At 42.2% G+C, this 72089-nt stretch overlaps 1 protein-coding gene and 1 non-coding gene across 2 annotated transcripts; one reads left to right on the top strand and one right to left on the bottom strand.

The window, feature by feature from the left end:
• Positions 1–29810: 29810 nt before the first annotated feature.
• On the bottom strand, positions 29811–61391 carry LOC121441591 (barrier-to-autointegration factor-like). The gene is made up of 2 exons (XM_041642808.1): positions 61329–61391; positions 29811–30080 (listed from the first exon to the last, which is right to left on the bottom strand). Exons 1-2 carry the CDS (start codon positions 61389–61391, stop codon positions 29811–29813), a joined length of 333 nt encoding a protein of 110 aa, XP_041498742.1.
• LOC121441628 lies at positions 54096–54202 on the top strand. The gene has a single exon (XR_005973474.1). It is a non-coding gene; the product is annotated as a U6 spliceosomal RNA (small nuclear RNA).
• Positions 61392–72089: the final 10698 nt, after the last annotated feature.

Here is a 72089-nt window from a genome sequence, read left to right as displayed (position 1 = left end):
GTCCTGAAACTAGCTCTGTAGACCAGGCTGGTCTCGAACTCACAGAGATCCGCCTGCCTCTGCCTCCCAAGTGCTGGGATTAAAGGCGTGCGCCACCATCGCCCGGCTACTTTTCTTTCTTCTGTCTCATGCCCCCTTCCTCTTTCCCTCTTTCTCCCTTCCTATCTTTCTTTCCTTTATAGGGTTCTTATGTAGCCAGTGCTGACTTGGTATTCCTGATCCTCCCAGCTACTAGGATTCTGAGCATGTCCCACCATGCCTGGCTTCAGCTTTTATTGTGAGGGTGAAGTGGGGGTTGGTGTTTTGAGATAAGGTCTCCAGCCCTATCTATAAACTGGCTCGAAACTCAATATTTAGTCCAGACCTACCTTGTACTCCCACCTCTACCTCCCTAGTGCTGGGATTACTTGAGTTTACCACCATATCTAGTTTATGAGGTGCCGAGATAGAGCCCAGACCTTCCTGCAAAGCAGGCGAGTACTTGGCCAACTAAACCGCATCCCAATCTCTGTTTTTTTGTTTGTTTTTGAGATAAGGTTTTACTCCACTGCCCAGGCTGTCCTTAACCTAACAGCAGCCCGCATCTCAGCCTTCCGAACACCAAAATACTCTTACCACATGATCCAACAGTCACACTCCCTGGTATTTACCTAAGCGAATTGAAAATGCCTTAGCATTTAGAAGCTCACACATGATCTTTACTGTTGCTTCTTCATTCATCATTTTCAAAGCATAAACTCAACCAAGATGTCTTTCAGTAGGCAAATAAACTGTGATACATCCGAATAATGGATTGTTATAAAATGTTAAAAATCATTCTATTTTTGAGCTATAAAAACATGAAGGAACCATAGATGTATATTACTAAGTAAAAGAAGTCACTGTGTAAAGGCTGCATGTTGCATGCATCTATGTGATATTCTTTAAAAAAAAAAAAGGTAAAGCCGGGCGGTGGTGGCGCATGCCTTTAATCCCAGCACTCGAGAGGCAGAGGCAGGCGGATCTCTGTGAGTTTGAGGCCAGCCTGGACTACAAGAGCTAGTTCCAGGACAGGAACCAAAAAGCTACAGAGAAACCCTGTCTCGAAAATCCAAAATAAATAAATAAATAAAATAAAATAAAACAAAACAAGGTAAAAGTATAGAAAGAGTATAAAGACAGAGATTTATTTATAGGGAAATGAGGTAAGGAGAGGATGGAGTGGGCTAAACAAAACTAAGGATGTATGGAAAGCCCGATTTTGGCAACCCTCTGCCTTGTAAACTAGTTAAAATAGTTATTTTTTTTAAAGGCATTTAAATGGAGGTAGCCTGCATGTGTGGACATGGGTTATTACATGAAAACCTCAGTGGCAACAAAGGATACATCCCCACAAGTTATTGGTCAGGGAGGTTCCAGAGATTCCCCCAACAATACAGGCTCTTGGCATTGATTTTAGTTGCCCACCATAGCCACATAGTCAAACTTGGTTGCAGAAGATACAACACACTTTGGATAAACAGTTCCTCCCTGCTAGCAAGCTTCCCTAGTGTCTCAAGTTCTATTCAGGCTGCCAGAGGAGAAAAATAGTCAATAGACATAGGCAAAAAATGGTCCTGCATGCTACAGTGTGGATTTCCTAGGCAAAATATGTCTACTGGTACAATACCAGCTTGGCTGTTATGGAAGTAGCCAATGGCTTTCTGATTGGATAGAAGGCCTCCTTAACAGGAGGAATTCATGCCTGGTGCTGTAAACGTGGTCAAAGTCCCATGATGGGGGAGATACTAGGCTCTAGGGAGGAACCTGCTACTGTTATTTTTACTAAGTGAACATGTTCAACTCCATTCTAAATATTTATGGTTATACTCATAGATTAGTGTCTCTCTCAGCTTTGGTCAGAAAAACTTTTCAGAGTGGGTGACCATTAACGTAGACACTTAAAGCTAGTCAAATTTCTGAGAAGAAGTGACTGCTGAATGTAGATGTCCCTACATAGGACATCTATATCAAACCCTTCCCCCAAGGCTCAGGAAGCATCACTGAAGGAGGAATGGAAAAAATCAAAAGAGCCAGAGGATAGGAAAGACTGTTGGAAAATGCTGTTTTCTGAATATGGCATGGCCATTGTACTTAGGAACTCACAGCAGCTATGGGCCCCTACGCAAGACCTGCACAAAGTCAAACCAGTCGGTATTCTGGCATGAATGGAAAAGGGGCTCATGAAACTCCATCCATAGGAAAGACTCTACCTGCAAGTGATGGCTACCAGGGGAACAGAAGACATTTTTACCACAGGGGTGTGGGTCTTTTAGATTACCTATGGTGACCAGCCCCACGCCCATATACATGAAAGCAGCCCCAATTGGGCTCAGTGGGGTAGTTTTTTAAATGGCATGAATGTGGAAAGGGAAAGAAGGAATTGTGTCTGGAGGGAATAGGAGGAAGAATCGGGTATGAAATTGCCAAAGATTATTTTAATCATAAAGATATTTGCTATTTCCAGGTGTTCTAGGAAGGAGCTAGAATGAGTGAGATTTTTAGGGTATTGAAACCACTCTGCTTAATGGTGACTATAGTTCATTATTATATTTGCCCAACCTCGTAGGATATATAGTACCAAGAGTGATCCTAATGCTCTTGGCATAGTGGCATATACTTGTAATCCCACCCCTTGAAAGGGACAGGCAGAAAGATCAGAAGTTCAAGATCATCCTGAAATACACACACACACACACACACACACACACACACACACACACACACACACACACAGATAGACACACACACAGTTTTGCTACATGAAATCCTGCCTCAAAACAAACAAACAAATAAAAAAAAAAACAAAACAAAGAGTGACCATAATGCAACTCTGGACTTTGAATGACGGGTAACAGTTGTAATAAGTGTTCTACTCCAAAGTAGAAATCAGGTAAAAAAGGATGCATGCGTATTGCAAGGTTGGAGGAGGATGTGTACAGAATATTAGTGCTTTCTTCTCAATTTGACTGCAAACCTTAAAAGGCTCCATATAATGTCCATATACTAAAGCATTCTTTTAAAAACCACAGCATAGTATTGATTGATTTGGACATCTAATTCTTCTTTGTCTCCCTGCTCATTACAAGGTATTCATTATCTTGTTTGGGAAGTCAGCACACTTTCCCTCCTCTTTCCACTCCCATTTCCAGCTCCCGTCTCCCTCATTGTTGGCCACAGTGACTGCCAGCTTTATTCCATACATATAATACCTATGATATTATTAGATTTCTTTTTAGTTATAGTTAAATATGCTTAATTAACAACTTTTAAAAGTTGAAGCAATTTCAAATATTTTATAAGATGTTAGCATAGAATGAAATCATTCATTTATGCAGAACACATTATTCTCTTTTTAAGAGAAACTCCAGGGTTAACCCTTGGGCTGGGGATCTAGGTCAGTAGATTGGTAGAGTGATTGTTTAGTATGTCTGAGGCCCTGGGTTTGATACTTAGAACCACATAAAACAGGTATAAGCACGTGTGTAATATCAGCTCTTGGGTGGTGGATGCTGTAGGATCAAAAGTTCAAGATCATCACTCCATGAAGAGTTCAAGACTACCCTGGGCTCAATTAGACTCCATCTCTAAATAAATAGGGCTGGAGAGATGACTCAGTGACTTGCCACCAAGTCTGATGATTTGCGCTGAATCTCTGGGACCCACAAAGAAAGAAGAGACCAATTGGTGAAAGTTGCCCTCTAACATTTACAGACACACCATGGCATGGGCACCACTCCCACACGCATACATGCATACGACTACAAAAAAAAAAAACCCAAATCAATATAATAAAAGTAACTCCCCCCCCCCCCAGTCCCTGCTATTCAGGACAAATTCAAGTACATTTTTCAGTTTACATTTCTAAACGTACTTAACTTTTCCCTGCCCTTCACGGCCTTTCCTCCAATTGCTGATTAATGACACTACAACCCACAAAGGGAAATTTTTTTTTTCTTAGGCAGTTTGTATTTGACTGCTGGGAAATGAAGGTGATGTCACAATCGTTGGTTTGAAGTTAAGCAACATCCTAAGAGGAACCTGGTTAAAGGGGAAATGGCTTCTAAGTGTAAATGAGTATGTGCGCAATGTAGAAACTCTCAAGTTTGTGTCTCATCTCCTGACTCCCTTTTTTTCTAGATCGGGTAATGTGGCAACTTCCTGTTGAAGACTTGCCTTGGCAGTGTCCATGTGTAGACATGTCTGGTGTCTGTATTGTCTGCATAGTCAATAGGTTATAGAGTGCATAGTTCTGAAATCCCTGGAAATCTCTAATCTATCAATCTCACACTGATAATTGATACTCGGGCTCATATGTCTGTAAAGAAATAAGTAAAGGTCTGACTACTTTGAACTTAAGTTTTACAGATCTGTGATAATATACAAGTTCATCTCAGATCAGGGCTTGTTGCCTTGTGTTTCATGCCTTGGCGAAACATTCTGTGAAGAATAGTTTTTCCTTCTGCAGTGATGCTTATTGTTTCTAAATCTTTTCTCCTATTAAATACAAGGAAATTTGTAAGATAGGCATGGTGATTCTTACCTGCAATTTTGCCATGTAGGTTGCTGAGGCAGAAAGATTGCCATGGCTTCAAACCCAGTTGTGAATTCTTCATTGTGAATCCCAAAACAGCCAGTAGTCCGATGTACGACACAATAAGATCTTTGGGGCTGGAGAAATTGTTCAGTGGTCAAGAACACTTGTTGCTCTTTCAGAGGATGGAAGTTTGGTACCCACAATGAGTGACTCACAACTTCCTTGAACTCCAGCTCCAAGGGATCTGATGCCTTCTTCCACATGTACCCACATGCATATGTCCACACACATACACATAAAGATTTCATTATTAAAGAACTCTGTGATGTGCACTATACTCAGGGAATTATTTTCATTCTCTTCACATTTCCTGGCCATTTCTACTCTAATTGTGCTTTCCTAAAGAAAGAAAGGCAATGCCTGGTGGTGCATGCCTATAATTCCAGCGCTTGAGAATTAGGAGTTTAATGTTGGCCTTGAGTACATAGAAAGATGGAAGCCAGTCTGAGCTACATAAAACTCTCTGTCAAGAAACCTAAAGCAAAAATCTTAGAAACCAGGTCGAGAGCCTACTCGGTTAGTTGGTGGAATGATTGTCTCCACGCCCCGTGGCCTCTGTACTACATAAAACTGCAATCTTGGCACTCAGGAATTGGACGCAAGAGCCTCCTATGGAGTAAGCAAACATTTTACCTTAAACTACACCCTCATCCCAGGTAGTTTATAGCTATATATTTATCTTTGAAAGGGGGTTTCATTCTGTAGCCTAGGCTGGCCTCAGAATCACAGAAATCCCCCTACCCGGAATTCTGGGATTATAGGCAATCACCAATATATCTGATTCTGGATTAACTGCTTAGACCAGTGTTTCTATGGTTTTAGAATCACATTGGACTAGAATCACATAGTCCTTAGAATCTATGGACTCAAACATTATGTCCTCCAAAGATGTATAACGTCATAGAAAACTGAAGGTAGCTGAGTGTGAGTGACTCTTATCTGTGCTCCCAGAACCTGGGAGGCTGAGGAAGAAGGATCACCTTGAGTTCAAAGCCACCCTGGAGTAAGACCTTGTCTCAAAAAGGAAATAAAGGCTGGGTGGTGGTGGCAGCAGGGCAGGCCTTTAATCCCATCACTCAGGGGGCAGAGGCAGGCAGATCTCTGTGAGTTCGAGTCCAGCCTGGTCTACAAGAACTAGTTCCAGGAGAGGCTCCAATGCTACAGAGAAACCCCATCTTGAAAAACCAAAAAAAAATTTAAATAAATAAAGGAAATAAAAAGGCTGGGCTTGGTAGTGTGTAACTGATATCCCAACAGTTGGAAGGCAGATAGAGGAGGATCTGGACTTCTCGGTAACCCTCAACTACACATTAAATTTGAGGCTAGTCTAGGCTACAGTGAGACCCTGTCTCAAAAGAAAAGAAATTTCAGAAGGAAGGAAGAGAAGGGGAAAATGGGGAAAGAGGGAGGAAATGAGGGCCTTAGGCCTGATAGTTAGTTTGGCTGTAGAGTGATTGCTTTGCATGTGTGAGCCCCTCAATTCAATCCCCAGCATCAAAGTCAAAACAAATGACAAAAAAGGTGGTTTTTCTTTTTTAATTTATTTATTTTTATTTTATGCACATTGGTATCTTGCCATGGGGGTTAGGTCCCCTGGAACTGGAATTAAAGACAGTTGTGTGCTGCCATGTGGGTGCTGGGAATTGAACTCACGTCCTCTGGAAAAACAACCAGTGCTCTTAACCACTGAAGCATCTCTCCAGCCCCTACTGATGGTTTTCTTAAATTGACTCTGCTCCACCGGTCTTTGATCTTGGTTCAAGAGCAATTTCTTCTTTATCAGTATTTCCTTTCCTCCTGTTGATTGTAGTCTTTTATAGTCTAGAAGTGATGGCTTCTTTTGTGTTTAAACCTCTATAAACCTAAACTTTTGCCTAAGTCCCATTCACTTCATGCTTATCCTGGTGACCTAGTTTAGCAAATGAGACAACAGTAAATAGGACATGGACAGGGATTTTCAATGAGTTTCTTTCTGGGAATGTGGTACAGTTGTCTAACACTTACTTAGCATATGTGAGGCTCTCAGTTTGATTCCCAAATCTTGGGAAGGGGACAGGGAAGGGCAATGGGAGCAGAATATGATGAAAATGCTGTATGTACATGGCTAAAAATGCCATAAAGAAATCCATTATATGTAGTTAATATTTGTTTAAAATATTTGTGAAAAAGCTTCTTAAAAGAGTTTAAAAGGAGTTAAACCTTCTTTGCTGCTCATTGCGGACTCAGACCTCCATGTAAAGAAGCCTAGGCTAGCCTGTTAGAGAATCAAAGACGTCAGGGAGCAGAGACAAATTCATTGTCCCTAATGTTCTCCAAAATAACCAGCTTGTTGACAATCACAGATGTGCGCCAATCCTAGAACATCCTGCCTCAGCATAGCCAGTGAAGACCAGAGAGTTTTCATGAGCATCCCAAGCGTCCCAGATATCACAGACAATTCCCGAAATTCTCTAACTCCTCAACCTCAGGATGGTTGGTTATGTGGAAAAACAATTACACACCCCAGGTACACAATGAGTTCACTTCTTCACCACTTGTGGGAATACTGATTTACACATCTGGTTATCCATCATTTCTTTTCTTTCATTATGGAAAATACCTTAGTACTTAAACTGCAAGGAACAGACTCAACTAAAGAGTTAAACTAAAGGTCTCTGTGTCTACTTGTGTGTGGGTATACATAAAGGCATAGAATGAGTTAGAAATAAGTTAAACGTTTGTGTCATGCTGGGAATCAAGACCAGGACCTTTTTCATATTAAGCAAATAATTTGTCATTGAAATACATCCATAGCTCTTGTTTTTAGTTGTTTGTGTGTGTGTGTGCATAATGTGTGTGTGTGTCTGTGTGTGAGTGTGATATGTATGTAATAGCCCATGTGTGGAGGTCAAAGGAGAACTCTATAGATTTGCTTCTCTGCTACCTTTACATAGGTTCTGTGGATCAAACTCAGGTTGTCAGGCTTGCATAGCAAGTACTTTTACCTGCTAGGCAGTCTTGCCATCTCATATTGCTTTATTCTAATTGTTGTGCTAGGAATAAAATTTAAGGCCTAGGAGAGAAGTTTCTGTATGCACTTAAGAGTGAAATGTCTCCATGCTGTGGAGAATGTCACATCTAACATGAACTCCGATCGAATCAGGTACAGAGAATTTGGATACAAAATAATGTATAAGAAAAGATCTAAAGCTGGGTGGTGGTAGTGCATGCCTTTAATCCCAGCACTCAGGAGGCAGAGGCAGGCAGATCTCTGTGAATTCAAGGCCAGCCTGGTCTACAGAGTGAGTTTCAGGATAGGCTGCAAAGCTACAGAGAAACCCTTTCTCAAAAAACCAGAAAGAAGAAGAAGAAGAGGAAGAAGAAGAAGAAGAGGAGGAGGAGGAGGAGGAGGAGGAGGAGGAGGAGGAGGAGGAGGAGGAGGAGGAGGAGGAGGAGAAGGAAAGAAAAAAGATCTAAAGTATTGATGTTTTAAAATTTTTATTATTATTTTATGGATGAAACATGGGAATGTAAGAATGTTTTCATTTGTGCTTACATTTGCCCCATTAATGTTTCTCATAATTCTCTTGAATTAGCAATTCTCCTACGTCGGTCTCCAGGGTATCTAGATTACAGGCACACACTACCAGCTGAGGTGAGGGAAGGTTTTGATTTCAAAACATACTGTAGTGAGCCGGACAGGATCGCCATTACAAGATGGCGCCGACATCCTGTCTTGTTGGTTATAAACAACTCCATATTTGGCTATGGCTTTGAGAGCTGCGCGTCCCCGCTTCCCGCATGCGCAGAGGATGAGGATCCTTGAGCCTATCCCGATGCGGTCTGGTGTCAGCTGTTGGTGGCAGCCAATCACAGGGCTACCCGTGTGCCAATTCCCTATTTAAGCGGCTGCCTTAGTGCACCCCGGTCCCTTCGCTTCCTGCTGCCTCTCCCCTTAGCTCCCTGCCCCTTTGCTCCCTGCCCCTTCGCTTCATGCTCTCCCTGCCTTTCCCCTCTTACCCCTTGTTCTCCTGCCCCCCTCATTCCCTGCTCCCCATCAATCAAGGGCACTCCAGTAAAAGCGTGATCTGAGTGGAATCCTGGTGTGGTGGTCATTCTTCATCGCCGGTCGAGAGGTCCGCCACAGCTGGTGCCGAAAACCCGGGAACTTCGGTCACCAGGCGAAGGGCCGAAGAGGATTCTGAACTCAACATGCGGAGTGGCGACGTCGGTAAGTTTCTCCCAGTATGTTAATTTCAGTCTCCCCAAGTATGCTGTTTGTGGGAGTGGGTTCTTGGGTGTTTGGTCTCGTGTTCGTGGCGTTTGTGGTGTTGATACTGGCCTGCTGTCTCTGGTTGCACTGCCGTAAGTCCGGCCGCAACCTCAGGGCGGGGAACAACGTTGACGTTCCGAGAGAGGGGCGAAAGGCCCACATTAAACACAAGAACAGTTTTTCAGATTCAGATTCAAAGGGAGGAAACTTGGAAAGGCCTGAAAGAAAAAAAGTAAGAGAAAAGGATCCTGGTACAAACCTCTCTAAAAGAGAGGATAATGAGAAGGGGAGAAGTCCCCTCTATCCAGCGCTCGAGGAATTTGCGAGCCTGGATCGGTCTGAGGAGGAGGTAGACCCTCAGGAGGATAAAGATCTGGAGGAAACCTCCGCTGACTATGAGGAGGAAGGATATGGATGGAGGCGGCCCCCTACACATAATGAGTCAGCGGGGGTGGGTGTGGGCCCATTGGCGCCACGGGAACCATGCCCGCCCCCTGTGCTTCCATCCTATTCACAAGGGAGAGGGGGATGCCATTTTATTAAAAGAGATACATGGGCGCGTCTAGCGTCTGCATTTCCAGTTTTTGAAGACCCACAGACTAATGAGAGACATTATGAGCCTGTATCTTATAAACAGTTAATATTCTTCTGGTTCGAGTTACCGAGGCCTCCAGATTTTGTAGAATGTGAACAGCTGTGGCTCCAAGATGCAAAGCTACAAACACAGGACCTGCCTTGAGGACCGACAGGCTAGAATGCTAGGCCACTCCCAGTGTGGGCCTCAGGGCATAGCGCAGCAAGACCCTGGTGAGGCTCACCAGCTTGAACCTCTGTCCTAGCCCGGAGCAACCGGCCTGGATCAGGTCGGCACAACTGCTCCACTCAGCCACACCTCCAAGCAAGGCTGAGCACATGTTCTTGTGGTTAAACAACTATGTATTTAGGCCCAAAAGGGGTATTGCTAAGTTTTAAGGTAAATATTTGCCTAATTTTAAAAGATAGACCTAATGGGAGACTCCCAATGCTGGGGAGACTCTCACTAAGGTCTAGGGATGGCGCGGGCCCCCACATGGCTCGCCGGAGACCGTCCTTGCTGAGGTCACATGGCTTTGATTGGCGGGGGAGGAGTTTGACCCCTAGTGACCTGGAAAAAAATTTTTTAAAAAAAGAGGCCACAGCCCTGTACTCAGGGAGGGTCATAAATTCCAAAAATCCAATGGTGGTCGCAGGGGGACTCCCTGCCTCGGGACCACTCCCAAGGTCATAATCAGCTAGTTCCTAAAACAGCAAGCTAATAATCACAAGGAGAGAACTCAACTGTTTATCGGGATTGTTATCAGGATTGCAGTCTGGTTTTGTCTTCAGCTAGTTCCTGATGCAGGGTCGCTGAAGCGGCTAGTCCTGGATTTTTGGTTCTTCTCTTCCTGCTGGAGTCTAGATTTGTTCAGGTTTTTCAATACGATGTGTGATCCAAAGATGGCTGTGTCAGTTTACACTTCCAGCAATAAGGTTTTTTCTTTACCCACATTTTCTTAAGCATAAATTGTTAACAATAATTTTTAATCTTGGTCATTTTTACAAGGTTAAGATAAAATCTCAAAGTTTTGGTTTACATTTCTCTGAGGGCTAAAGGTTGTTATGTTTGAACATTTTTTAAATGTGTCAGTCATTTTTAAGTTTGTCTGTTGAAAATTTTCAGTTTAGGTCTGTAATAAGTAAAGATCTTTTCCCACTCTAGCCTTGTTATACAAAAGCTTCTCAATTCAAGAGATATAATTTATGGTTTCTCACAATGTTTGTGCCACTAAGGCTATGTTTGAGACGTGACAAAATGTGCTTCAAAAATTTTTCTCTGTGAGGTTCAACATAATTTTTATATGCTAAGGCCTTTGACTCATTTGAACTTAAGTTTTGTACATGGAGATGGATGTAGATATATTTTCATTTTTCTACGCCGTTGGGGCCTGGTCTTGGCACCTGATAAGATCCAACAGACTACTACTATAAAATTTCTGGGGGCAATTATATCCCCTTTGACGGTGACCCCTCAAAAGATTTCCATTCGCACCCATCATTTGAGGACACTTAATGATTTTCAACAATTATTGGGGGATATTAATTGGATTAGGGGGTATTTAAACATCCCCCGGGCAAAGTTGTTGCCCTTGTTTTCTATTTTGGAAGGTGATCCAAATGTTAATTCGAACAGAACTTTGACCCCCTTGGCTGAAAAGGCTTTAAAACAGGTGGAGAAAGCAATGACTAAGGCACAATTGTGCCTAGTCGATCCTGCTTTGCCCATATTCTTATGCATCTTAAAAACTGCACATTACCCTACTGGGGTGCTATGGCAAGATGGCCCTTTGTGGTGGATCCATGGTAATTCTTCAGGTACCAAAGCTATTCAATATTATCCTGAGTTGGTTGCTTCTCAAGCGGTATTGGGGATAAAACATTGTTTATCATCTTTTGCAACCATGCCAGATAAATTGATTATTCCCTATACCAAAGGACAGGTAGAGACATTGGCAGCTACAGTAAATGAATGGGCTGTTTTGGTTTGCGCTTTTCCTAACCTTATTGATAATCATTATCCAAGACATCCCATATTGAATTTTGTGGAAAGGAACTTAGTGTATTTTCCTAAGGTTACCTTTAAAAAGCCCATTAATATGGCCTTGACTGTTTTTACTGATGGCTCCAAAACTGGCAAAGGTGCCATAGTAATTCAAGGTAGGGAACCCATTTTGCTTGATTTTCGACCTGATTCCCCACAAGTCACGGAATGTATGACCGTGCTGGAAGTTTTTAAAAGATTTTCAGAACCCTTCAATTTATTTTCAGATTCTAAATATGTGGTAAATGCTGTTGCCTCGTTGGAGGTGGCCGCCTTTGTTAGAAATTCAAGTACAGTTTCCAATATTTTATGTCAAATTCAAGCGTGCATTTTACAAAGGGATAATCCCTTTTTCATTGGACATATTCGGGCACATACTTTGCTTCCAGGACCCATGTCTGAGGCCAATGATTTGGCTGACTGCCTTACCCGGTCCATGGCTTTGGTCGTCTCGGACCCTGTAGAATTAGCACGAGATTTTCATAAGCTTTGGCATGTGCCTGCCAATACCCTTAGAAAAAAATTTCATATTTCCAGACAGATAGCCAGAGATATAGTTAAAGCCTGTTCTTCATGTGTGACCTTTTTATACCCCCCTAATGTTGGGGTCAACCCTAGAGGGCTGCAACCTAACGCGTTGTGGCAAATGGATGTTACCCATCTGCCTGATTTTGGCAAATTAAAATATTTACATGTATCAGTGGATACCTTTTCTGGCATTATTCATGCCACGCCCCTAGCGGGAGAAAAGGTGACTCATGTAAAAACACATTGCCTTGAGGCCTGGGCTGCCTGGGGAAAACCCCTACGCCTGAAGACAGACAATGGCCCGGCATATACCTCCCATGGATTTCGTGCCTTTTGCGCACAGCTCCAAGTGACCCACATTACGGGTCTTCCATACAATCCACAAGGACAAGGTATTGTGGAGAGAGCCAACAGAAATATTAAAGAAATTCTACAAAAACAAAAAGGGGGAATAGCTGAATCCGCCTCCCCCAGGGAAAGAATCTCCCTTGCTCTCTTCACACTTAATTTTTTAAACCTGAATGAGTCGGGTACTGCAGCAGCTGAAAAGCATGCAGCAGGCCCTATGGAACAAAAGGAATATGTGATGTGGAAAGATATATTGGATAACAAATGGTATGGACCGGATCTTGCGGTGGCAAGATCCAGGGGAGCTGTATGTGTTTTTCCACAGGGCCAAGAGGCTCCACTTTGGGTTCCGAGCCGGCTGACACGCATGATCAAGGAAGTTCCTAAGGAAGAGGCTGAGTCGCTGGAGAAAGTTCCTGCTAACATCCCTGATGACGTGGATCCAGGGGAAGGTGGAGCACAGAAGGAGAAGCCTGTCAGCCTTCCCAAAGGCGATGCCCGTTCGCCATGATTTCCCCAGATTTTTACCACCGATAGAAACCTTGAGTTATAAGTCTAAAGTGGCCCTTTTAGGAGAAGCACGTAACATTACAGAGAAAGGGTCCCTGTGCTTTCAGTTCCATGGGCATGTTTTTTGGCAAGCTGCCTGGGTGGCTATGTGTTGTGCCTGTGGTTGGTTTGCTGCCTTCGAGCACCAGACCAATAGGGATAAGGCTATATTGGGATAAGGTTATAATCTCTCAGGCTTTAGCTACCCTGGAGTGTGGCTCCTTCCCCCAGATATGGTTGTCAGCACTAAGAGACGCTTAGGGCTTCCATCCTGCACAGCCTTTGCACCCCATGGGATCTGTTGATTGATCCATTGCACTTGGGTAGGTGTGCGGATGTAGGTTCCTCCTGCACAGCCTTTGCACCCCATGGGATCTGTCGATCCATTGCACTTGGGAAGGTGTGTGGTTGTAGGTTCCTGCGACACAGCCTTTGCACCCCCGGGGTTCCTCGAGTACCCATTGCACAGGGGAAGGTGTGTCCATGGAAAATATCTTCCATCCTCGATCGACCAACACATCATGAGGTGGGGGTCAGATTGGATGACGTTAGTCCTGCGCTCATTGCTTACAAACAATAAGGGGGAATTGTAGTGAGCCGGACAGGATCGCCATTACAAGATGGCGCCGACATCCTGTCTTGTTGGTTATAAACAACTCCATATTTGGCTATGGCTTTGAGAGCTGCGCGTCCCCGCTTCCCGCATGCGCAGAGGATGAGGATCCTTGAGCCTATCCCGATGCGGTCTGGTGTCAGCTGTTGGTGGCAGCCAATCACAGGGCTACCCGTGTGCCAATTCCCTATTTAAGCGGCTGCCTTAGTGCACCCCGGTCCCTTCGCTTCCTGCTGCCTCTCCCGTCTGCTCCCTGTTCCTCGTTTTCCCGCCCCTCATTCCCTGCTCCCCATCAATCAAGGGCACTCCAGTAAAAGCGTGATCTGAGTGGAATCCTGGTGTGGTGGTCATTCTTCATCGCCGGTCGAGAGGTCCGCCACAACATACCATGTTTTTGACACAAGACCTGAAGCTTAAACAAGTTTCATAATTGCTAGTGCTGGAACTAGATTCATCTGAGTCTACCTGCCCACTCCTGCCTCCTCTCCCTCCTGAAACTCTTTGATCATCTATTCTATTTTCCTTTTCTCTGAAGATGTTTTCTCAAGCATTCATCAGGTAGCAAGTTTCACAGGGCTCCAAAGGCATCAAAGTCTCAAAGTCCCCCAAGGCATCATCCCTTTGTGATAACAATCTATCCATAAATACAGTCCCCCATAAAGAAGTCTTTGCCTACTGCCTAGTATCACAAGGTCATTTTGATCTGGCCAAGTGCAGTGGCACGGAACAGATGGCGTGGGAAAGAAGTTAGTGTATCTGCTTATTGCCTGGAGTTGTGTTGATCTAGGCTGGGTTCAGCTAGATGTTCCTGTTTCTGGCCCAAGAAGCTACAGTGACCTTTTAAATCACCCCAGGTGATGTCTTGGGTTGAATGGCTCTGCTCTGTGTGTACTCATCATCCCTGGGTCGGTAAGAAGGTTTTCTCTTGTACATATTGTCCTGGTGAAGGCAAAAGGGCAAATAGAACTGGGCTTGGCACACACTTGTAACCCTAAAACTTAAGAACCTAAAGCAGAAAGATCACTAGTTGAAAGCCATCCTGAGATACTGTATTAGTCAATTTTCTGTTGCTCTGATAAAATAGCATGACCAAGGCAGCTAAAGGAAGGACTTAATCTGACTTAAAGCTTCAGAAAGATAGCAATGCATCATGGTGGGGATGCAGAGTAGCAAGAGACAGACGTGAAGGCAGGAGTGGAAAGCTGAGAGCTTACATCTTGAATCACAAGCCCAAAGCAGACAAAGTGAGCTGAAAGCCGTAAAAGGCTTTTAATCTCAAAGCCTCCCCTCAATGATGTACTTCCTCCAGCAAGGCTGTATCTCCTAAACCTTCCTAAACAGTGACATCGATATGGAATCATTATGTTCAAATATCTGAATCTATGGGGGACATTCTCATTCAAACCACTGTATTCCACTCCCTGGCCTCATAGACCTAATGACCATATTATAATGCAAAATGCATGTAGTCCAACTTCAAAACTCTCTGTAATCTTTCCCAGTCTCAGCACTATTTAAAAGTTTAAAGTGTCTTCTGAGAATCAAGGCAATGTCTTATTTGTAACAGCACTGTAGAATTAAAATTCAGGTTACATACTTCCAACATATAATAGCACAGAATGTATATTACCCCTTCCAAAATGAAGAAATGTGTTGTGCTAGGAGCGGCGGGGCTGCGTCCCCAGCACCCCGGCCGCCTGCTAGCTTATGCCCAGAAATAACCACACATAAACTGTATTCTTTTAAACACTGCTTGGCCCATTAACTCTAGCCCTTACAGGCCAATTCTCATATCCCGATCAACCCATCTCTAATAATCTGTGTAGCATCAGTCTTACGGGGAAAGATTCAGCATGTCTGACCTGGCAGCTTGCTTCATGGCATCTCCCTCAGAGAGCAGAGCTATCGTGTCTGCCGGGGAGAGGGGAGCATGGCGTCTCTGCTCCAGAGAGCAGAGCTGTCGAGTCTGAGCTCACTTCCTCTTCCTCCCAGCATTCTGTTCTGTTTACTCCACCCACCTATGTTCTAACCAATAAAATGGGCCAAGGCAGTTTCTTTATTAGCCAATGACCTTCCTCCATCAGAAATGGGATCATAGTGTGGAAATACTGAGCCTAAGGAAGACTGCAATCCAGAAGGGAAACATCAAACCCCATAATTTCATGTCTTATGTCTAGAACTTTAGTTCCAAAGGGCTTAGTTGCATCTGCCTCTCTAGCTTTGCTGCTTGCAACATACATCTCTCTCATGGGCTGCTTCCACTCCCTGTATGCAGCTTTCCTTGACAGGCACCCCGTGACTCTGACATCTCCAATGTCTTTGGGTCTCCACTGCAACCGAGACTTCACTTCAACAGCTTCATGCATTGGGATCTCACAGACTCCTTCCCTTGAAGGGCCTTCATGCATTGGGATCTCACTGACTCCTTCCCTTGAAGGGCCTTCATGCATGGGGTCCCCTGCCATACACCATCTTGTCTCAGTGGCTTTCTCTCTCACTGTCACATCCCTCATGCTTCTACAGCTAGCGCCATGAGGATCACATTGTCAAGGTTTGCTGCTAGTTTGGAATGCCCCTCCCACACTTTGAATCACATTAGCGACAGATATTTTATTCAGTTATTTTTAGGAACAGGAAACATGTTTTTTTCCCCCCCACAGTTTAGAAAATTAGCTAGGCAGGGTCTTGCCCTGAGTGTACCCTTCCTTTTATTCCAACATTGAGCATGGATCTTTGCCTTAATGATGTTAATCCCTTAATCTCTTACAGCACAAGCCTTTGCTGCAACATTAAGCCCCCTAGTGCTCTTTATTTCTTTTCATTTTGTTAAGATTTATTTATTTATTAAGCATACAATGTACTGCTGGCAAGGAAGGCACCAGGTCTCATTACAGATGGTTGTGAGCCACCGTGTGGTTGCTGGGAATTGAACTCGGGACCTCTGGAAGAGCAGCCAGTGCTCTTAACCTCTGAGCCATCTCTCCAGCCCCCTCTTTATTTCTTTTCAAACTGTACATTTTGTATTTCTTAAAGCATCATTTGCTTATTTTCATTATAAACCTACATAAGAGTTATTACTAATAACCATGACATAATTTCAATATTATGCTCCTTGAAATTGCCTCTATCAAAAACAAAAAACAACAACAAAAAAACCAAAAAACGAGTCCATTAATTTTTAGTTTAGCCTCAGTCAAGTTCTTAGCGCAAGGGCAGAATGCAAACAGATTCTTTGCCAAAATATCACATCCTGGCCTCAGGCCCAGTTCCTAATATTGTTGCCCTCTGAATCCTCTTCACCTGGACCCCCACAGTCCACATTTTCCTCAGCACTACTGTCTTCCAGGCTCGCACTAGAAAGGCCCTCTAAGCTCTGCTCACAGCATTTAACCACTTTCTCAGCACAAACTTCCAAAGCTTTCCACATTCCTCCACAAACTTGTCAGATTCTTGACCGCCACTGGTACCAGCTTCTGTAATTAGTTCCTTTTTGGTGTAGTGATAAAATACAATGATCAAGGCAACATATGAAAAAGAGAGTTTACTTTGGATCACAATCCAAAGGGTCGAGTCTTTAATGGGAGGGAGGCATAGTAGCAAGGCATTGTGGCAGGAGCAGAAAGCCGAGCTTCCATCTTTACTGCAGGCACAAAGCAGACAGAGGGAACTGGAAGTGGCAATGGGCTTTTTAATCTCAAAGTGTGTCTCCAGTGATACACTTTCTCTAGTAAGGAGGCTGCATATCCAAAACCCCGGCAAACAGTGCCACCCAATGTGGACCAAGTGTTCAAATATCAGCTATTTGATGTCTTCTTCTAGGGGAGACATTACCATTCCAAGTCCTACAGCTGCATAGCAGGATTCTCTTTTAAGGACATTTAAATAGATATTTATTTATGTATAAAAAATAAATGCAGAGGGACAAATAAAAATGTGCCATGCCAACCTAGAATCCAAGCTTCCACTCTAACACTTCCATTCCCATTTGATTCTTCAAAGCAAGTTATATGACCAATCACAAAGTCAAGGGGCAGGACTGTAAACTCTCCGTAGTATGAGCTTGGCAAATGCCTGCATGCACGTGGACCTCAACAGTTGAAGCTGACGGTGCCACCTAGAGCACCTTTCCTCTTTGATGACTTGTGCATCAACATTGGACAGATGACAATCTTGGTGACTAGTGGTAAAAAGAAGTCGAAGACAGACCCGAGTGATAGAACTGACTTGTTTGTAAGAGTGGCTTTTTTTTCTTTTAAACACTGCCTGGCCCATTAGTTCCAGCTGATGGAGGAGAGTCTTTTGGCTTGTGTTAATTTCATTGGTTAAATAAAGAGACTGCCTTGGCCCTTTAATAGGACAGAAAATTAGATAGGCAGAGTAAACAGAACAGAATCCTGGGAGAAAGAAGCTGAGTCAGTGAGTCGCCATGATTTTCCCACTCCAGACAGACGCAGGTTAAGATCTTTCCTGGTAAACCAGCTTGTGGAGCTACACAGATTATTAGAAATGGGTTAGATTCATATGTAAGAGCTAGCCAATAAGAAACTGGAACTAATGGGCCAGGCAGTGTTTAAAAGAATACAGTTTCCATATAATTATTTCAGGTAAAGCTAGCCAGGTGGCAGGAAGCGGCCCGCTGCTCCTATTACTACATCCAGCCTCTTATTGGCTAGCTCTTACATATTGATCTAACCCATTTCTAATAATCTGTGTAGCCCACGAGGTGGCTTACCAGGGAAGATCTTAACCTGCATCTGTGTTGGGTGGGAGAATCATGGCGACTGCCTTGACTCAGCTTGTTTCTCCCAGCATTCTGTTCTGTCTACTCCGCCTACCTAATTTTCTGTCCTATCAGAGGCCAAGCAGTTTCTTTATTACTTAACCAATGAGTGGCTTTTACGAACAGTCAAACTATTGGCATTTAAGTGAATGAAGGGAGCCAGAAATGGTGACTCCTACCTGTAATCTCAATCTGTGTACTGGGAGACTAATGCAGGAGGAGTGTCACGCATTCCAGGAAACCCTGAACTGCCTGAAGAAATCCTGTCTTAAAAAAAATCAAATTTTACAAGGCTGGAGATCGCCCCAGGGGTTAAGAGCACTGTCTGTTCCTTTAGAGGACTCCGGCCAAATTCCTAGCACCTATGTGGTGGTTCACAACTATCGCAGGGCACCTAATGTTTTCTGATATGTGTGTGGCACACGGACATTTATGCAGACAAAACACCAATACACATAAAACGGTTTTTGAAAATCAAGTTGAAAATAGTCTCATGTCTGTATTGTTTTGCAGACCCTCTACCCCTTCGGTGGTCTTTTGCTTGCTTACTTCTTTTTAGAGATAGGGTCTTACATAGCCCATTCAGGCCTCAAACTTACTGTGTTGCTAAGAAGGATGGCTTTGAACTCCTGATCCTTTTTCCTCTCCTGCAAAGTGTGGAAGTTCTAGGATGACAGATGTTCACCACCTATATAACCTCTTGTTTTTATTTTTGAGACAGGTGTAACGTGTCCTAGGCTGGCTTCAAACTTGCTTGTAGCCATGAATGACCTTAAATTTCTAATCCTCCTGCCTGCCCCTCCCCAACGTTGAGATTGTAGGTCGGCATCCCCACCAGTATTTTGTGTCATGCTAGACTTCATGCACATTGTTGTAAAATTCTCTGCCAACTGAACTTGACTCCCTGGCCCAAACCTTTTTTTTTTTTTTTTTTTTTTTTTTTTTTAATGCGATATCCCTAGCCTCTTTAATTTCAATTCTATTTTGGAATAGTGTCTTCCTTAGCTGCCTCTGCTGGCCTTAAACTTGCTCTGTAAGCAAGGTGGACTTCAGGTGTGCCATTCTCCTGCCTCAGCCTTTTGAGTTGCTGTGCTGTGCTTACAAGTCTTCATTACCACACGTGGCTTATATGATTCATCTTGGTTGTTTAAGGAAGAGAATCAGGGTCGGGAAGTCATAAGCCTCTGTAAGAATGAGGTAATGGTAGGAGGAAGGGGCAGAAGCTGTAAACCCCAGAGGTTCACTCTGCCCATCCTGGGACAGGCTCCTGACGCAAGTTAGTTGCTATCAGAGAAAGGGAAGTGGCTCCCTTCTGGTACTAGGAGAAGTAGGGGAGTAGATAACTCCCAGCACTTAGGGGAAGAAGTTGACATAAGCCCAACAGGAATGGGAACTCCATAAACTTCCTCATCTCGGAATTCAAAGTAAGCTGCTACTTATCTTTCTATCCTCACAGCTTCCCTGTGTGTACTCTAACCGCTGCCAGTTAGAATGCTCTTCATCCTCCAAAGACATCCTTCTCTTCCCTGTTCTTTGCGGTTGACTTTGATGATCCCTTCATCTAAGAACACTGTCTTTCCCATTTCTGCCTATCAAATTGTTTTTATTCTCCAAGCCTATCGCTATCGCCAGTTTCTGCTCCACCCCCTTTTTGAGATGGTTTGTTTTTTTTATTTATTTTATTTAGTCTCACGTAAAAAGCTGACGTGAACTCCTCGTGTGGCTGAAGATGATCTTAAATTCCCCGCTGCCTTTGGGAGCAACCCCCCCCCCACGCGTTCTTGGATTTCATGTTCAGGTAATTATCACCACATTCTGCTGTACATGGCTTTGATGAATTCTGGAGGTTCACCTGGTGTTTACTATGTAGCTGAGGTTGTACTTAATCTTGTAATCGTCTTTTCTCTGTCCCCCCGACTTTTGAGATGACAGGTGTTAGTACAGAAGGAATTTGCAGTGATTTTCCTGCCTATGCCTCCTAAATGCTGGGGATTGCAGGAATGTACCAACCACACCCAGCTATTATCATCGCCCTCCTCCTTTTCCTCTTCCTCCTCCTTATTATTATTACTAGTAGTAATAATACCAGAGCTTGTTTTAGCCATCTTTTCTCCACTTTCCCTCTCATTAGTTATGTCTTGTGAATCCTATGTATTATCAGGACCAAATAAAATGAAAGTTCATTTGTACTGCTTCTGCTCTTGAAGGATTCCAACGGCTTTAAAGGGATTTGTATTGGGTGAATATGAATTCCAACATTTAGTCAAAATAGAGAAGTAAGTATAGGTGGTACAGAGAACTCTACGAAGAGACTGATAACTATTTTTTAAAGATAGTCTCCTGTAGCCCAAGCTAGCCAGAAACTCATTACGTAGTTAAGAGTGACCTTTCAAGCCCAGGCCACCAAGCTTGGCACCTCTGAACAGTCTTTCAAAGAGAGAGTCCTGAGGGCAAAGGGCACAGTCATTTCAGCAGAGCCAGCAACTCATGCAGAGAGGGTGGGGCTTTAAAAACAGTACCAAAGACCTCGTACATTAAATATTAATGTTTAGAGTTTGATACATTCATAATCTAAATGTATAAATTACAAAAATGCTTTTCTGTTTATTGTATCCTCTGCCAACTTTTTTTTTTTTTTTTTTTTTTTTTGGTTTTTCGAGACAGGGTTTCTCTGTGGCTTTGGAGCCTGTCCTGGAACTAGCTCTGTAGACCAGGCTGGTCTCGAACTCACAGAGATCCGCCTGCCTCTGCCTCCCGAGTGCTGGGATTAAAGGCGTGCGCCACCACCGCCCGGCCCCTCTGCCAACTTTTCACGATCCATTATTAACTTCAATTTATAAATGAGATAACCAAGCGTCAGGGTTTAAATGACTGTTCTAGAGAAAACCAAATTAAGAGTAGCAGAACACAGGTGCCAAATGGGTTTTCTGATGCCAAAGAAGTGCTCTTTCCTCTACATTCTGCCTCTCAACTCTGATTTTCTCTGATAGTAGAAAACTAAGCCAAAGGTTAAGCAGAGGTTCCAAGAGAAAAGTTAGGGGGAAATGGTAAGACCTTCACAATTTTTGCTTTAAAGTACGATTTATTTATTTATTTATTTTTAAAAAACTATACAAAAAATCCCATGTCCCGTAGGTAGACTAGTGTCTTCATTCCTTTCCGTGACCTCTTATCTGTTTTCAGTGGTTGGCTCTGCCAATCACACAGGTAATAAAAACAGAGGCGGGAAACAGAATGACTTCTCACCTATTTAAGTAGCTAACATGGAGGTGGTGGTGAGAGCCAACAAAGATGTCATAACATGGAAAGTAAGTGGAAAGAACTACCGTAGGGGAGTTGTGCAAATCACCTGACTGAAACCATTTGCTGTTTTCTGTTTTGTTTTGTACAGTCTCGCTCTCTAACCCAAGTGACCACAAATGCAGGATCCACCTGTCTGAATTTTGAGGGCTGGTATTAAAAATGTGTACCACCAAACCAGTGTACTTGAATAAAATTCTATTTTCTATACCAGTGTCTCTTCAGCGGGGTGCCTTTAAAACATCAAACAATAGATTCTAACACCGAACAGGTTGTTCCTTGTCTACAAGGTGAGACCCTCGAAAACAGTGTAGGGGGGGTATAACAAAGGGCAACGGGGATAAATATGACCAAAATACATTGTACATCTTAAAGTTATTATTACTATTCCTATTGCTATTATTATTGTTGTTGTTATTATTATTATTACTGAGACATGGTCTCAACACATAACCCTGACCTTCTTGGGAAATACAATTTAGACCAGGCATGCCTCTGACTGTTGTGCTGGTGTTAAAGTCATGTGCCACCATGCCAGGCAATATTTTTTTTTAAAGAAGTGTAACGAATAATAAGACTGCAAAAGTTCGGTTCTCCTTAGAGAACAGCACTGCCACCTTTAGTAAGAAGTGGAAATTGCAATGATCAAGGAACAATACTCTATTTTTTGATGTATACTATTCTGATTAAATCTCGAATGTGTTGAAGAAACACTGGAGATAGCACTTCATTTCTTCTTTACATTATGAGTCAGTTAAAAGTCAGGTGTGGTGGCTCACACCTATAATCTCTGCTCTTGGAAGGCTGAGGCGGGAATATTGCTGTGAGTTCACACACACACACACACACACACACACACACACGAGCTAAAAAAGACTTCAAAGTTTAAAATCTTTAAGAGCAAATTGGGGCTGGGAATGTAGCGGAGTAGCAGAGTGCTAGCTTAGCATGTGAGAGACCTGGTGTTCAGGTGTGAGCCAGGGATAGAGGGAGATAGAAAGGGAGAGAGATAGAGAGAGGAGTATGGACGGAATGCAGATAGAGGTAGAGATGGGGGGATGTGCAGCCTGGAACTCCAGCACTCAGAAGACAGAGGCTAGAGGGTTGAAGGATCACTAAGAATTAGGGTCTAGCCTGCACTTCGTGGCAAGACCCATTCTGAAAGAGGAGGAGAGACAGATGATGGCTATCCTAACAACACATGTGGCTATTTCATACACATATGTTCTTTGAAACCTTGCGAAGTACACATGACAGCCTGTCTTCGTTTTCGGTTCAAACAATTTAAAATTTGCTATTACCGCATTGGTATATGGTTACTAAATGGACAGGCTGTCGATTTTCTATTTTTATGATACCATGTGATCTTCTTGAATTTTTTTTTGGTGTCAGCACCATTTATTTTTTAAATTTTTATTGCTTTATAAACAATACCATTCAAAATTTCCACTTCCTCCCGTCCTTTCATTTCCTTCTTGGATTTTTAATAGTCTTCAGGAAATTATAGTAAGAAGATGCCATGTGGCTTTCTTAAATTTTTAATAATCTTTAGAAAATTATAATAAGAAATAACAATATCAAAGGGAAAACTGAAATTCTAATGGTTCCATACACGATGCCTTGGTTTTTCAGTGGTGCATATCTAGCTGAAAAGACACAGATTAGGCAAAAGGCAGAAAAGTGATTAATAGGTTGTTTTTTTGTTTTTTTTTTGTTTTTTTTTTTTTGGTTTTTCGAGACAGGGTTTCTCTGTAGCTTTTGGAGCCTGTTCTGGAACTAGCTCATGTAGACCAGGCTGGCCTCGAACTCACAGAGACCGGCCTGCCTCTGCCTCCCGAGTGCTGGGATTAAAGGATTAATAGTTTGTTTAAACAATCTTTTCTCATTTTACATACCAAAGCCAATTCCCACACCATCACCTCCTCCCACTCCCCCCTCCTTCCTCCCACCTCAACCCCCATCCACTCCTCAGAGAGGGTGAGGCCTCCCCTGGGGAGGCAACAATGTCTGTCATATCAATTGAGGCAGGATCAAGTCCCTCTCCCCTGTATCTAGGCTGAGCAAGAAATCCCTCCAAAGAGAATGGGCTCCAAAAAGCCAGTTCAAGCACTAGGGATAAATCTTGGTCCCACTGCCAGTGGCCACAGAGTCTGCCCAAGCATCAACTGTCACCACATTCAGAGGGCCTAGTTTGGTCCTATGCACGTTCCCCAGCTGTCAGTCCAGAGTCAGTGAGCTCCACTAGCTCAGGTCAGCTGTTTCTATGGGTTTCCCCATCATGGTCTCGACTCTTTTGCTCATATTATTGCACCTCCCTCTCTTTGATTGCACTTTGGGAGATCAGCCCAGTGCCTAGCTGTGGATCTCTGAATCTGCTTCCATCAGTTGCTAGAGGAAGGTTCTATGATGACAATTAGGGTAGTCATCAATCTGATTAGAGGGGAAGATCAGTTACACACCCTTTCCACTATTGCTTAGATTCTTAGCTGGAGTTATCCTTGTGGAATCCTGGGAATTTCCCTACTGCCAGATTTCTTGCTAACCCCATAATGGCCCCCTCAATTCTCCTACCCCTCCTATTTTCTCCTCCCACTTCGCTTCTGCCCTCCATTCCCCCTGCCAATTTACTCAGGAGATATAGCCTATTTCCTCTTCCCAGGGGGAATCCATGTATGTCTTAGGGTTCTTTCTTTGTTATATAGCTTCTCTGTTATCATGGAGAATAGCCTGACTATCCTTTGCTCTATGTCTAATATCCACTTATTAGTGAGTACATACATGTTTGTCTTTATGGTGTCTGGGTTACCTCACTCAGAATTTTTTTTTTCTAGTTCTATCCATTTGCCTGCAAATTTCAAGATTTCATTGTCTTTTACTGCTGATAGGACTCCATTGTATAAATGTACCACATTTTCCTTATCCTTTCTTCAGCTGAGGGGCATCTAGGTTGTTTCCAGGTTGTGGCTATTGTGAATAATGCTGCTATGAACATAGCTGAACAAATGTCCTTGTGGTATAAATGCGCATCCTTTGGGTATATGCCCAAGAGTGGAATTGCTGGGTCCTGAGGTGGATGATACCCATTTTTTTGAGAAACCACCATACTGATTTCCAAAATGGTTGTACAAGTTTGTACTTCACCAGCAGTGGAAGAGCGTGCTCCTTACTCCACACCCTCTCCAGCACAAGCTGTCATCAGCATTTTTGATCTTAGCCATTCTGACATGTGTAAGATAGTATCTCAAAAAATTGTTTTGATTTGCATTTCCTTGATGGCTAAGGATGTTGAGCAATTCCTTCTTAAGTTTCTTTCAGCCATTTGAGATTCTTCTGTTCAGAATTCTCTGTTTAGTTCTATACCACATTTTTAAATTGGATTATTTGGTATTTTGATATCTAGTTTCTTGAGTTCTTTGTGTATTTTGGAGATCAGTCCTCTGTTTAATGTGGGGTTGATGAAGATCTTTTCCCATTCTGCAGGATGCTATTTTGTCTTTTTGACTGTGTTCTTTGCCTACAGAAGCTTCTCCATTTCAAGAGGTTCCATTTATTAATTGTTTCTCTCAGTGTCTGTCCTACTTGTGTTCTATTAGGATGTATTCTCCTGTGCCCATGTGTTCTAGGCTAATTCCCACTTTCTTTTCTATCAGGTTCAGTGTAGCTGGATTTGTGTTGAGGTCTTTGATCCATTTGGGCTTGAGTTTTATGCATGGTAGAAATGGATCTATTTGCATTTGTCTATATGTCAATATCAGTTATGCCAGCACCATTTGTTGAAGATGCTTTCTTCTTTCCATTGTATAGTTTTAGCTTCTTTGTCAAAAATCAGGTGTTTTTAGATGTGTGGGTTGATATCACAGACTTCAATTTGATTCTCTTGGTCCACCTTTCTGTTTTTATGTCAATACCAAGCTGTTTTCAAGCTCTATTACTGTAGCTCTGTAATAGAGCTTGAAGTCAGAGATGGTAATGCCTCTAGAAGTTCCTTTATTGTGCAGAATTGTTTTGGTTATCCTGGGTTTTTTGTTTTTCCATATGAAGTTTAATATTGTTCTTTAGAGGTCTGTGAAGAATTGTCTTGAGATTACATTGAATCTGTAGATTGCTTTTGGTAAGATTGCCAATTTTTTTTTTTTTTTTTTTTTTTTTTGTCTTTGGGGACAGGGTTTCTCAGTAGCTATAGAGACAGTCCTGGAACTCACTCTGTAGACCAGATTGGTTTCAAACTCATAGAAATTCGCCTGCCTTTGTCTCCTGAGTGCTAGGATTAAAGGTGTGCAGTACTACTAAGCAGCAAGATTGCCATTTTTATTTGTTGATTCTACCTATCCAATAGCATAGGAGACCTTTCCATTTTCTGATATCTTCTTTAGCCTCTTTCTTCAAAGACTTTAAAGTTCTTGTCATACAGGTTTTTCACTTGTTTGGTTAGAGTTACACCAACATATTTTATATTATTTGTGGCTATTGTGAAGGGTGATGTTTCTCTGATTTCTTTCTCAGTTCTTTTATCATTTGTATATAGGAGGGCTACTGATTTTTTTGAGTTGATCTTGTATCCTGCCACATTACTGAAGGTGTTTATCAGTAGTAAGAGTTCCCTGGTAGAATTTTTGAGGTCACTTATGTATACTATCATATCTGCAGACAGTGAAAATTTGACTTCTACCTTTCCAATTTGCATTCCCTAAAATCTTCTTTTGTTGCCTTATTGCTCTAGCTAGAACATTGAATACTATATAGAATAGATATGGGTAGAGTGAACAGCCTTGTCTTGTTCCTGATTTTAGTGGAATTGCTTTGAGTTTCTCTCCACTTAATTTGATGTTGGCTGTCAGCTTGCTGTATATTGCTTTTATTATGTTTAGATATGTTCCTTGTATGCCTGATCTCTTCAAGGCCTTTATCATGAAAGGGTGTTGAATATTATCGTATGCTTTTTCAGCATCTAATGAGATGATCATGTATTTTTTTCTCTTTTAGTTTATTTATATGGTGGATTACATTGACAGATTTTCATATGTTGAATGACTCCTGCATTTCTGGGATGAAGCCAACTTGATCATGGTGGATCCATTTTTTTGATGTGCTCTTAGATTTGATTTGCAGTATTTTATTGAGTTCATGAGGGAGATTGGTCTGTAATTCTCTTAGTTGAATCTTTGTGTCCTTTGGATATCAGGGTAACTGTAGCCTCATAAAAAGGGTTTGGCAATATTCCTTCTGTCTTTATTGTGTGGAACAATTTGAGGAGTATTGGTATTAACTCTTCTTTGAAGTTCTGGTTGAATTCTGCACAGAAAGCATACTTTCCTGGGCTGGTTTTGTTTGTTTGTTTGGGAGCCTTTTGATGACAGCTTATATTTTCTTAGGGATTATATGTCTATTTTAATTGTTTATCTGTTCTTGATTTAATTTTGGTATGTGGCATCTCTCTAAAAAAGTGTTGATTTCTTTTAGCTTTTCCAATGTTGTAGAGTATAACTTTTCAAAGTATGACCTAATGATTCTCTGGATTTCCTCAGTGTCTGTTGTTATTCCTCTTTTCATTTCTGATTTTGTTAATTTGGATGTTCTCTCTTGGCCTTTTGATTAGTTTGAATAAGGGTTTGTCTATCTTGTTGATTTTCTCAAATAACCATCTCTTTGTTTCATTGAGTCTTTGTGTTGTTTTCTTTATTTCTATTTCATCAATTTCAGCCCTCAATTTGATTATTTCCTATCATCTACTCCTCATTGGTGAGTCTGCTTCTTTTTGTTCTAGAGCTTTCAGGTGTGCTGTTCACTGATGTGATCTTTCTCTACTTTCTTTATGTAGGCACATAGTGCTATGAACTTTCCTCTTAGCACTGTTTTCATAGTGTCCCATAGGTTTGGGTATGTTGTGCATTCACTTTCATTGAATTCTAGGAAGTCTTTAATTTCTTTATGTCTTTCCTGACCCAGGGGTGATTCAGTTTAGCATTATTCACTTTCCATGAGTTTGTCGGCTTTTTACAATGAGTGTTGTTGAATCTTAACTTTAAGCTATGGGGTTCCATCTCCTTTGATTGACTTTAATTTGAAGTCTATTTTGCAAAATTTTAGGATAATTACAAGCACTTGTTTCTTAGGTTCATTTGATTGAAAAATCTTTTCCCAACTCTTTACTCTGGGGTCATGTCTATCTTTGAGGTTGAGGTGTGTTTCTTGTATGTAGCAGAAGGATGGATCCTGTTTTCATATCCATTCTGCTAGCCTGTGTCTTTTTATAGGTGAATTGAGTCCATTGATATTAAGAGATATTAATGACCAATGATTGTTAATTCCTGTTTTTTTTTTCCTTCGGTGGTAGCGTTTGTGTTTCCCCTCTTTATGGTTTTCTGGTGTGATATTATGTGTTGCCTGTGTTTTCATGGGTGCAGCTAATTTCCTTGAGTTGGAGTTTTCCTTCTAGTACTTTCTGTAAGATTGCATTTGTGGATAGGTCTTTTTTAAATCTGGTTTTGTCATGAAATATCTTGCTTTCTCTGTCTATGGTGATTGAAAGCTTTGTTGGGTATAGTAGTCTGGGCTGACATCTGTGGTTTCTTATTGTCTGCAGCACATCTATCCAAGACTTTCTGACTTTCAGAGTTTTCATTGAGAAGTCGGGTATAATTCTGATAGGCCTGCATTTGTATGTTACTTGGCCACTTTCCTTTGTAGATCTTAATATTCTTTCTTTATTCTGTATGTTTAATGTTTTGGGTTTTATATGGTGAGGGCACTTTTTTGTTTATCTATTTGATATTCTTCAAGCTTCTTGTACCTTCACTGGCATATCTTTTTTTTAGGTTGGGAAAGTTTTCTTATATGATTTTTTTGTCGAATATATTTTCTGTGGCTTTGATATGAATTTCTTCTCCTTCTTCTATCTCTGTTATTCTCAGGATTGGTCTTTTCATGGTGTCCCAGGTTTTCTGGATGTTTTGTGTTATGAATTTGTTGAATTTAACATTTTCTTTGACTGATGAATCTATTTTCTCTATTGTATCTTCAACTCTTGAGATTCTCTCTTCCATGTCTTGTGTTTTGTTAGTTATAATCACATCTGTAGTTCCTGTTCATTTACCCATATTTTCCATTTTCAGAACTCCTTCGGTTTATGTTTTCTTTATTACCTCCTTTCAGTTTTTAAGTCTTGAACTGTTTGAACTGTTTCCTTTACCTGTTTGATCATTTTTTTTCTTGGTTTTATTGGCTTTCTTTAAGGAATTTGTTGATTCCCCCCCCCCCAGTTTTATTGTCTTTTCCTCCATTTCTTTAAGGCAATTTTTCATTTCTTCTTTAACAGCCTCTATCACCTTCATATTTTTAAGGTTGTTTTCTTCTACTTTATCTGTGTTGGGACGTTCAAGTCTTGGGGCTATAGAACCACTAGGTAGTGGTTATTGCTCTTTGTGTTTGTGATTGTATTCTTATACTGTCGTCTACCCGTCTCTTCCTCCAATCGGTGCATGTGGAGCCTCTGAGTATCCCTCTTCCTCCAGTTAATACAGGTGCTGCCTATAGTTCAGGTAGTCACTCTTCCTCCAGGTGCAGTTGGGGCCTGTGGCTGCGGTGGTCACTGGTGCTGTCCCTCCAGGTGCATTTGGAGTCGGTGGGGCTGGTTGTTGCTGCTGATCCAGGTGTAGATGGGGCTGGTGGGGCTGGTGGTCACTGGTGTGGCAGCAAGGGACGGTTTTGGTGAGAGAGGGTGCTGCTGCCTGGTCACCGGACTTTTTTTCCTTTTTCTTTCTTTCTTTCTTTCTTTCTTTCTTTCTTTCTTTCTTTCTTTCTTTCTTTCTTTCTTTCTTTTTTTTTTTTTGGAAGGTCACTGACTTTATTAATCTAGAAATATTTAAGGAGAGTGACTATTTTTGCCAAAAAAAGGGGGGGGGGGAGCCAAAGGACATCCAACAGATGGTGAAGGGAGGGAGAAAGGGGCCAGAAATCTATTCAGGAAAGCTGGTAGCTGTTGCCTTCGACCTGCAGGGGGAGGAGGGGCAAGGCATGCAAGGGCAAGAATTCCAAAATGGATGAAAGGCTGTGGGGAAAAGAACTCCCAAAAGACCCCCGGAGTACAAAGGAGGTGACTGTGACAACAGCAATCTTTTCCTTCATGGGGACAGGGAGGAGCCCCACCCAGCTGCTGACTCTGGAGACTAGATTCTGTGGCTGAGGGGACTGAGGAGTCCCCAGAGTGCACTACCAGAAGGCATCACACCATTCTCGAAGGCACCCAAAGCAGTCCCGGGACTGCTTGGCATTGGCACCACACATGTCTTTCAGCCATTCTCGGAAGAGGTCTTCGTCTTTCTTTAGCACCAGAAACTGGCCAAGAACCACATAAGCCTTATCAAAGCCCCTTTCCTCCAGCTTCTTGCCCAGGACTTCACCAATCCCGGCCAGGCTCCCCACTGGCTTTTCTCCCATGGGCTCTGCCACGAAGTCTCGATGCTTTTGGGAAGTTGTCAACTTGATCAGGTTTAACCGGCAGCTCCGGCTCTGGTAACGGCTGCTCGCGCTACTCGGCAGCTCCCGCCGATACCTCAAGCTACTAGAACGTTCCTCTTTTTTTTTTTTTTTTTTTTTTGAGATGGAGTTTCTTTGTGCACCTTGGCTGGCCTAGAACTCACTATGTATACCAGGCTGGCCTTGAAGTCACAGAGATCTGCCTGCCTCTGCCTCCCAAGTGCTGGTATTAATTAATAGTTTATCTTAAAGATACATTTTAGACAGGATCTCCTGAAACCCAGACTGACCTTGAACTCGTTATATAGCAAAAACAACCTTAAATTTCTTTCTCTTTCTTTCCTTCCTTCCTTCCTTCCTTCCTTCCTTCCTTCCTTCCTTCCTTCCTTCCTTCCTTCCTTCCTTCCTTCCTTCCTTCCTTCCTTTCGTCAGGTTCTTACAAAGTACCCCAGAATGACCTAGAAGTCAATTTTGTGGCTTTGTCTTCCAAGTGTGGAGTGTGAGTTTACATGTGTTAATCACCAAGCTCAGAATGGAACTTTATACTCATTTCTAGTACTAATTGACTGAGTGATCTTGGGTCAACTTCTTAACATCTATATTTCTATTTTTAATATATTTTGTATTTTAATCTCTCTCTCTCTCTCTCTCTCTCTCTCTCTCTGTGTGTGTGTGTGTGTGTTGTACAGGTGTATAGGTGTTCAAGGAGGCTAGAAGAGGACATTGGATTCCCTGGACCTGGAATTGCAGGTATTTGTGATCTGCCTAACTGGCATGTTGGGAAGAAAAAAAAAACTCAGTTCCCCTAGAAAAGCAGTGAGAACTCTTAACCACTGGTCCATCTTTCCAGCCCAATTTATACACTGCATTTCTGAAGATACCTGATTGGAACTTGATGCATCTCACAGGGCTGGTAGAAATCTCTAATGAAATAATGGGTGGGAAATGTTTTAATAACAGAATGCCGGGTTATTACATAAAACAAATTCTGGGCTTGGTCCATTCTCCAGAAGTGTAGAAGATAATAAAAACATTATTCCTGGGTGTGGTAGTACACACCTGTAATCCCAACACTCAAGAAAGTGGGGCAGGAGGACCGCTACAAGTTCAAGGCTAGCCAGTACTACATAGTAAGAACCTGTCACAAATAAAATAACGGTATTGTTTAGGAACCAATATAATGAGAGACAACGTAATTTATAAAGAGCTGTTCAGCAACTGTAACAGTGCGAATGATAACTCTGAACACATGAAAATGTATAGCATTTTGAGAAATAATGTGATAAAGAGATATTATGTAAGTAGATGCGTATATTCGAAACATCTCCACTGAAATTATCACCCATATATTTTATCGCTTAGATGCCGGGCCTGGGGATACCGAAATTATCAATACTGAGCTTAACAGATCTTGAGCATCTATAGTAAGCATCTTACAAAAAATACTACAAAGCTATACTTTTAGGGAAGAAAGGGGATACTTAACTGGGCACGGTTGTGTACTTGGGTGTGTAGAAGGTATGTGGAGAATTTGTAGCCTGCCTAGACTAGGAGGGAAACACCCTGTATTGTAAAATTTTAAAAAGAAGAAGAAAAATCTAAGCTGGCGTCAAATTTGTGATCTTATTGCTTCTTCCTTGGAGTACTGTGATTACAACTCCAGAATTACCCTAAGGGAGGAGCTGTGGACGGTCAATGGCTTCTGGGGAGGCGAGAGAACCAGCTCTTTTTGAACAGGCTGTAGCTTCTGGTAGATTAACCACACATCTAGTGGATGGCCTCACACCCATGCGGATATGAACAGCACAAATGGGAGCTGAGTTACTAAAAGAAAAAGGAATGAAGATGGGAGGGGGTGGAGAGGTGTTAGCCGGTCTGGGAGGAGTTGGGTGTGAATACGATCAAAGTACGTTGGATGAAATTCTTAAAGAACTCAGCAAAAGACTTAAAAATAAATATTTTGGGCTGGGGATAAAGCTCAGATGGTTAACTGTTCAAGCAGTGTGGACAAAACTCTGAGTCTGATGCCAAGCACTGCATAAACCGGACGTGGTGCCTCTCACCTCTGATCCCAGGACGTAGAAGGTAGAGTCAGGAGGCCTAGAAGTTTAAGGTTGACCTTGACTTCCCAGAGAGGCACTAAAGTACACACCCAGCCTGGATAGTGTGAGATTCTCCCTCAGGAAAAAAAATCATAGTTCATTTGATACAGTGTCCATATAGCCCAGGCTGAACTTGAAAAAGCTATGAAGCTAAGAATAAACTTTTACTTTTGATCCTTCTGCCTTCACTTCTCAAGTGATGGGATGTAGGTGTGCACCCAAGTTGTTACTGGGGTTACAGAGGCCCAGTGTCACTCCTGGTTTATGTGGTGCAGGGGGATCTCAGGACTTCATGCATTCCAGGTAAACACTCTACCAACTGAGTTGCTCTCTCTTCCTCCCTCCCTCCCCCTCTCTACCTCCTTCATTTTTACCCTCCTTCCCTCCCCCCTCCCACTTTTCCTTTTTTCATTTTCTCACATGTGTTGAGTCTGGCCTAGAATTTACTATGTAACCCAGGCTGCCCTTAAATTTATGAACGATCCTACTGCCTTAGCCTCTCAAGTGCCGGGATTATAAATGTACACTACCACGTGTGCCTTACTTGTTTGGAGGGAGGGTCTTATGCACTCTAAGCTGTCCTCAAATTCATTACCTTGCCTAGTCTGGCCTTGAACCCTTGACTCTCCAAACCCTTGACTCTTCCAAATACTGGGATTATAGGCCTGTCTATGCCTGCATAGACTACTTTTTGTGTGTGTGTGTGTGTGTGTGTGTGTGTGTGTGTATCTCTCATTCTGCCCTTGGACTTATTATGTGGCCTAAATTGGCCTCAAAGATATGACAGTCCTTTTGCCTCAGTCTCCTGAGTGTTGACAGTCTTATATTTTAACTTTCATGTGAGTTATAGTCATTCAAATTAACCTGAAAAGATGTCCATGAGCTCTCAAGTGAAAAATGAGTAGCAAATTGGATTTTTTCACTAAAAAGACCAGGAGAAGTATGATGAGTATAATCATTACCCCAACAAATATAATAGGTAAGGAAGAACAAGAAATTACTTTTTTTCTTGTGTGTATTATAAAACAACCAATTTTGGACTAGAGAGATGGTTCAGAGGTTAAGAGCACTGGCTGTTCTTCCAGAGGTCTTGAGTTCAATTCTCAGCAACCACATGGTGGCTCATAACCATCTATGATGAGATATAATACCCTCTTCTGGCCTGCAGGTGTATATGCAGGCAGATACTGTATACATAATAAATAAATATTTACATCAAATTAAAACAACCAATTCATAAAAATTCAGTTAAGTAAAAATATAAATATCACCAATTGGTCAAATGGGACTTGTTTAGTTTCCTGTGACTCCTGTGAAAAACAACAACATAAACTTTTTGTTTAATACAAATTTGAAAAAAACCACACATTCACAATCTTACGGTTCTGTGGTTAGTAGTTGGAAATGACGCAGTGGGCTAGAACCAAGGTGAGCAAGACTGCATTCTTTTGGGGAGATTCTAGGGGAGAGCTGGTTTCGTGTCTTCAACAGTTGCAGGGGTTGCTTGTGTTCCTTGAGTCAGCAACCATCAGTCTGGTCTTTCTCACCTCTTGTTATTCTGACACCCTTGTTTACTTTTTGGGACACCTGTAATTGCACTGAGCCTGGCAGACAAGCTAGGATAATTTTCCCATTGTAGGTCATGTGATCAGATGATTACTAATCTTTGTGAACTTTGAAACCTTCATTTTCTGTTGTCATGTAAGGATATGTGTTCATGGTTTCTGGGGATTAGAATATGGACGTATTTGGAAGAGCATTACTCTGCCTACCAAGGAGCCTAAGGATAACAGTTTCCTTGTTCCATGACTGGAAAGGCTGCATGGCAACGCTGAGCGTGTGGGATGCTAGTGATTTATCTAGAGGTCCAATGTGATGTCACAATCTCACCCTGACAGTGCTTCAATCTAGTATAGTCTGAAGGAAAACCTGCTATAATCATTTTGTACCTATGTTGAGCCCAGGAATCAATAGGATTTCTAATTCTTTGATTTCTTTTTCTTTCATCTTTATTTCCCTCTCTCGTCTCTGTCTGTCTGTCTCTCTCTCTGTTTCTGTCTATCTGTCTCTCCCTCCCCCCCCCTGTGTGTGTGTGTGTGTGTGTGTTGTGTGTACATGTGAAGATCAGAGGTCAGTTTGCAGATGTCAGATCTCCCCACTGTGTTGATCACAGAGATGAAACACAGTAGATCAAGCTTGCTGTCCTGTATATTTACCCACTGAGCAAACTCATCCACTCCTTGTGGTTTTATTTTTATTTTATTTTATTTTATTTTATTTTAATTTATTTATTTATTAAAGATTTCTGTCTCTTCCCAGCCACCGCCTCCCATTTCCCTCCCCCTCCCCTAATTAAGTCCCCCCCCCCCTCAGCCCGAAAAGCAATCAGGGTTCCCTGTCCTGTGGGAAGTCCAAGGAACCTCCCAGCTCCATCCAGGTCTAGTAAGTTGAGCATCCAAACTGCCTAGGCTCCCACAAAGCCAGTACGTGCAGTAGGATCAGAAACCCAGTGCCATTGTTCTTGAGTTCTCAGTAGTCCTCATTGTCCGCTATGTTCAGAGAGTCCGGTTTTATCCCAGGCTTTTCCAGACCCAGTCCAGCTGGTCTTGGTGAGTTCCCAGTAGAACATCCCCATTGTCTCAGTGTGTGGGTGCACCCCTCATGGTCCTGAGTTCCTTGCTCGTGCTCTCTCTCCTTCTGCTCCTGATTTGGACCTTGAGAATTCAGTCCTGTGCTCCAATGTGGGTCTCTGTCTCTGTCTCCTTTCATCGCTTGCTGAAGGTTAATATTCAGGAGGATGCCTATATGTTTTTCTTTGGGTTCTCCTTATTTAGCTTCTCTAGGATCACTAATTATAGGCTCAATGTCCTTGGTTTATGGCTAGAAACCAAATATGAGTGAGTACATCCCATGTTCCTCTTTCTGTGTCTGGCTTACCTCACTCAGGATAGTGTTTTCTATTTCCATCCATTTGTATGCAAAATTCAAGAAGTCCTTGTTTCTTACTGCTGAATAATACTCTAATATGTATATATTCCATACTTTCTTCATCCATTCTTCCATTGAAGGGCATCTAGGTTGTTTCCAGGTTCTGGCTATGACAAACAATGCTGCTATGAACATAGTAGAGCATATACTTTTGTTGTATGATAAGGCCTCTCTTGGGTATATTCCCAAGAGTGGTATTGAGGGGTCCAGGGGTAAGTTGATCCCAAATTTCCTGAGAAACCGCCACACTGCTTTCCAAAGTGGTTGCACAAGTTTGCATTCCCACCAGCAATGGATGAGTGTACCCCTTTCTCCACAACCTCTCCAACAAAGGCTATCATTGGTGTTTTTGATTTTCGCCATTCTGACAGGTGTAAGATGGTATCTTAAAGTTGTCTTGATTTGCATTTCCCTGATCGCTAAGGAAGTTGAGCATGACCTTAAGTGTCTTTTGGCCATTTGAAGTTCTTCTGTTGAGAATTCTCTGTTCAGCTCAATGCCCCATTTTATAATTGGGTTGGTTAGCCTTTTACAGTCTAGTTTCTTGAGTTCTTTATATATTTTGGAGATCAGACCTTTGTCAGTTGCGGGGTTGGTGAAGATCTTCTCCCAGTTAGTGGGTTGCCTTTGTGTCTTAGCGACAGTGTCCTTTGCTTTACAGAAGCTTCTCAGTCTCAGGAGGTCCCATTTATTCAATGAGGTCCTTAATGTCTGTGCTGCTGGGGTTGTATGTAAGAAGTGGTCTCCTGTGCCCATGTGTTGTAGAGTACTTCCCACTTTCTCTTCTATCAGGTTTTAGAGTTGCAATCTGTAACCCAGGCTGGCCTAGGACTCACAACAATCCTCCTGTCTTAGCCTCCTGAGTGCTTAGAGTGACGGGCATGAGCTTCAATACCCAGCTGGATGTGCTGTTTGATCACTATATAATGCACATGTGTATCAAAATATATTAGACCCTACAAATATGTGCAATTACAATATATAAATAAAAACATTAGTAGTTGCCTTTTCCCATAATGCAGGTCTGTAATACCACCTAATTGCGAAACTGACAAGGAGTATATTCAAAGGTCAAGACCAACTAGGTCTTCACAGTGAGTTTTAGCCATCTAGGACCCGTAATGAGAATTTAGAACAACAAGAAAGAAAATGAGGATTTTTTTTTCATGTGTTCAAGACTCTGGTCTTGGACAGCTTGCACCTCTATCCTTATGGCAGGTCTGATCTTGCAGCGGCTGTGCGGGGGAGGAGTCTGAACTGCAGAAGCAAGAATCAAGGTGACACAGCGGTCAGAAATATCTTTTGCTGTTTGATGGAGTATTGGTTGAAGGAATGCAGCTGAAATAGAAACCAAACAAGGCATTATGCTTCTAGGGAAAAAAAAAAAAACTCATGGCAAAATACTGCAACAGATCAAGAGCTAAAAACAGGGTGGAGATATTCAGTTTCTGTGAAAGTTGGGGACCGAGTTTTTCTCTTAGACTATCAAGGCACCAAAGTAGTTCTAGATAACAAGGATTATTTTATATTTTGCCATACTTTCTATTTCAAAAAGAGGAGACTGGGTTCTAGCTCAGTTGGTAGCGTTTGTCTAGCATTCCTGAAACCCTGAGTTCAGTCCTTAGCACTGCGCAAATGAGATGTATGGCAGTACATACTTGTAATAATTCTAATACTCAGCAGACAGAAGCAGGAGGTTCAGGCTCTACGTACATGCAAGAGCTAAATGCTAGATTGCCTCTATCTTTAAGAACTAGTTACTGGTTTTCTGCAGTTAAGAACAAACTTATATTCACTGTGGGTCCTGTGTGCATTCTATTTTTTATTAATTATACTGGTTCAGGCCGTAAAAAAACTATTCCATATCCCCCAGAGTCCTCAACTAGCCTTGGCTCTGTTCTTAAGATGTTTTAGCAATGGTCAGGGGCCACTCACTTGAAAAAGATGACTAAAACAGGATATTAGCACTGTGTTTCTCTCTGCAGTTTACCCATCTTCAATGGGGAGCCAAGAAAAAAAAAGGTAATGTGAGAGCTATTTATTCCATTGACAAATAGTCTTCTACTGTTTTGGTGATTTCCATCTACAGCCCCGGACTTGGAAAGCTGAGACAGAGGATTGCTGCAAGGTTGAGAGCAGTGTGGCTTGAATAGTGACTACTAGGCCAACCTGGGCTACAAAGTGAGGCTGTGTCTCAAAAAACTAACTCATCAATTAAAATGAGCACTTTAAAGGTTAGGGTTAGGGTTAAGGGTTAAGGTTAGAGGTTAGGGTTAGGGTTAAGGCTAGGGGTTAAGGGTTAGAATTAGGGTTGGGGATCACAGTTTGAGTATGCAGTATGTTATGGTGAGTAGGCATGGCAGTAGGAATTTGAAAGAGCTAGTCAGGTTGTATCCACAGTCTGGAAGCAGCGATGAGTGTTCTTGCTATACTTGCTCATTCACTCCTTGTTAGTCTTTGACATCAGCCCATGAAACAGGACCATTCACACTTAGGATGGGTCTTGGTGTTTTTTGCTTTGTGGCCACAGAGACAGGATCTTGTAACCCAGGCTGGCCTGAAACTCACAGGAGTCCTCCTGCTTTAGCTTCCTGAGTACTCCAATTACTGATTGGAGCCACCATGTCTTGCTCCATTCTAAACTCTTAGAGAGACCTTTGTCTCGTTTTAATTAACTTGCTTTAAAGCAATATATTTGAAGTAAAAAGTCAGATGACAGACATAGGAAGTCCAGGTCCTAAGTCCCAATCAGATCTTATTTTTTCAATTTTAATTTAATTTTATGCTTATAAATGTTTTCCTTGTATATATGTCTGTGTATCATATGCATGTCTAATGAACACAGAAGCTAGAAAAGAGCCTTGGATCTCCTGGGACAGGAACAGTAGACGGTTTTGTTTTGCCACGTGATTGCGGGAATTGTACCCAGGCCCTCTGGAAGAACAGATAATTTTCTTAACAACTGAACTCCCAGAAGTCCCTTTTTAAAAGGACAGTATCACTCTGTGACACAGGGTCTCACTGTTTGATCCATGCTGGCCTGGAAATGGTGACCTTGCTGTCTCAGTCCTCGTTGTGCTGGAACAGCCCAAGCCACATCCCTGTCTTTGGATTAGGCAGATTTTTGAAAAAGATCAGGAGTCAGTGCTCTGGAGAGAAAGACCCAGCCTAGATCAGGATCAGGTATGGTTTTACTCACCATCTCATTATAACCATATCTCTCTCTCTCTCTCTCTCTCTCTCTCTCTCTCTCTTTCACATACACACACACACACACACACACACACACACACACACACACAGACACACACAGACACATATACACACACACACACAAATTATTCCCACGGGACTGGAGAGATGGCTCAGCAGTTAAGAGCCCTGGCTGGTCTTCCAGAGGACCTGGTTTCTCTCCCCAACACCTACATGGCACCTCACAACTGTCTGTAACTCCAGTTCCTGAGGACCTGACACCCATGGCAGAACACCAATGCACAGTAAGAAAAAAATCTTCACAGTACTGTTCCACATGGAGGCTTTGTTTTGGCAGTGTTGGGGACAGAAAGAACCAGGCTTGTGAACCTACTGGACAAGTGCTCTACTACTGAGTCACAGTCCCAGCTGCCAAGATGGAGCTTTTAGACAGAAACGTCTCCTTTGTCCTTGACTAACCATGAATAAAACTATTTTGTAACTGATTTCTGTTTCCCATATTTTCAGTCAAGTGGTGAGCAGTACCAAACTTCTGTTACAGAAACAGAGCTAAGCTCCTGCATTTTCTCAATGCAAGTAATTGTTTGCCTCAGCCCTCACCTGCTCTTCCATAACGATCTCCTAGGTTCCAAAGAACAGCAAACAAATCTGTAAAACATTGGCCAAGAAGGACAAAATAATGAATAAAATAAAAAAAAACTGTTAAGAAAATCCCTTGTCCTAGCCCTTCATTAACTTCAAAGTCTGTGCAACTTAGAGCCCTGTCTGAACTTTGATTACTGCTACAAAAAGCAAATTGAGGTTCCAATGACCTTCATGAAAAGGTGACCGACCACAAGTGACTACCTTTTCCTTAACACAAATATTTAACATGATAGAAATATAAACAAAGCGATGATTTGTGATTTCTCAATACGTTCTTCCAGGATGAAGTACCTTGAACTAGCTTTGGTCAGTAGTCAGGAAAAACATAGAGCAAACTTAGTTTTTGCCAATAGTAAGGACACACAGACAGGATAAACAAATTGTGAAATAAGTAAAAGGGGGAGAGCGCATGACACTATTCAGCTTTTGATACTACAAATGTCTATCAGTTAATTCAGGAAATCCCGCTGCATTCAGGTTGGACTTAGGGTGTTGTATTGTTTCAGATTTTACAAGCACAAAAGCCTCTGTCTTTCTGTTAATGTTCCTTTTTATATGAATTCCAAAGTTAATGGGCAAGTTGATATTCAACTTTGGGCAGAGGCAAAGGGGTAGGTATTTATCTTATAACAGCTGCCAGTAAAGATACTACCACTGTCTGTTGTGCATTTCCCAAGCAGATTACATAACCTTCCTAGTGTATGTCATCAGCAGCTGTAGCATATTTCAATAACATGGAAAGTACACACAGATACTGGGCTTTTATTTAGCGTAGCTTCAAGCACACTGCATTACTCCCTGTCACTCCTATTGGTATGTAGAATGGGAAGATATGGCAAGGCTGATAAAATATCCTCACCAGTCTGCTAGAAGAAAGTCATGAGTAGCTCACTATTCGGCTCATTGTCCTCTCAACCTAACACCCACACCCACATTACATAAGGAGTTGCTAGCACATGAAAGACTCTTTATATGCCTTTGAAAATGGCATAATAATGATGTGTTTCTCAGCTTTCTTTCCTTGTATTTACATGCCCAAAGCCACACATGATTTCCCCTTACTATCCAACTGGGGCTTTTCCTCATATCACGTTCATACTGTCATGACCTGTCTCCTTGAGAACCTAACATTTTGGAGAGTGTCTTCCAGTTTCTGATGTAGTTCAGCTTTAAACATGATGGAAAATATATTACGAGAAGAAGAAATGCTACTGACCTATGTCTTTACCCAGTGACTAGAAATGTAAGAAGTGCTCTACTGAGCAAGAGACTCTCACTCTATACAATGAGGGGTTCTCCTATCAGGATAGTTACACAAAAACTGAGCTAATGAGATGCCTCAGTGAACAGCTTAGACCGGCTCAAACTGGTTCAGACTGGCTCAAACCGGTTTAGACAGGCTCAAACAGGTTTAGACCACTTCAAACCTGCTCAAAGCAGTTAAGACTGGCTCAGAATGGTTTAGACAGATTCAAATCAGTTTAAAACCAGCTTAGACCGGTTCAGACCGGTCAAAACCGGGTCAGACTGGTCTAGAACAGCTCAGACTGGTTCAAACCAGTTTAGACTGGTTTAGACTGGCCCAAACTGTTTCAAACCGGCCCAGACGGGTTCAAACCAGTTCAGACCGGCACAGACTGGTTCAAACCAGTTTATGCAGGTTCAAACCGGCTCAAACCGGTTCAGACAGGCTGAAATCAGCTAAAACCGGTTTAGACTGGTTCAAACTGGTTCAAAGCGGTTTTAGACGATCTCAAACCGGTTCAGACTGACCAAACCGGTTCAAACCATTTATACTGGTTCAAACCGGCTCAAACCGGTTTAGACTGGTTCAAACTTGTTCAAACTGGTTTAGACCGGCTCAAACCGGTTCAGACCAACCAAACCGGTTTAGACCGGTTCAAACCAGCTCAAACCTGTCAAAACCGGTTTACACAGGTTCAGACTGGTTCAAACCGACCCAGACAGGTTTTGACCAGCTCAAACCGGTTTAGACTGGCTCAGACCGGTTCAGACCTGTCTAGACCAGTTCAGACAGGTTTGGACTGGCTCAGACTGGTTCAGACCTGTTTAGACCGGCTCAAACTGGTTTAATCCTACTCAAACCAGTTCAGACCAACTCAAACCGGTTTAGACAGGTTCAGACTGGCTCAGACTGTTTTAGATTGGCTTAGACCAGCTCAGACCTGTTCTTTTGGTGAGGTTTTATCTTACTTCCTCATGAACAGATAAGATGTCCCAAAGGTTCTATTATTACACACTGTGTAATTTATGCTGCCTTTGTGTTGTGATGTTTGCTTCCGCATTTATGAAGTATGTTTATGCCCATCCTACGTTGAACATATGAGGACTCCAGAATGTTCACGATTTAGAATATTATATGAACATTTTTCATTGAATTGTACAGTGTGCCTGATTAAATACATGATATATACTTCTGTGTCACCACCTGACATGATATCTGACTGAATATGGAAGAACTACCATCCTTGCTTATGCCACTTACAAACCAGGTGTGTCATCAAACAATAACTTATGACCCGCTCCAAGCATCTGAACTATTGTACTTCTTTCCTCTGAACCAAAATTCAGACTGTCTCTTAATTATAGCAAACCAGAAACTATACAGAGGATGGAGATCTGAGAAACCTAATTTCAAAGTGCCTAAAACGACATGATACAAATGTATCATATTCTCTGTAATTAGCCTGCTCTGCATCCCTTTTTGAAAATGTTCTGGCCTTGTGTACTTGTACAGTAAATGTCTGTGACATTCCTCTGCACTCCAAAATGTGTGTCAGATTATTTAGTTTTTGAAACTCCCTTTGGGATCTCCAGACATCACTGGCTGCCACTCAGTTTTTTTCTTCAGTAGTCCCATGGACACTTGTTTTCCACAAAACCATTTCCGTTTGGCACCCACATCATAGCACAGCTGGTGATGCCCTCACCCAGTGAGACTAGTTCTGTTTTTATCAAGTGTACTTTCACTTTAGATTCTTTTGTTTTGGGGGAAGGAGTTGAGGCAGCGTCTCACATAGTCCAGGATGGCCATGAATCATCTATTATGAAGGCTGCCATTCAACTCCTGTGGCAAGTCACTAGTCCAGATGCAGGGAATCCATATCTGGGTCAGAGGTCAGGCTGCACTCTTCATTACTGGAAATGATTCTCGTGCAGATTGAGTCCTCCTGACGGTACTCATTAGGACCTTACTTACCTGACTTTACTCATCAGTCAAAGTAGCCTGAATCCCAGTTCAGGTGAAGACTGGGGTCACAGGTGCACAAGTCATAATAGGTCCTTCTCAGTATGGGTCCCTCCTTGGTCTTACTTTATTGCCTTGACCTTATCCATCATATGTATAACGATAGTGAGTCATTGACTAGTCCCTCAATATGCATCCACTTTCATATTTTCTGAATTTTACCAGGGCTAGTCTTTTTCCCTGGAATCCTCTTTCATGAAATTTTACTTCATTCTGTTTTGCTTTTTTAAACAGTTATTCATTTATTTATATATTTGTGTGTGTGTGTGTGTGTGTGTGTGTGAGAGAGAGAGAGAGAGAGAGAGAGAGAGAGAGAGAGAGAGAGAGAATGAGAGACAATGAACCATGGTGTAAGTCTGGAAGTCAGAAGACAGCTGGCTTTTCTCCATCCACCATGTGAATTCTGGAGATCAAATTTAGGTTGGCAGGCATGGTGGCAAGTGTGTTTACCCCACTGAGTCATCTCACTGCCCTTCTTGTTATTAAGTCTTAATCTGCTTTCCTCTACTCCTCAAATTCCAAGTGCCTGGTTAGCAGGAATTTATAGGCATATACTTTATAAAAGTTGTTACACTGCTTTTTGATAATTAAATCAGTTCTCTGGACACTATTGTTCTTCAAAAATATTCAGTCGCCGGGCGGTGGTGGCGCACGCCTTTAATCCCAGCACTCGGGAGGCAGAGGCAGGCGGATCTCTGTGGGTTCGAGGCCAGCCTGGTCTACAGAGCTAGTTCCAGGACAGGAACCAAAAAGCTACGGAGAAACCCTGTCTCGGAAAAAAAAAAAAAATATTCAGTCAAATGACTGAATAGACTTTTAATTGGGGTCTCAAAATAGAGCAGAAAAACTAATATAAGCAGAATGGAGTTAAAGACTATGCCAAGACTTCAGATGAGAGCCTCTAAATCTAGCAATAATTTTAGATAAAATGTCTTCAAGGTTCTGTCCCCTTGAGGTGAGTTTAACTATGAGAATGAATCCTTCTAGGTCTAAGCTCCCAGTGGAATTTTTCTAGGCAGTGATTGGGTTTTTACTACTGGAAAATGACTCCTTGTGTTACTTTTTTTTTCCCAGATATTTTGATCATTTTCTCCAATGCCTCCCAGATTCTTCCCACCTCCCTACTCACCCGACTCTAAGCTCCCCTCCCTCTTTATCTCAAAAGCAAACACAAAAACAAAAAAAAAATCCCCAAATCAAAAATCAAAAAACAAAAAGACAAAAAATGCCAAAACAAAAAGCCCACAAAACAAAAATAAACACTCCCCCCCCAAAAAAATACTCTTGGAGTTCATGTTTTATGTTGGTCAGCTACTCCTGGGGATGGTCTACCTTAGAGTGTGGTTGATATACCCAGTGAGAACGCATTGGAGCAAAGCGATTTCCCCTTCCCCAGCAGGTACCAACTGAAGTTTCTTGGTTAGAGGTGGGACTTGGCACCCACTTTCCCCTTTCAGTACTGGAAACTGTCTGACTTGAACGTGTGCAATTCTGCATGCTGCCCTAGTCTCTGAATTCGTATATGCATCAGCTCTGTTGTGTCTGTTTCCTTGGAGTCATCCACCACTTCTGTCTGGCTCTTACAATGTTTCTGGTTCCTCTTTCACATAGATCCCTGAGCTTGAGGTGAAGGGTTTGATGAACACATTCCACTCTTTTAATTCTGAATGTCAAGAAGGCCACTTTTGTATTTTTAGAATATTTTTTATTTCTGTGATCACAATATGATTGCATTATCTCCCCCTCCCTTTCTGCCCTCCAAGCCCTTCCACATAACTCTCCATGCTCTCTTTCATGGGCTATTCAATACCAAATACTTCTGAAAGCATACTGTTAGGTCTCAAAATAAACAAACAAACAAACAACCCTGGGACCAGTCTCACTAAATTTTGTGGCTACTTCCAACACCACTCAGCAGGTCCCATACCCTAAACTTCTCCCTCCCCTTCTCCCAGCTTCTGACTCCTATATAAGCAGCCATTTTGGCTACAAACTGTCTAGGTCTCTTGCCTCTATCCTCTTGGCTCCTTGCTGGTTCAATCTTGGCCTTCTCTTCTCTTCTCTTCTCTTCTCTTCTCTTCTCTTCTCTTCTCTTCTCTTCTCTTCTCTTCTCTTCTCTTCTCTTCTCTTCTCTTCTCTTCTCTCCTCTCCTCTCCTCTCCTCTCCTCTCCTCTCCTCTCCTCTCCTCTCCTCTCCTCTCCTGCCCTCCCTTTTCCCCTCCCCTCCCATTCTTTCCCCTCCTTTCCCTTCCCCTCCCCTCCCTTCCTCTCCTCTTCTCTTCTCTCTCCTCTTCTCTCTTCCCATCATGGCCCTGTTCAGTCTGCTGGCCATGTTTGGTCTGGACCCTTCCTTTGGTTGCCTCTGGATGTATCCTCCCTCATATCTACAATAAAACCTTCCCCTTGACAGACCTAGGAGTGGTCGTGTCCTCATTTTCATTCACATACTTAGATGTAACATTATACAGGGAGAGCAGGGAGTATTTATGTATATATATGCATATACACATATATGTATGTAATGGCAATTACTGGGAAATACTCTTAAAAGGGAAGTGGCAAGGCCTGAAAAGATAGTGGTCCTTATTGGGTTTGAGACGATAGGGTAGTCACGCAGGAGTTCATAAGCCAGAGAAAGGAATGTTCCAAGGGAGAAGAAATGTTAGTCACCACTTCCTTTTTCATTAATATTCCTGAGGCTTTTGGAGGGCATAGGCAGAACTGAAACCTCGGGGGAAAGGCACAAATGAAGAGGAGAGATGGACGGAGACAGATGGAGACAGAACAAGAAGCTAAAATGCTCAGTCTTTACCTGCGAAACAGAAGTTTTTCCTCCCTGCTTACTTGCTGCTAAGTGCTGTTGACCATTGAGGGAGGGGGATTGTAGTCTCCAAGCCCCTTCCTTTCTTGCAGATGTCCCACCCTAGAGGCAAGAAGGAACAAGCAGCATTTGAATGTGAGACTGAGAAAAGGTGTAGGCGTGGTAGGAAAGAAGTATTATAGTACACAGTAGGATGTAGAATAGGGAGGGAGCAAGGAGGAACTCCTATTTCCCAACCTCAGGCATGGTCCAGAGGGAGGAGCTTTCCTCAGAACACGTGAAAGACAGGAGATGTCAGCGTTTTTTATTTTTATAATTTTCTCTTTTCTGCTTCCTTTCCTTACTCTCTCTTCCTCATTCCTCGCCTCTCTTGCTCACTTCTTTCTTTCCCCTAATTATTTTTGTAGGATTTCACTATGTAGCCCTGGCTGGCCTTGAACTCACAATCTTGTCTCTGCCTTTTAGGTGCTAAAATTATGGCTGTGCATCATTAGGCCTGGGTCACGTTCTTGTGGTAAACGCTAAAGAAAATGGCTCTGTTATATAGAGATTGTTCCATTGCTCCGATCTTCTCCAGAAACAGATGTGCTTTCTGAAGAGTGTCATATGCTCAACATGACAAAAACCGCAACGTCTTCCCTTGTGCAGATTTGTTCACCACATCCTGGTCTCAGAATTCTGAAAATGTTGAGTCACGCACACCCTTTTAGGGCTCTCTTCCTACTGATTCCTGCGAAGGAACTTCTTGCTGAAAATTTCCCACAGTTTTCTTCTTCTTTGTACCTTCTTGAGTAAACTAAACAAATATTTCTTATGGGTTTGAATTTTATATTCACATAGTCAAGTACTGGGGATTGAAACAAGGATCTCACATATATTAAGGAAGTGTTATCTATGCCTTGGAGCTACATCTCACCTTGGTGTGGTTTCTTGGGACTGGGGACTGAACCCAGGACCTTGTGCATGCTAGAGAAGGGATTTGCCACCAGCCGTATTTATTTTTTATTATTCAGAACCTTACTAGGTAGCCTAGACTGGCCTTGAATTCAAGATGATCTTTTTGCCTTAGTCCCCTAAATGCTGGTATTATATGTGTGCCATGCCCTCCTGGCCTCTATTACTTGACTAACAGAGCAGCTGGTGTGATGGCTCATGCTTGTAATCCCAGCACTTGGGAGGCTAAGGTAGGAAGATCAGATGAGGCAGGTGTTTGACTGCACAGTGAGTTCCAGGCTAGTCTTGAGATACAGTATGAGACCCAACCCCAACGTTTTTTTTTTTTTTTGTTAAAAGTAAACAAACACATCTTGGATTGGGAAAGTCCATTAACATCAACCCTACCAAAAGACTTACAGACACCTAAAGAAGGCTGAGCGTGGGTGATAGTCTTCCTCAGGGAAGATCATACCTATTGGTTTATACAACAGCAAATGGCCAGTCCTGAAAACAAATAATATATTATACAAACTGAGCAGATTCCATGTATTTAGTAATATGTGTATGTCTCTCTGTGTGTAATAACAATTAATGCAAAAAGAGGCTATGAATTTGAACTAGAATGAGGAGGTTTATATGGGAGGTTTGGATGGAGAAAAGGGAAGGGGCAAATGATGTAATTATATTATAATCTCAAAGAATAATAAATAATGAGTTTGACAGTTTCTTACATGAATGCAATGTGTCTTTAGAACAACGGTTCTCATCCTTCTTAAGGCTGTGACCCTTTCAAATAGTTCTTCATGTTGTGGTGACCCCCAACTATAAAATTGGTTTTTTTTCTATGTCACAACTGTAACTTTGCTGCTGTTATAAATCATAATGTAAATATCTGATATGCAGGATATTGGATATGTGACCCCTCAAAAGGCTCGAGACCCACAGGTTGAGAACCACTGTTTTAGCATAGCAATTCCTAACTCCTTGTTCCTACTCCTTTCAGACACCCTCCAACATGTTGTTCCCCTACATTCATGCATAGATTATTTTTTTAAAGAAACTACTTATCCAGGTGTAGTGGAGCCTGCTCATTCCTGTACTAGAGAAGATGAAAGCGGAAGATAGTAAGTTTGAGGGCAGCTGAGTTATATATTGAGACTTTGTCTCAAAAAAAAAATCATAAAAATAAATTCCAACCATGCTGATTGTACTGCTTTCCTTTTCTTATTTCTGTAACAAAATACCACACAGAAGCAACTTAAAGGAAGAAGAATTTCATCTGCCTCACAATGTCAGAAAATATTAGTCCATCATGAAGGGGAAGCCAAGTTGGCTCATTTAGTCCTGTCCCTAGCATCAGGAGCTTGCAGCATGTTTGGCAGACCAGCAAGAGGATCAAATGGGATTGGAAGCAAGCCTGGTTTATAATCTGCAAAGTGCCATCCCTAGAAAATCCGCCCAAGTGTTCAAACACGAGCCTTTGATAACACTTCCCTTTGAGTTAGTTTGTTGTTGTTTTCAGACATGGCTTCTCGGTGTAGCCTTGGCTATCCTGGAACTTGCTATGTAGACCAGTCTGGCCTCAAATTTACAGATATGCCTGTCGCTGTCTCTCAAGGGCTGGAATTACCAGCGTGCGAAACCAAGCTCTGCTAGCATTTTGCTTTAGAAACAATACTCTTTGTGTCTTTTTTTTTTTTTGAAGTTTCTCGTTATTGTTTCATTTAGGAGATGATTTAGTAAACTGGTTTTAACTTTTGGCTCCCATAGAAGACCTGTGTGCTTGGGAAAGCTATACAACTCTCTGTATCTCTCGCTCCTTATGCCTAACACAAAGCTACTGTGCGTTACTGTTAGGATTAAATAAGTTACTTCTGTGAAGTTTCTGGTTTGTTTGTTTTCAGATATGGTCTTTACTGTGTAGCGTTGGTTGTCCTGGAATTCACTGTGTAGACCTAACTGACCTCAAACTTGCAGTAATACCCCCTTTTCAGCCTCCTGAGGGCTGGGACATTTATGATTCGAGATCACATTTCAATGTCTAAGGCATTCATATGTTCTGCTAGTTACTGTTGAAACCTTAGATGACTCAAAAGAAGGAAAATAGCATGGCATAGCAGCAAGGGGATCCGTTAGGATTCAGAAGGATCTGGATTTTAAATTTTGGTCTTTATTTATGCTTATAAAATATTTAAGGTTTGCTTTTCTTTTGCTTTCTTTTTTCTTTTGTGAGTTTCAGATTGCATATAGTTCAGACTAACCTTCAGCTTACTAGGTAGTCACAAATGATCTCGAACTCCTGTTCCCCCCTGGTTCCAGCTCCCAAATACTGAGATGGCCTGTAGGTGCCATCGAGCTTGACAACCCTTTTTTTGTACCACATTTTTTTTCTTACAGTTGCTTTTATTCAATGTATGTGTGCACAAATCTGCATGCTATGGTATGCATGTAGAAAAAGAGGCCAGCTTTTGAGACTTGATTCTTTCCTTCCATGATGTGGGACCTGGAGAGAGAACTCAGGTTGTCTGGCTTGGCTGCCAGTACCTTTACCCACTAAAGCACCTCTCCGACTCTAGCTTTGTCGTTTTTACAGCTATTCAGTGAATAGTGTGTGCATGCCATGCCATGCCATGGGTGTTGTCTTCTTTACTGTTCTATGCCGTGAAGAGACACCATGACCAAGAAGAAAGCATTTCATTGGGGGCTTGAGTGCGGTCTTAAGGGGTAGTCCATGATCATCAAGGTAGGAAGCAGACAGGTATGGAGCTGGAGCAGTAGTCAGGAAACTTTACATGCTGGTCCACAGACAGAAGACAAAGACAGTGGGTCTGCTGTGGGCTTTTGAAACCTCAAAGTGCACCCCTAGTGACACACTTCATCAAACAAAGCCACCCCCATTCCAACAAGATCATCCCCTAAACCTTCCCAAACAGTCATCCCCTCCTGACCCCCCCCCCCCCCCCACACACACACACACTGAGGACCAAACATTCAAATACCTAAGCCTATGGCTCTTTTCTCCTTTTCTCATTCAAATCATCACACCTGTGGAAGTCGAAAAGGTCAGGAGGTCAGGATCTTCCTTTCTAAGAACCAAACCGAGGCTGTCAGGTTTCACAGCAAGTGCTCATCCCTGCTGAGCCATCTTGTTAGCCCCCAGCAGTGTTTGAGAACACTCCCCTTGAACTCTGGCTGTCCTCATTAGGCCATTGAGGATGATGTTTAACTTCTGTCTTACTGCATCCACCGCCTAAATCTTGGGATTACAAGTGTGTGCTACACCCAGCTTTTCCAGTTCTAAGGAGTCATGCCCAGAGCTTCTTACATACTAGATAAGCTCTGCACCAACTCAAATACATCTTCAGTTCCAATACTCATAACTCCTTTGAGCTTCAACTCACTTTTTGCACGAGAGACCTTGGTGGGTCAAGAGGCCACACGGTGGGTGAGAGCCCAAGGCAGGTGAGAGGCAAACATACTATCAAGGCAGAGCTTATGTGGGAGTTTTATTGAGATAAAGGGAGTGGGGAGAAACGAGAGAAAGAGAGACACAGAGAGAAAGAGGAAGAGGAAGAAGAGGCAAGGACCAGCCTGCCTCTTTAGAAGAGCATTGGGAAAAGAGAGAGGGGGGATGGGCAGAGCTTGCCTCTTAAGGGACCATTTGCACCTGCATGCATAGTTGTGACTTAGCAGGCATAGGACCCTGAGCTGGCCAGAATTCTGCCTGGGTGTGTGCTGCCAGCTGACAGGAGCCAGCATAATGCCTGAATTCTAACATATACGTGTGAGTTTTCCTATGAGACTTCAGACAGTAGAGAAATAACCCATGCATGTTACGTATTCCAATCTCAGCAATAAACAGGTAAGTGCATATACCAATTTGCCATCTGCTAGTACTTCTGGACTTATTATTGTATTATGAACACCCATAGGGTCCATGAGGTAAAAGCGATTTGCATAATAGTAGCATGTAGCTGAGGAGGCTGGCCCTGAACTCCTGACTCTCTTGCTTCTTCCTCCAAAAGTGGTGGAATTATGGGTGTATACCAGTATCTTTACTTTTGCATTTAGGGCACAAAAACAATAGGAATACTTCTGGCTATGATACCAAGGCAATGCTTGTTGTTCTTAATTCCCGCGGGTTAGACGAGGGTTATACGAGGAAAGACACAGACACGCGGCGCTCCCACGTGGGTGCACTTTTAATGGAGGAGGGACAACAAACAGGTGGGGAAAGGCGTGCAGACACGGTAGGAAAGGCGGGGAAGAGAAGAAGGGGCGAACTCGTGACTTGTCCTTGCTTTTAACGGAGGATGCAAAGGCTTCTGGGAAATGTGTCCCACGCTTGCGTGCGCTGGAGTCCAGAGGGATGTTGGGAGTTGTAGTGTTGCAAGAGAACAACAATGCTAGCAAACAGTAATACAGTTGTTATACTCTTTACAACTCTACTCTCACAGGGAAGTCAAACATTTAAGAATGTCCTTGATGAAACAGCAGATATTAATTTTATCAAATACTGACCCTTGTGTATACTTGTACAAAAGGGATTCTTCATGATGAAATGTGATATATACATGAAATGGTTCCTGCTGTGTAAGGAAAGCACATGAGACGCCTCCAGGAAAGTTATTGGAGTGATTGAGTTGACAGCTCATCTAGCAGCTTTCTCATGAAAAGAATTTTTCCCGAAAGAATAACTGACAGATTTTAATTTTGCAGACTTGGAAATGTGGCAGATATTTTCTTGAAAATGAATAAAAGACACCTGCCATTTTCCAGGATAATAGTTAGTTAACGTTGTCAGTAGAAAAATTCAAGTTTTCAAATGAAAATTAAAATTTTGGAGACCTATTCCATAATTGTTTGTTTGTTTGTTTGCTTATAGACAGGGTCTCATGATGTAGCTCTAGCTGCCCTGGAAATAACTATGTAGACCAGACTGGCCTTGAACTCACAAATACACCTGCCTCCTTTTATCCCTGGGATGAAAGGTGTGGAGTGTGCCTCTTCTGGCTTTTTTCCTCTTATTTACCTTTTCTGTACGATGTGTCTGTGGGTGTTGTATGATGTGTCTGTGGGTGTATGTAATGTTAGAGAATAAACTTGTGGAATCCGTTCTCTTCTACCTTTATGTGGGTTCTGGGGATAAAACTCAGTTTTTCAGATTTGTGTGGCAAGGGTTTTACCTGATGAGCTATCTCACAAGTTCTCTTTTGCTTTTTTTTAAGAAGTAATACCTTTATTTATTCTTCTTTGAAAATGTCATACATTTATATACTGTATTTTGATCATATCTGTCTTAGTGTTCTATTGCCATGAAGAGACACCATGACCACTGAAAGCCTTATAAAGGAAGGCATTTAATTGGGGGCTGGCTTACGGTTTCAGAGGTTTAGTCTATTATCACATTGTGGGGAGCATGGTAGACATGGTGCTGGAGAACTAGCAGAAAGTTCTATATCTGAATCTGCAGCCAGCAGGGAGACACTAACACTGAGTCTGGCTTGAGCTTCTGAAACTTCAAAGCTCACCCCCAGTGATATTCTTTCTACAATAAGGCCACACCTACTCCAAGGCCACACCTTCCTATCCCTCCCAAGTAGTGCCATTCCCCGATAACTAAGCATTCAAATGCATGAACCTAAAGGGCACATTTTTATTCAAACCACCATCATGTCTACCCATCATTGTCTCTCTCCAAATCATCACACTGTTCCCTGTTTCTCTCCAACTTTATTCTTTTTTGTCTGCAATAGGCCCTTGTGTCCAACTAGTGCATTCCTTACACACACAGGTGTGGAGTTATCCAACAGGGCATGGGGAATCTACCAGTGGCTATGTCCTCCAAGAAGAATGGCTCTACCTCTCTTGATTTCATTTTTTAAAACTTTATTTTCCTTTATGCGTATGAACGTATGTAATGATGTGCACCACATGCAACATGCATATCTGGTGCTCTGAGAGACCAGAAGAAGGATGCCTGTAGAACTAGAGTAACACATAGTTGTGAGTCACCCTGTGGGTGCTAGGGACTGAATCTGGATCCTTGGCAAGAACAGTAAACACTGTTAAACCTTGAGCAATCTCTCTCCAGTCCCTGGCTTTTCTTTATAAAGTTTAAATTGAAGACTTCAACTAAAATAGCATATCTAGCCAGGCATGTTGACACATGTCTGTAACCTAGCGTTTGAAAGGATGAAACAAGTGTATCATGAGTTCTATGCTATCCTTGGCTACACAGTGAGTATCAGGTCAACCTGGGCTACACAATAAAATCTTGTTTTAAAAAACAAATAAAAGCAGGGTGGTGGTGGCAGTGCACACCTTTAATCCTAGCACTCAGGAGGCAGAGGCAGGCAGATCTCTGTGAGTTCGAGACCAGCCTGGTCTACAAGAGCTAGTTCTAGGACAGGCTCCAAAACTACAGAGAAACCCTGTCTCGAAAAACCAAAAACCAAGCAAACAAACAAACAAACAAACAAACAAAAAATCCCAAACCAACCAACCAACTAAAAATAAAACAACACAAATCATGAAAGAAAACAAAACCCAAGTGAGATGACTTGTGGGGTAAATGTACCTGCTGCCATGCCTTAAGACTTCTGTTCAGGTCCTGGGATTGACACTGAAGAAACAGAGAACCAACTCCTTCAAGTTATCTTCTAACCTCTGTACAGTTTGTACTCCCTACCCCATGAACATGAAAAGGAACTAAAAAGTTATAATTCCCTGAAGCAAAATTCTATCACCAGCATATCCAAAAAGATTAACTACAGAATTTATCTACTTAAAATAAGCCACAATTTAGGTGTTCAATATAAACTAAAAACAGAAAACAATGCCACTCTCCTTTTTCTACTGAAAAATTTTAGTTGAAAAGCAAATACACACCTGGAATATATGTGAGACAAATTATGCCATAAGCAGATTTTCTTTAAGTGTTTAAACAATGTTTAAAAAAATAAATAACAATAAAAATGTTTCTGTTGGTTGGTGGTGGTGCACACCTTTAATCCCAGCACTCAGGAAGCAGAGGCAGGCAGCTGTCTGTCAGTTCAAGGAGAGCCTGGTCTACAAAGTGAGTTTTAGGACAACAGGACTGTTGTACTGAGAAACTCTGTCTTGAAACTACCTCCCCAAATGTTTCTGGTAGAGTACCAAGAGAACACAAAAATAGTGTGCCTATTTTTCAATATTATTGCTTTTATGTACATATTGTTGACTGTACACTGTACACAACCCAGAAAGAGTTACAACTGCACACTTCAATAGCATGCTATCAGTCCTAAAAACTGATTTTAAAAGAAATATAATCTACCTTCACACTCCCTTATTTATACCTATGCATATGGTTAAAAGTTAGGATTTGCATATTAGTGAGAACATGCTATTTTTGTCTTGCTGAGTCTGAGTCACCTCATTTAATACTATCCTTTCCAGAACCATGCTTTTTCTTGAAAGTTTCATGATTTCATTTTTCTTTCTGGTTGAGTAAAAATCCATTGTGTATAGATGACACCAAGAGAAGAAGTAGAGGCAGTGAGAAGGAGGTGGGGAAGAAAGGTCACATGTCACATAAAAGTAGGGTAAAGCTCCTGATGATGGTATGGTGGTGTGGAAAGTCTTTATGTATATGTGCTGCTTTTATTGGTCAATGAATAAACTACTTTGGCCTATGATAGGGCAGAATAGAGCTAGGTGGGTAAATGAAACTGAATGCTGGGAGAGGGAGTAGGCAGAGTCAGGGAGAAGCCATGGAGTTGCTGCTGGGGACAGATGTGCTGGAACCTTGCCAGTAAGCTGCAACTATATGGCGATATACAGATTAATAGAAATGGGTTAGTTTAGGATATAAGAGTAAGCCAGAAATAGGCTTAAGCTATTAGCCAAACAATAGTGCAAATAATATAGTTTCTGTGTGATCATTTCAATTCTGGGTGGCTGGGTAACGAATGAACAGCCTCTGCCTGCAGTATGGTACGAGAGAGTGGTTTGCATGTTGTCTAGAATAAGGTTTAATGACAATACCAATAAGAAAGTAAAGAAGTGCTCTCTTCAGCAGCATGTACATTAAAATTGGAATGGTACAGAGAAGATTAACATGGCCCCTGCGCATGGATGACATGCAAATTCGTGAAGCGTTCCATAAAAAAACAAAAGAAAGAAAGTAAGTAAAGAAACTATAGAGGATGGAATATTCAATACTATACATATACTTGTTTGGTAGTTGTGGAGAAATTTTATAAGTTATAAGCAAATAAAAGGCAAATAAGCTTTTTGACACAAGAAATTTAGTCCATCCTGGGCTGGGGAAATTGCTCAGTGCAGTAAAGCACTTGCTGTGGGAATGTGAAGACCTGAGTTCAAATCCATAGAACTCATTTAAAAGGTAGCTATGGCACCCAGTGCTTCTACGACCACATGAGAAATAGAGACAGGAGACTACCTGGAGACTCATGGATCAGCTAGCCTGATGCATGCAGTGCTGAGCAAGAGACCCTGTTTCAAAGTGGGAGAGAGAGACTTATATTAAGTCCAAGCAATCTGGAGGCAAAGGTAGGAGGATCTCAGTGAGTTCCAGGACAGCCAGGACTACATGGTGAAACATTGTCTCAAAAAAAGACATTTAGCACATTCTGTGTAACTTTTTCATTTTGCTCTAATCATTTGTCTTAGCAGTATTCTTGAGTATTACCATTGGTATCTGCTTCCCAGACCATTTCTTCAGTCCTTCCATCTGTTAACTTCTCTCCAAGGTTTGTCATCATGTGCCTTTGACATCCTTATCAATATACAGAATGCTTTATAGTCTCTTTTTACTCTCTGTGCCTTAATTTTTCTTGCCACCATTGTCAGAAACTTAGGGAAGTCTATTGTGCCATTTCTATCAGCATCCACTTTGTTAATCAGGTCTTGTAACCCTGTTTCTGTGGGATTCTGCCCAAGGGACATCATCACACTCTCTATTTCCCTTGTTCTCCTGTTTTCATCACCATCTTTGCTGAATAACTAAAAGACTTTTTTAAATTTTACAGTCTATTCTTTAGTTGGTCCACCATGTTGCAAAGTCTGTCTTCAGTGACGTGCCCAGACCTGCTATCTCCATTCAGATTGGTGCTACTCTTCTCACTCATGCTAATGCTCTCCTCACTAATGTTTGTATTTGTTTCTTTTTAAAGCAGAGTCTTACTATACGTTCCAGACTGACCTTGACCTCAAGATCTTCCTGCTTCAGTATCTTGAGTGCTGGGATTATAGGCATGTACCAGCAAAAAAAAAGATAACATGTGTGTGTGTGTGTGTGTGTGTGTGTGTGAGAGAGAGAGAGAGTTATCAATTGTATGCCATTAATATTATCATGTAATGATTCTATCATTGAAAATCTTTAATTAATAAATGAAGATCTTTAAATATAAGTTTCATTTTTTCATTATTATGGGTTGAACCCAAGACATTGCACAAGGTAGGCAAATTTTCTAGCACTGAACTATATTTCCAGCTCTATTTAATCTTTTAAAAACTACTATACTACAACTGACTAAGGTGCAGAGAATATGAAACTGAAGAATTCTGGGAGTAGATGGACAATACAAAATAAATCAATGGTTATTTTGTTAAATATTTTGTCTCTTATTGCTTTCTTTGAACATTCTTATCTCTTATTCTTTCACTAGTATATTTTCATTTGTTTTTTGTGTGTGGTTATTTTTTGACATATGTTTCTTTGTATATCTGTTTATAAAGAGATAGAGAAAGAAAGTTCATTGAATCAGATGGGTAGTGAGGGGGGAAGTATCTAGGGAGCATTGGAGGAAGGAAAAAGCACGATTAAAATATATTGTATAATATAGTGCCTGAATAAAAAAGTAAAAAAAAATATCAGTATGAACTATTTAAGGCAAAACTCTCTGTATTTTCTATAGTGTAAAGGATTTCCGAGTGTAAAGGATTCGTAAAACCAGAGCTGGAGAGATGGCTCAGTGGTTAAGAGCACTGCCTACTCTTCCAAAGGTCCTGAGTTCTATTCCCAGCAACCACATGGTGGCTCACAACCATCTGTAATAGGGTCTGGTGCCCTCTTCTGGCCTGCAGACATACACACAGACAGTACTGTATACATAATAAATAAATAAATAAATAAATAAATAAATAAATAAATAAATATTTTTAAAAAAGGATTTGTAAAACCAAAGATTCATTTGAAATCCTTGTTTCCACTGGGAGTGATGGATCATACCTATAATTACAGCATGTAGGCAGCTGGAGTAGGAGGATTGTTATGACTTAGACACTAGTCTCGGCTCAAAAGGGAGAACTTGCCACACAAACAAATAAGCCTGAGAGGGAGAGAAGGAAAGAGCGCTGTTTCTGAAATGCTGGCATGCTGGGATGCTCAACCCTAGAGTCATCTGCAAAGATGTTTAAAAATCTCAATGATGTGGACTCAGCGAGGAAAAACAATCTGCAACCCACCTGGTAGAAAGACTGAAACAACTCCAGTACATTGTCCTCTGATTTCAACGTGTGTACCATGGCACCTGCGAACCCAGACAGTAACATATGTACGATAGATAGATGATTGCTAGCTAGCTAGATGATAGAGAGAGATAGATAGATAGATAGATAGATAGATAGATAGATAGATAGATAGATAGATAGATAGATAGATAGATAGATAGGTGGGTGGGTGGGTGGGTGGGTGGATGGATGGATGGATGGATGGATAGATAGATAGATAGATAGATAGATAGATAGATAGATAGATAGATAGATAGATAGATAGATAGATATGAAGGTAATAACAAAACATGCTAACATGCCTAGCAGTCCATGTTGTCATATGCCTTTAGCTGTTTAACTCAGGTAACTACGGAGGATTGTGACTTTTCAGGACAATCTGGGTTATGCAGTGAAACACTGTCTTAAGACAAAGAAAAACTGAGCAGCTAATTAGCCAACTGATGCCTAGCCCCATTCTGCATGAGTTAAATAATAATCTTTCAGTTTGGAGACTAAGCCCTAGTATATGCAGTGTGTATGTTTAAAGATGATCCAGGTGGGCCCCTGAGGTAACTCACTAGGGAAGAGTGCCTGGTGTACATGCCTGATGGCCAGAATTTGTTTCCTAGAAACCATGGTCTAAGGAAAGAACCATTTCCAAAAGTTGTTATTTGACCTCCACATGGGTATGATGGCACAGGCTTGCCCACACTCACACACATACGAATCATGTACACAACAATAATTTTTGAGACAGTGCCTCATTGGGTAGCTTTGGTGTTTTTGGAAGTCACTATGTAGAACAGGCTGACTTGAAACTCACAGAGATTCACCTGCCTCTGCTTCCTGAATTCTGGGATTAAAGTGGTACCACTATGGCCAACAAATGATAATTATTAAAATTTTTTATTTAAAAGTTTTTTTTTTAATTTTACATACCAACCACAGTTCCCCTCCTTCCCTTTCTCCCACTCCTCTCACAATCTCCCATCCAAACCCCCATCCAGTCTTCAGAGAGGGTAAGGCCTCCCATGGGGAGTCTATAAAGTCTGGCTTAATCAAGTTGAGGCAGGACCGAGCCCCTCCCCCCTGTATTAAAGCTGAGCAAGGTATCCCTATATAGGGCATGGGCTCCAAAAAGCCATTTCAAGCACTAGGCATAAATCCTGGTCCCACTGCCAGTGGCCCCACAAACTGCCCAAGCTACACAGCACTCACCCACATTTAGAGGGCCTAGTTCAGTCCTATGCAGGTTCCCCAGCTGTCAGTCAGTGGGCTTCCACTAGCTCGTGTCAGCTGTTTCTGTAGGTGTCCCCATTATGGTCTATGACACCTTTGCTCATATTATCACTCTTCCCTCTCTCTGAGTGGACTCTGGGAGCTTGGCCCAGTGCTTAGCTGTGGGTCTCTGAATCTGCTTCCATCAGTTAACTGGATGAAGGTTTGGTTCTATGATGACAATTAGGGTGGTCATCAATCTATTTACTGGGGAAGGCCAGTTTAGGCACCCTCTCCACTTTTGCTAGGAGTCTTAGCTGGGGTCATCCTTATGGATTCCTTGGAGCTTCCTAGAACCAGATTTCTCCCTAACCCCATATGGCTCCCTCTATCTGGATATCTTCCTCTGTCTGTCTGTCTGTCTGTCTGTCTGTCTGTCTGTCTGTCTCTCTCTCTCTGTTCCTCCCTCAACTCAACCATTCCATTCCTTCACATTCTCATCCTGCCTCTCTTTCAACCCTCCCTCCCCCAGTTTACTCTGGAGATCCTATCTATTTCCCCTTCCTAGGGGCATTCTTGCATGTCTCTCTTCTTGCGATCCTCCTTGTTACCTAGTGTCTGAGGGGTTGTGGATTGTAGCCTGGTTATTCTTTTCTTTTTTTAAAAAATATTTATTTATTATGCGTACAATATTCTGTCTGTGTGTATGTCTGCAGGCCAGAAGAGGGCACCAGACCTCATTACAGATGGTTGTGAGCCATCATGTGGTTGCCAGGAATTGAACTCAGGACCTTTGGAAGAGCAGGCAATGCTCTTAACCACTTAGCCATCTCTCCAGCCCCCTGGTTAATCTTTTCTTTACATCTAATATCCACTTAGTGAGTACCTACTGTGTTTGTCTTTCTAGATCTGGCTTATCTCACCCAATGTTTTTTTTCTAGTTCCATCCATTCACCTTCAACACTCTTAGCCATCAGGGAAATGCAAATTAAAATGACTCTGAGATACCATCTTACACCTGTCAGAATGGCTAAGATCAAAAACCCTGATGACAGCTTATGTTGCAGAGGATGTAGAATAAAGTGTAAATGTGTACAGCCGCTCTGGAATTCAGAATGGCAGTTTCTCAGAAAATTGGTAATCAATCTATCTCAAGACTCAGCAATACCATTCTTGGGTACACCCAAAGTGTGTACTTTCATACCACAAGGACTTTTGCTCAACTATGTTTATAGTAACATTATTTGTAGTAGCCAGAACCTGGAAACAACCTAGATGCCTCTCAACAAAAGAGTGGATAAAGAAAATGTGGTACACTTTTACACACTCAGCAGTAAAAAATCATGACACCTCGAAATTTGCAGGCAAAGGAACAATAATAAAATTTTAAAAATAAGACTCCCTCAATGTCCATTCAGGATTGAAAATGGTTTCCCTTTTGTAGCTTTCCTCGAACTTTCTTTACAATAAGAATCCCAGAAACAGTTACTAAATGTAGCGGTTCTGTGACCACATGTAACGAATTGAACTCACTGCACAAGAGTCTGGAGTATTATACATCTTGCAAGTTTCTCCGGATTGCCTCTTTCATTTTGCCTTTAGATAAAGGAGAATTCATTTGAGAATATAGCCAGCAAAATAAACATTCAGATCAGTGACAGAAGTATTTATTTACCCTGCATTCACAAGAACCCGAGGTCAATCCCCAGAACTACGAAACAAAACATGAACTGGTCAGTTTATTGAATATAAAATAATACACGTGTGCAGAATACTTCTCATCCTGATCCTAAAGTCTTCTCTTTAGTCCCTTTGGAGAATATTGTCTTTGCTTTATTCCATGCTTACACACAAGACAAATTTTTGAAATGTTTTTAAATTTATTCTTTCATAATTTCAGACAATAAACTTGATCATATTCATTCTGTCCCCCAATTCTTCCTCCTTCATCTCCCATCTCCTCCCTACCCATCCAACACCATGGGTTTTCTCTCTCTCTCTCTCTCTCTCTCTCTCTCTCTCTTTCTTTCTCTCTCTCTCAAACCCACCGAGTTCATTGTGTAGTGGCAGAATATTAATATCCCTGGGGGTGGGAGCTTTGCTGGAGTGTGGATGATGTTTCAGCTGTCACATCATTCAAAAAAACCAATACTGGTTCTTCTTATCCTGTTAGCAATCAAATCCTGATACCTCCTTAGCTATGGAGCAAGTGGCTCTTCATGCCCACCTCTCATAGGAGAGGGATTTTATTTATTTATTTATTTATTTATTTATTTATTTATTTATTTATTTATTAAGATTTATTTATTTATTAAGCATACAATGTACTGCCGGCAAGGAAGGCACCAGGTCTCATTACAGATGGTTGTGAGCCACCATGTGGTTGCTGGGAATTGAACTCAGGACCTCTGGAAGAGCAGCCAGTGCTCTTACCCTCTGAGCCATCTCTCCAGCCACGAGAGGGATTTTTTTAAAAAACTATTTGTTTTTGTCTTTCATCAAAGGGAAACTTCGAGCTCCTCTTCTTGTCTTATTGCCCCTGCATTTTCATAGGGCATAATCGCATTTCTCTGTAAAGCATGCCTGGAAGTCCTGTCTGTGAGAAAGCCTGCAAATCTTTGCGTTCCTTTTCAATTCTGCATAATGTTCTGTGCTACAGATAAGTAATAGTTCATTTGTCCCCCAGTGATGGGCTCTTACTCAGGCCACTTCTTGATTTCCTGTGTGAGGGTCTGAGCTGCAGACCCCACAGTGACACGGGGTTGAAGTCCATGTGCTTTGGTGTCTACAGCACAGATCCAGTCTGGAAAAGGGAGATAAGGGAGATACAAATTGTTCTAGGCGCTCAGCAGGCCTCGTCGTTAGCTGAGGTCAATGACAGCTCAGAGGTGGAGAAGCTGAAAGTGTAGGGCAGGGTAGGATTCTGGCTGCTCCCAAGCCCCCCTTAGTACAGGTGCAGTTTCAGGATCCAGAGCTGGTAGAGGTTGTCAGCCCCATGCTAATGTCAGTTCCCTCCGGCAAGGATGTTGCCCTTGTGTCTGCAGGGTCTAGTTCCCAGATAGCAGCATCTTGGGTGCCTCTAGACAAATTTCAGTCCTAGTACCACCAGCATCCAGCTGTGGGAAGAGATGTTTGTTGGTAGGAGGTGGAAACACAGCTGGGCCCAAAGAAGGAGAGCAGGAGAAGTCTCCAGAAGGCTCTCCTCGCTCACTGGTTGGAGTCTCCAGGTCAGGGGAGGATACATTCCCATCCAGGACACCACTATTCCTCCACTGGGTGGCTTGATTAGAACTGGAACACTCCAATGCCCTGGGGAAGCTTTCCTAGATCTCCTAAGAGGCCTTGCTGGTCTGAACAACTGTGACTTAACTCAAGCAGTCCGAGTCCTAGGAGAGGGACCTGTGGCCACATTGTGGTACCACTGGAGCATCCCTGGTTTCTCTTTGATATTCACATTCTTGGGTTCTGAAACCACACGTAGACTCGTGGATCCAGAATCTGGACCAGTTAGCCACTTCTGTGATCAGGATATCCATTCTTTTCAAAGGCCTAAATACGAACCTGGTATTGGTGTTTGTCAAACTTGGTCCTCATCTCGTCTCCAGGAGTTGTGACAGAAGCCATGACTGCAGCTGATTAAGCGTCTCACTAGAATCAAATTGATTCTTGGTCTGCCACTTTTTGAAGTAATATTTTCCTGCAGAAAGGGCTTTAAAACTTGAAGGGCCCAGCTGTGGTCATGGCTCAGTATAACTTCAGCATTAGGAAGCCAAGGCAGAAAGATCATGAATTAGGGCAAGCCTAGGCAGCATTTGAAGCCAGACTGAGTTACAGAGATCTTATCTCAAAATAATCAAAGAAATAGACTGGATGTGGTAGAGCAGGCCCTCAATTCTATTACTTGGGTGGCTGAGGCAGGAGAACTGTTTTGGTTTCCAGGCCAGCCTTGGCTACAGAGCAAGACCTTATCCAAAATCAGAAATAAAATAACTGACCCTTCCCTGACAAACAAAACTCACAAAGGAACAATGACAAGGTGCTCTTCTTCTGCGGAGGGATTCTCGTCTTCTCTCAGGCAACTCACGTTTCTTCATACAGTTCTGAGGGAAGTTTATAAATTTGACTTGGATGAGTGGATTCTGCAACTGACTCCTTAGCTCAAGTGTTCAGAGAGCCCATGTCAGAGGACCAGAAAGAACCAGTTTTTCTTGATTTGCTCACTTTGCAATTGGGATAAAAGCTTTGTAAGTAGAGTATTATTTCCTTATTTATTGTAAGAAGGCGAATAGGTACAAGGAGGGGTTTGAGGGACATTAGCGTGGAATGCAGACTAGAAAGTAGTTTGTGAGCCATCACAGTGCAGAAGTAAAACTTCCCTGAAGAAAATGGACCCTTAATTTCACTTGCTCTCTTTCTCTTTTTTAATAGAATATTCCATTTATTTGTGATTGATTTTTTAATTTATTTATTTTTTCCATTAAAAAATTTACACTTCCTCCCCTCCCCCCATTCCCCTCCTGCTCCCCACTCACCCTCCTCCCTCCCCCTCCCTCCTTAAGAGAGGGCAGGGAATCCTGCCAAGTGGGAAGTTCAAGTCCTCCCCCCAACACTTCCAGGCCTAGGAAGCTTTGCATTAAAATAGACTAGGGTCCCAGAAAGCCAGTACGGGCAGTAGAAACAAGTCCCAATGCCTTATCAATGGCTTCTCAGTCAGTCCCCATTGTCAGCCACATTCAACGAGTCCGGTTTGATCGCGTGCTCATTCAGTCCCAATCCAGCTGGATTTGATAAGCTCCCATTAGAACAGGCACACTGTCTCAGTGGGTGGACCAACTCCTCGTGGTCAGAGTGAGGACATACCATATTCATCTTTTTGGGTCTGGGTTACCTCACTCAGGATAGTGTTTTCTATTTCTATCCATTTGCATGCAAAATTCAAGATGTAATTTTTTTTTTTTTACCACTGAGTAGTACTCTAATGTGTATATATTCCACACTTTCTTTATCCATTCTTCCATTGAGGGGCATCTAGGTTGTTTCCAGGTTCTGGCTATTACAAATAATGCTGCTATGAACATAGCTCAACAAATGCTTTTGTAGTATGATTGGGCATCTCTTGGGTATATTCCCAAGAGTGATATTGCTGGATCCTGAGGTAGATTGATTCCAAATTTCCTGAGAAACTGCCATACTGATTTCCAAAGTGCTTGTACAAGTTTGCATTCCCACCAGCAATGGATTAGTGTTCCCCTTACATCACATCCTCTCCAGAATAGGTTAATCCCAGCACTCAGGAAGTAGAGACAGGTGGATCTCTGTGAGTGCAAGGCCAGCCTGGTCTATAAGAGCTAGCTAGTTCCAGGACAGTTAGAGCTGTTACATAGAGGAACCCTGCCTCAACTGCCCCTTGCCAAAAGCCGGGCAGTGGTGGCATATGCCTTTAGTCCTAGCACTTGGGAGGCAGAGACAGGCAGAACTCTCTAAATTCAAGGCCAGCCTGGTGTACAGAGCAAGTTTCAAGATAGGCTCTAAAACAACACATAGAAACCCTGTCTTGAAAAACAAAAAAACAAAAAAGGAATCCTAAACCCAATAGACACATCATACATGACTTTAATCCCAGAATATGAGAGACAGAAGAAGGATACTTTTTTGAAATTATCCTTTGAAAATTTCTGGACTGTCTAGTATACATACCACTGAGTTACAGATCAGCCAGGACTACATACTGAGACCCTATCTCAAATAAATAAATAAACAACCAAAACCAAATCAAACCAAAACCCAGTGATTTCTTGTGTGATATTTTGATTGTGTTCTGACAAATAAAGCTTGCTTCGAGTCAGAGGATGGAGCTAGCTACAGCTGCCTAAATTAACCATAGTGCTTTGGAGGACTGTCGACAGAATCAAGACAGGAAGTAGTAAGGAGGGTAGAGAGACCCAGGCCTGGGTGATCATTGGGTTGGTTCATCTCCTCGGATCTGCCCTCTGCCCTTGCAACCTTAACCCCATGAAAGCAAAATTTTAAAAGAAAAATTTAAAAGAAAAACCAAAAAAAAAAAACCCATACCAAAAAAACAAAAACCACATACCAAAAACAAAACAAAACAAAACAAAAAAACAACCACACAAAACAAAGCAAAAAAACCACCAAAAAACAAAAGAGAAGAATCTTTTCATGGAAGCTGTAATGTGGCCGATGAGTCACCCAGTTTACCCTTCAGTCCATTCATCTTTCCTTGCAAGTGTTCATTGCAGAGTCATTGGTGTGGCTCGAGGCCTCTGGTTTTTGCTATGCCACCTGTAATGGGCTCTCACTTGGACTCCTCTTAGCTATCCTGTTGTTGTCCTGTGTCATGGAAATCCACTGTTTTGGATCAGTAGGTTTGCTCCCTTCACATGCTCCAACAATTCATAGGTTTGGTGGGTGTTGGGGTGGGCCAGCTCATAGCCCTGGTTCCGGGCTTGGGTGGTCATTGGGTTGGTCAGCTGGCTACCTTTCCCTCATCATCACTGCCCAGACCAGCTCTCCATCACTGCTTTTGGATAGCTTATCTAATGAAGCCTACAGCAAGGAGCAGGGCCAATTCTGCTCTTGGGCCCTCAGGGTCTGCTCCCCTGAATTCTCAATCACAATCTAGTGTGCTGCCCCAGTGAGGTGCACACCTATGGTGAGTGTGGGGGCCAGCTCTTGTCTGAGGGGTAGAGCCAGCTCACCTGCTGCAGTAGTCAGTCAGGGACAGAGCCAGCCTTTCCAGAGCCAGTGAAGAGCAGGACCAGCTCAGCACAGCATGGTTCCAATGACCTTCGTACTAACACAGGCCATGGACATCACCACTGTCCCAGCTGCAGTAGGGCCATGGACCTAGACATGGCCCATGGTGGCAGAATGGCTGTGAATACCACCACAGCCCTGGTGTGCTTGTGGTTAGCACTTCTGAGTAGCATGGTCCTCGCAGCATGGCCTCCAGGCACCAACATGGTCCCAGGTAGATCAGACCCCATGCATCCGCAGAGCCCTTGGTGCCAACTGGAGCCGTGGACACCACTTCAGACCCCAGTTTCCACAGGGCCACAGACATACACACTGCCCTAGGCAGAGGCCCAGACATGGATCTTGGCACAGTCCTGGTCTGGATGATATCATGACCCCAGGAGACAGCCCTGCCGACCTGAATTGACCTGGCCCCAGAGGCAGCAGAACCCTCAGACACCAACATGGTCACACTTAGCAGCCCAGATACCTGGCCATATTCATGGCCCCTGGAAACAACATGGGACAGGGACATTGACACAGACCCTGGCCGTGACAAGACCGCAGACTCGTGTAGTCCTGGGCAGCAGCCCAGGCCAGGTTACCACCATGGCCCACTTGGCTGTGCAAGCCATTGGAATTGGCATGGATTCATGGATATGTGGACCTTGGAAGCCAACATGGTCCCAGGTGGCGGCGCAGACCTCAGGCTCCTCCTGTACATCTCCCAGCAACACCAGGAGCCACAGATAGCAACACAGGCTCCATCTGCTGCTCAGGTCACAGAACAAGCCCCGGCCCTTGGTCATAGCACCGACCCAGACATTTTGTTGTTGGGTGGCCAGTTGGCCATTCATTTCAGCTCATTCTTCACATACTCACCTCTCCAGATGCACCCATCTCCCCAGCGCACAAACCATTCTGCCTGTCCTGTTCTTCTACCTCCCTAACCTGCCGTCTCTCACCACAATGATGCCCTATGTCATGCTCCTACTGCCTGCCACAGCCACGGGGAATGGCCCGGAGTTGGGCCTTTCCATCTTCCTGTTCCTGAGCCTAGAAACCTTGGGAAGCAGCACTTGGTATGATGGTACCTGATCACTTGGTGCCACCTGTATCCTCCACCAATTCAGCCTTGGGTGGAGTCAATGGCTCCTTGTTGGTTGGGATCCCCCCCCCCCCGCCAATACTAAAAGCCTGGGAGGGCACCATTTGTGTCCTCCAACCAAAACTCAGGATTCCAAGGGTAGTTTGGACTACATGAGATCCCTTATCCAAAAATAGTAATTAATTAGTTAATTAATTAATTAATAAGTGACAAACTACATCAAACAAAACTAAAACAAAACCCTGAAAATCACAGAGTTCTTGAATGGTTTGTTATGCAGCATTTGGAAAGTGGTACTGCAAATTCTGGAATCTCTTCCTCTACTTTAATGGGTCTTTTCTGTTTCTACAAAACACATCTGATCACACTCTGTAGTAATAGGGGGCGGCGGGGCTGCGTTCCCAGCACCCCGGCCGCCTGCCAGGCTTATGCCCCGAAATAACAACACACAAACTGTATTCATTTAAACACTGCTTGGCCCATTCTCTTCTAGGCTAATTCTCACATATTAATTTAGCCCATTTCTAATCATCTGTGTATGGCACCCCAAGGTGCGTTTACCAGGAAGATTCTAGCCTATGTCCATCTTGGGTCAGAGCTTCATCCCGGGAGCGGGGCATGGCGTCTCTCTCAGGCGTCTGCTCCCGAGAGGGAGAGGAGAGCTGTCGAGACTGAGCTCACTTCCTCTTCCTCCCAGCGTTCTGTTCTGTTTACTCCTCCCACATATCTTCCAACCAATAAAATGGGCCAAGGCAGTTCCTTTATTAGCCAATGACCTTCCTCCATCAACACTCATTTGTTAATGCCTTTGTTGTCGCTAAATATTAGACATACTTTTCTTTGAAGTTATCCTTAGTTTTTCTGTGAACAAGAGCTTTGTTATATTTTTCAATTACTCTTTGTATCTCTTAAGTATGCCAATGCTAGCTTCAAAAATTCTGTTTGAGGGACTAGAAAAATGGCTGAGATGTTAAGACCTTTTTCTCTGTTATCGTGAGGACTAGAGTTCAGTTGCAATAACCAACATGACATAACAATCCATGAGTCTCAGAAAATGCCTGTATCTCTAACTCTCGAAAGGGTGGAGATGGGAGGATGGCTGGAGTTTTCTTGCTTTGCTTTCAGCCTAACTGAGTAAATGGGAGCCCCAGGTTCAGGGGGAAACCCTGATTTAAAAGAATAAGGGGTGGATGCTGGAGGAGGACACTCAACGGTGTGCTCTAGTTTCTGCAAAAGCACACAGGCATGTGTACTCTTTATACACATATGGACATATGCACACACACAAATGAACAAATAAATTAATTAAAATTCGATTTAGTGTATTTCTGTAGTTTAATACAGAAAAATAGATCAATGAAAGTTAATCTAAACTAAACTTGTACAAGTAGGTTGTTGACTTTTTGTCCTTTCTGTTTTGTAATTATTTAACTCAGCAGTCTATGTTTTCCTTTGATACAGATGTATTTTTTTCACTTCTGTTTTTAGGGACACAGTTTTGTGTAAGACAGGCTGGCCTCAAACTTTCTGTGCCATCCATGATGACCTTGAAATTTGGATCTTCCATTCCCTCCTTCACCAGACCTGGGACTATAGACACACACTACTTCTGGGATTAAGCCCAGGGCCTCTTGGCCTCTTCAAACTGAGTCACATTTTCCACCCCCGTTGTCCTTTCTTCTGAAACAGTGTCTCATAATTTAGCCAGGGTTGGCCATGAAGTTTGGGTTCTCCTGCTTCAGCATCCCAGATACTGAGATGACAAAACTATGTCACTATATTCACCTTTGTGCCACGCTTCACAGAATTGTTGTCTTATTCAGGATATGTTCAATTTGTATTGATTTTTATGGATTGTGGCTGTTTAAATATAATTGGCCCCCATAAGCACATAGGAAGTGGCACTCTTAGGAGGTATGGCCCTTTGGTGGAAGTGTGTCTTTGTGGAGGCGGACTTTGTGGTCTCATATATGCTCAAGATACCACCCAGTGTCTGAGACCACTTCCTGTTGCCTGCAAGATGTAGGACTTTGACCTACTTCTACAGCACCACGTCAGTCTGCATGCCACCATATCTTGCCGTAATGATAACAGACTGAACCCTGAACTATAAGTGAGCCACCCCAATTATATGTTTTCCTTTATAGAGTTTCCATAGTTATGGTGTCTTTTTGCAGCAATAGAAACCCTAACTAAGGCATGCATATAAACTTTTCATCATATCTCATTAAACATACTGTGTAAAAGATTTGCATATAGCACATAGACTGTATTTCCATAGTGTTCTAGTTGTGGAGTAAATAGAAACCTGGGCCCAAATTTCTAGCGTCTTCTTTGATACATAATCTTGAACAAAATAATCTTTCTCACCATGATATATATATATATATATATATATATATATATATATATATATATATATAGAGAGAGAGAGAGAGAGAGAGATGGTCTAACTTTGTTATCCAAGCTAGTCTTGAAATTCAACACAGGATTTTTTGTTGCTGTTGTTTTGGTTTCTTTTTGTTTTTTGAGACAGGGTTTCTCTGTGCAACAGCTCTGGCTGTCCTGGAACTCGCTCTGTAGACCAGGCTTCCCTTGAAATCACAGAGATAGGCCTGCCTCTGCTTCTTTGCTGGGATTGAAAATGTGTGCCACCACCACCTGGCCAGCCTCTCAGTTTTGGAAATTATATGCCTGGCATTCTTCCTGAATGCCAAACTTTATTTTTAAAAATAGGCATGTTTACTTGGGAGGCAGATGCAGGCAGATCTCTGTGAGTTCAAGGCCAGCCTGATCTACAGAGCGAGTTCCAGGACAGGCTCCAAAGCTACACATAGACACATAGAAACCCTGTCTTGAAAAACCAAAAAAAAAAAAAAAAAATAAGCATTCTTTCTTGAAATGCATAGAACTCTTGCTTAGCATCCATAAAACCCTGGGTTCTATATTTTGGACCATAAAATAATAACAAATATCTGGGTTATTTTGATGGTTGCATTACATAAATCAAACATATTAATCTGCATTATACATGAACTAGACATCCTACAAATAAAATATTTGCTACAAATAGAGTCTCATGTTTAGATGTAAAAGAAAAATCTTGGGGGATTTTCTTTTTCGGTCCTAACAGGAGAGTAAAGGTGCTCATATAAACTTTATGGATGAACAGTTGTCCTCTTAAACATGGTATACAAACAACTCGGTAGGGAGAACACATGGAGTGGTTAGAAAAGAAGGGAAAATCTGTCTGGCCAGCTAGATGAGCCAAATTAACCCTAGAGATCAACGAGGTGACAGATGTTGCAGGCAGATTGATCATGCTGCTCTGCACTTCTTTTTTTTTAATTTATTTATTTTTTTTGAAAAAAAATTTCCGCCTCCTCCCAGCCTCCCATTTCCCTCCCCCTCCTCCCACTCCTCTCCCCCTCCCCACACTCCTCTCCCCCTCCCTCTCCAGTCCAAAGAGCAGTCAGGGTTCCCTGCCCTGTGGAAAGTCCAAGGTCCTCCCCACTCCATCCAGGTCTAGGAAGGTGAGCATCCAAACTGACTAGGCTCCCACAAAGCCAGAACATGAAGTAGGATCAAAACCCCGTGCCATTGTCCTTGGCTTCTCATCAGCCCTCATTGTCCGCCATATTCAGAGAGTCCGGTTTTATCCCATGCTTTTTTAGTCACAGTCCAGCTGGCCTTGGTGAGCTCCCCCCAATAGATCAGCCCCACTGTCTCAGTGGGTGGGTGCACCCCTCACGGTCCTGACTTCCTTGCTCATGTTCTCCCTCCTTCTGCTCCTCATTGGGACCTTGGAAGCTCAGTCCGGTACTCCAATGTGGGTCTCTGTCTCTATCTCCATCCATGGCCAGATGAAGGTTCTATGGTGATATGCAAGATATTCATCAGTATGGCTATAGGATAGGGTCATTTCAGGTTCCCTATCCTCAGCTGCCCAAGGAACTAACTGGGGACATCGCCTTGGGCTCCTGGGAGCCACTCCAGGTTCAAGTCTCTTGCCAACCCTAAGGTGGCTCCCTTAACTAAGATTTGTGCTTCCCTGCTCCCCTATCCAACCTTCCTTTATCCCAATCATCCTGTTTCCCCAAGTTCCCCCATCCTCCCTGGTTCATGCCATCAAGTAGAGTGGTAAATAGCTGCCACCTTCATATTTGAAGCCTTGCTCTGCTCATTCTTGGCCTTAGAGTTTGGGCCATCTAAATATACAGAGACAAGATGTTAAAGAGAATTGAAATAACACCTTATCTCAACATACAATTGATTTTAGATTTTTGGTTCAGTGCATCATTTTCAAGTGACTTGATCCTTTACAGAAGCACCAACAAAAACAGATAGATACCAACGGATTCAATTTCCCCCTTTCCTTACAAAATTGTAAAAGGTGCACATTAAACAGGATAATGATAAAATTGTGTTCAACATGGAAATCAATGCAATTTCTCCTTTAGCTTAGCTGTGTCTTTTGTTGCCTGTTCTTAACAGAAGTGGATTATTATGAGACTAACCCAGAGATCAATATACAATGTCAGTCACATGGAGATACTCAGTTATTCAACTAAAAGACAGAGAAAGTTTTTCAAGACCAGTTTTGGCAGAGGATATCAGGCATTATCTTGGCTTAAAGAGCAATTATTTCTGTTCCTTAAAACCTGAAAATCCAACTGGGACAGAGACAAGGGAGAAAATATAAAAGCTAGGGAAAGGGGCCTGAATTCTCTTAAAACATGTGTACAGAAAACAAACATTAAGCCAGGCACTAAATACAGGTGAGTAATCTCAGAACTGGGAGACAGAGGCAGAAGGATTAAGATTACAAGGTCAGCCAGGGTTACACAGGAGACCCTGGCTCAAAGCAATTGACACACTCTGTTGTGGGTGACGGCCCTATTAACCAAGCAATCACCCCTTCGGGGCATTCAGTTGCATTCCCTTGAAAAAGAATTTTCCAAGCTGGTTGGTTGATTGTTTATACCCCAACAAGCAGGGGTGAGGAGGGGAATGAATCCCTCATTCAAGTATCCAGCTACTCCCTACCTTCTGATGTAAGCAAGTCTGCCTTAATTACATGTGGCCCCAGGAAGGGGGTTAAACTACGGAAACCAGGGAAGACTAGGATATGGGTGGTTCATCTGTGCAAATATGGGGAATCCCTCCTCCATGCTGGGTAAAGGCCTTTTCAGGTGTGGTCTGTTGGGGGAGGAATACCCATGCCCCTGTAAATAACCTGTTCTCTGAAAGAAAGCCCAGTAAACACATCGATTCTTCAGAGTGAACTTTGGCTGAATCAAACTTTGTTGTTGGGATCTTAGAAAGATACATGCTGCTAATGTCTACACTGGAAGTAATTTTTAACAACACTCATTATATATGATGACCCACTTTACACCTAAAATCCACATCAAAAACCTAGATGTGGTGTCCCACATCTGTAATTCCAGCACTTCTGCGAGGAGATGGGATGCACGAACGGGGTACTTGAGTAAAGCTCCTGGACAGGCTAGCTTTAGCTATTCAGCCAGCTCAGCAGCAGAAGAGAGACCTTGTCTCAACAATGTAGAAGGCAAGAACTGACTTCCAAGAGTTAACCTCTGACCTCTACATGTGCTCCCACACCAATCCATACAAAATAAATACAGTTTGAAAAGAGACAGAAAGCAGAATCCAATGAATATAACCATACATCCATACTATTCTTTAAATATCCAGGTACTTGCTTTGCTACCTCTGATTGATCCCAAATAAAGGGTGGTGTTCAGCCAATGAAGATGAGGTTTTCTAAATACCGTACATGGCTTTAAAATTATATATATATATAGTCAATTTTCCATTTAAATTTATACAATATTTCATTTAAAGTAGTTTTTCAACTAAAAGAATTTTGAAATGCTTCAGAAACTTTACAAATGCCATAATTATTGGATACTTTGATGCTGAAATGAAATCTCTATGAGAAGGCAAAAGGGAGTTATCCAAGAGCAAACAGTATACATTATAATCAATTATATCCTAAATAACAAAATCTCTAGTGCACAAGAAGCTATTACAACTTCATAGGAACTCAGAATGTTGTACTTAATAAAGCAATTATAATCTGTCACCCCGTCCTCCAGATAATCAGTCCTGTACTAAAACTTAGCTTATTAGAGTTTTTTGGTAAAAATTGAACCTATTGGAACACAACTAGCAAATTTAAGTGTTATATTAATTTTATTTTATGGGACATGTAACATGTTCCTAAATTCTAACATGTTCATGCTAATTTTGTAGAATGCAATTAAAATGAATAGTCTACAGTGGAAGAACACCAAAATGTTATAGAATATTGCAATTATAAATTCAGGAAATAGTAATGATAAATTTACTAAAATAAACTGTGAAAATGCAGATGGGAAAAAGGGACTGTAGTTTGCAAGATGTTAGATTTATACATTATTGTGCAATGGCTT

Source organism: Microtus oregoni, unplaced genomic scaffold (genome assembly GCF_018167655.1).
Source record: "Microtus oregoni isolate MIOR12 unplaced genomic scaffold, Mior012 000079F_ref0000094, whole genome shotgun sequence".
In the NCBI taxonomy this organism is placed as follows: Eukaryota; Metazoa; Chordata; class Mammalia; order Rodentia; family Cricetidae; genus Microtus; species Microtus oregoni.
Note: the sequence above shows the minus strand (reverse complement) of the source record. Positions and strands in the feature narration are given on the sequence as shown.

Excerpts from the sequence above, each read along its gene's own strand:
- LOC121441591 (XM_041642808.1), bottom strand. The coding sequence starts at position 61,391 with ATGGCTTCTGTCACAACTCCTGGAGACGAGATGAGGACCAAGTTTGAC. Across the intron at positions 30,081-61,328 it reads TTGACAAACACCAATACCAG|TTGACAACTTCCCAAAAGCA; the intron begins GTTCGTATTTAG and ends AACCTGATCAAG.